At 38.9% G+C, this 72089-nt stretch overlaps 2 protein-coding genes and 1 long non-coding RNA gene across 3 annotated transcripts; 1 reads left to right on the top strand and 2 right to left on the bottom strand.

Annotated features, from left to right (window-relative positions):
- Window positions 1-7060: 7060 nt before the first annotated feature.
- LOC148047070 (vomeronasal type-2 receptor 26-like) lies at window positions 7061-14463 on the bottom strand. Its single transcript, XM_087707722.1, has 4 exons — window positions 14278-14463; window positions 12941-13144; window positions 11368-11494; window positions 7061-7965 (listed from the first exon to the last, which is right to left on the bottom strand). Exons 1-4 carry the CDS (start codon window positions 14461-14463, stop codon window positions 7061-7063), a joined length of 1422 nt encoding a protein of 473 aa, XP_087563848.1.
- A 25024-nt stretch (window positions 14464-39487) lies between these two features.
- LOC106552179 (uncharacterized) lies at window positions 39488-44038 on the top strand. The gene is made up of 3 exons (XR_015695760.1): window positions 39488-39691; window positions 40494-40706; window positions 43939-44038. It is a non-coding gene; the product is annotated as an uncharacterized LOC106552179 (long non-coding RNA).
- A 5238-nt stretch (window positions 44039-49276) lies between these two features.
- Window positions 49277-69528, bottom strand: LOC148047069 (vomeronasal type-2 receptor 26-like). The gene is made up of 5 exons (XM_087707721.1): window positions 69394-69528; window positions 55864-56331; window positions 54024-54236; window positions 51400-51526; window positions 49277-50181 (listed from the first exon to the last, which is right to left on the bottom strand). The coding sequence occupies exons 1-5, from the start codon at window positions 69526-69528 to the stop codon at window positions 49277-49279; spliced, it is 1848 nt and encodes a 615-aa protein (XP_087563847.1).
- Between the last annotated feature and the right edge of the window lie 2561 nt (window positions 69529-72089).

Raw genomic sequence — 72089 nt, 5'->3', positions numbered from 1 at the left:
TTGGATTTATTGCTTACATGTCCTTCAATCCACTCACTTTCCTAAATGGAGGGACACACATACAGACCTGTGGGACCTTGTAGGGGTCGACTATTCTTGACATCTGGATGGAGATGTCCCTGTTAGCTTCATCAATAAAAGCCAAAAGGTTGTCCTCCTTTCCACAGCTGTAGTTGGGAACATTGGCTTTGCCAGTAGAGAGCATGTCCATCAAGGCATCTGAAGTGCCAATGGTGTTCATATAGTTGTCATGGATGTTGTAGCCAAGTGTGAAATTGCGCAGGAGCTGGGATTTCCTATTGACCACTTGAATAGCAAAAATCAAGCGTAGGAGTTTAGACTGATTAGAAGATATTTTACTGTAAAAAAATGTTCATTTTATCATCACCATCCTCATCAATAGCAAAATATATTTTATACCATTTTATAATTTTTATTGATTAATGAAAATAAAGCATATCACTTTTGAATGTGCAGTAGATAAACTCCTATAAAATGATGTTGTAATTATCACCATCAACAAAATGAACTACATACTTTTTTTTTCAGTCTTATACACTTTGTCTCTTTTTTTTTAAAAAAACCATATTTTTATTTCCATTTTCATAACATACTCTGGTTTCTCTTCAGATCGTATAAATCTTTCGCCTTTTATACACTTTGTCTCTTGAAGCCTTCAAAGTCTTATGCCAATACTAAGAAATGATATTCCATTTAATTTTAATGAGAGTTGATACAGTTCCCCACCTGGATTAAGAATCACAAATACACCATTCTTTGTGGCAGTACTAATTTTCACCTGCCAATAACTAGAGTTGAAAATAATTGAATAATTAAAGTAGAATTGCCATAAAAGGGAGAGGATGTTTCCCAAAAGTCACCCAGAAAACAATTTTAAAAATAAGATCTATTTCTATTAGGATCAGGAAGTAAATACCAATGAGTAGTTACATTTGAAATGAACTGGGCAGGGGAAAACTATAATAATGACTAATTTAAACAAAAGTCAATATTCAAGACATGAATTCCAATTCAACAGGGAAAGGAAAATAATGTGGAGTTCTCTCAGAATTTTTTTTCTGTCCCATCTTTGGATTTGAATCTATTCCCCAAAATAAGACAAAACAAGCATGGAAATCAAAATCAGGAAATTAGACAGGACAGATGTTGTGGTATAAAGAGACAATTTAATAAGGAGAACAAAATGAGAATGTTAGAATTATAACTGGAGGGAATGCAACTGAATTATCCTGAATGACTTACTAGTGAGACTGATAAGAAGGAGCTGCATTGAAAGGGAACATTATATGAGATATTTTTGTTGCAGTGATGACTATACTAATGAGATGGTCTCCTGGGCTGTAATAGCTCCATGATTTTTCTCCATCCTGGTATTCCAGAGTCAGTGGACATTTCAGTCTAAGCTTTCCAGAGATTGGCTGGGACAGCAGGAGCAGCAGAAGCAGAAGCAGGAGATCCATAATTAATGGGATTTAATCAAATCCCTTTCTATTTCAAAACAAGAATTGAAAAATTAAAAACCTTCTCACAGTGGTTTTCCTGATTGAAACAGAGACAAACCAAGCTTCACCTGGAAAGAAAAGTAGGGTGCATTTAACAGCACAGCCCCTGCCTGTTCTAAACTTCATACATCACAGAGAGTGATCTGAAGTATTTATTCTTTTCTGATTCAAGATCCCTTCCATGGTGCTTCAGTCTGATGTTTACAAGGCAGGAGAAATAGAAGGAGACATGTCAAAGAGCAGGATGTTGATAATTACAGTGAGGAGCAACTTTTTCTCTGGGGATCCTGAACTTCTTCCTTGTCTCCATTGGCAGGAAGAAAGCTGACATACAGCATGTTAGTGAAAAACTACAGATACACCCTTGAAGACAATATTCTGTAGGAATTATGATCTATTCTGTCAGAAAATGATGCTGGAGGAAGACACAGTATTGTTGACTTCTGCTGTCCTTCAATATGGTATCTTTTCTCCAAAGACTGCTGAGTAAAGTCACCTAGAGCTATAGAGTTTGGTGCCACTCTAGACTCAGGACACTGAATGTTTTTGGGTTCTATCATTGCATAACTATGGAAAAAGATATAGGGCCAATAGATTGTATTTTTTCCCTTGACACCAATTCCTTGAAACACTCACAAAAAACTGGTTTGAAGGAATGTCCCTTCTTCTGGTTGTGTGGATGCCCACCATGGTTGTGAGGCTCTTTGGCCTTCACATCTCTGAGATTGTGTACGATTCCCTTCCCAAGACTGCCAAAATCTTGAAAAAGGTGGTTTGGTATCGCTGTGTTCCTGGTGTACCTGGGTTGTATGTTTAATATGCATATAGAATAAAGGAATAAAAGTACAACAGAGTTCAAAGACACCTTCTAGGTCTTTTAGTTTAACCTCTACACAAGCAGGAGACCCTATCTCATTCTGGACAAATGGCTGTCCGATCAGGTGATGGAGCACCTACAACTTCTGAAGTTGTTCCATTGATTAATTTTTCTCATTGTCAGGAAATTTCTCCTTATTTCTAGGCTGCTTCTCTCCTTGATTACTTTCCATCCATTGCTTCTTATCCTGCCTTCTGGTGCTTTGGAAAATGGGTTTTCTTTGTGGCACCCCTCAAATTTTGGAACACTGCTATGCTATACCTTAGCATGAAAATGAGAACTGGGGGATTGAGGTAGAGGGGATAGCTAGACCACCCCGATGATGATGCGCAGAGGATGAGCCATTCTTTTTGGAGCTTTTGAATCTATTCCTATTTTATCGATCTCGGTTTCTACTCTCAGTACCTGACTACAAGATCTTTTGTGGCTCTGAATTCTGGCTGTTGCTTTTGAATGCCAGGATGATCCATAAAAAGCCAAGCTCATCCATGATATTTTTTTTTCTTTTTTGCTATTGTTCTTTAGGTTTATATACATATACATATGCATATGCATGTGTGTTCTGACCCCCCTCGTTCCACACCAAAGCACACTCCGAGCCAGAGATAAATTATGGCATTTAATTAACAGACAAACAGGTCCTTGGCAGCAACCCAGCACAGACAAGCTTGGGCAGCAATAAACACAGATAAGGCTTGGCAGCAATCCAGCCTGCCAAACTCATACAAAGTTCTCCAACATTCGATTCTGTGTTGACTTCTGCAAAGAGGGGCGTGTGCACAAGTAGCTTTTTATAGTCTGGAGAGGAGCCTAATGACCACCAGCTGAGTGCAATCACCTCCTGTAATTGTGTAATTGTTCCTGACACCTATTAGCTCTTCAATGGCATGCATCCAGGAATAACTCCCTACTGGCTTCCGGCTCACTCTCCCTTGTCTGCTCCCCACTGGTCCAAGGCTTAGGTGCCTCCTGGTGGCCAACCAGCCTCTCTGCGCCCTGCTCAGAGTTGGGATCCTGTCCAGGTCCTCCACATCCTCCAGAGCTGACTCATAGGGCCCCTCGCTGTCGGAGTGTGGTGGCAGCTCCAATGGCTCCTGCTGGGCCACAACACATATACATATACACATACACATACACATGCATATACATATATATGAAATACTTTTTATTCAACAATTTTTAAACATTAAAATCACACTTAGAAAATTGACTTTTGCATTCCCAGCTATTCTATTGTGTATTGGAGTCTGGGAAGAGACTTCAAGGTTGGCCACACAAGTGCTAGAAATACTCTGTAAAAAAAAAAACCAATACCAGCATGACACCCAGCCAAGGTATCAATCATCCCATTCATTCCCCCTGTGAAGAAAGACTCCTGGGCCATTGTTTTGCCAAGAGTATACTTTACTGTAGCTTAAATGGTAAAAGAAGAAGAACAAAGCTGGTTCTGGCATTTTCACAAACAGCATGTTTTTATTACATTTTTAATGTTCTGCACATGCACAGATCTATTTAAAGGCAACTGTGCACATGTGCGCAAATCACACACACACCGAACCAGCAGTAATGCTGGCAGAAACCCATCCCTGCTGCCTGTTATTCAGTTTTGGGCTCCTCCACCTCTTCTATGACAACACGTTTTTAACAGATTGTGGTAACACCGGTCATATAATTTGATTTCAGCAGATGATTAATGAAATAATTCCTAATGTGATGTTAGGAACCTAGTCAAATGAGAGTTGGATGGTATAATAATTAAATGGATAAAACTATCCATATTTAAAATTATATTCTTCTCAAAAAAACAAAGATTCCAGAAAACAGTTATGATTTCCGGAAAAAAAAGAGAAAGTGCGTAAGTAAAATCTAGTACTAAAATATCTTATTTTAGCAACTAGGATTGAACAAACTATAGCATCTCATATAAGAACAAAGCTCTAGATAGGAGCTACAATGTAGAGCTTCCATTAAGTTTTCATTTGGTTGCAGCCACATTCTGAGAAGTGTCAACCAGTGGTGGGTTTCAAATTTTTTTATAATCTCTTCTGTAGGTGCGGACTGCTTTGTGGGAGTGGCTTGCTGGCCATGTGACCAGGTGGGAGTGGCTTGCCAGCCATGTGACTGGGTGGGAATGGCTTGCCAGCCATGTTTCTAGGTGGGTGTGGCTAACTTGTAAAATATGGTGAAACTCACTGAATAACACTCTTGCTTAGAAATCAAAATGTTGGTTCAGAAACTCTGGCTTTTGAAGCATGCAAGTCTTAAAGTTGTCAAGTTACAAGACCCTTGCATCCCTAACCCTTTAGGAAAAAACCCCAGGGGTGTTCAAACTTGACAGTTTTAAGACTTGTGGACTTCAACTCCCAGAATTCCTCCTCTCACGCTTCATCTTGATGATGTGCGGATGGGTGGGGGGAGGGAGCTGGAACCGGTTCTCAACAGCTCTGTAGATTTGTGGAACCTCTTCTATAGAAGAGGTTAGAACTGGCAGGAATCCACCCCTGGTATCAACCCACAGAATATACTGGGTTCCCTCTCTTCTCTTTGCTGGAAATGACATTTAACTCCATTGTGTTCCCTGTGTATGAGTTTCAAAGCGTACAAATTGCTTGGGGCAGAGTCGGAGTTCATTTGACATGATCATTGTTATAGAGCAGTTTTTCTATTATCCCCAGAAAACACAAGAACTCAGCCTGCCTTATGGAGGTTACTGGAGGGCACAAAAGATCCAGTAGAGAGGATCTCATTCTAGGGAGAGGGTTGTAATATTTACGTTTTGTCGGCCAATGTGGTGACCTTGAGGATGGGGAGTTTATGTGAGTAAATAAGTAGTATGAGTGGAAGTAAGAACTTGTAATATCTAGATAGGATAAATATCCAATAAATATCCATTTCCTTCTAGTACAGGAAGTCCTTGATAGGGATAGATAGATAGATAGATAGATAGATAGATAGATAGATAGATAGATGGATGGATGGATGGATGGATGGATGGATGGATGGATGGATGGATGGATGGATGGATGGATGGATGGATGGATGGATGGATGGATGGACGGACAGACAGGCAGACAGACAGACACAGAGAGGGAGGGAGGGAAGGAGGGAGGGAAGGAGGGAGGGAGAAGCAGGCAGGCAGGCAGGCAGGCAGGCAGGCAGGCAGACAGACAGACAGACAGACAGACAGACAGACAGACAGAGAAATTAATGAATCCTGCTGAACCAGTTACCTGTGAATGCTTTCTGGATGTCATTGCTACTGCAAACTCTGACATGAACAAAAGAAGGACTACCAACAGTTTAAAAACATATCCTTGAAGTAACAGATCTCTCAGTAGAAGAAACCAGAAGGAGGTTTTTCTCACTGAGGAAAATGAACAAGGAGAATGAACTCAGCAAAGAATTTAGTTCAAGCACAAATACCGAACTAAACTTTAAAACAAATGCGGATTTCAGGCAACAGATCCTTTTTCAAGTGAATCCATGGCCTCGGGAATAGCCAAGGCTGTCTGATTTATTTGGTCACTTTATCTCAAATCTCAAGGCATTTTGAATAGAGATGATAGAAACCTTGGACAGAAAAATCAGCACAGATCAGACATGAATCATCTGAAAACAGAGGCAAACTTTATTCCTAATACAACTCCATCAATGAGTAAAGTGGCAGAGGGAGGATCTTTCCTCTTTCTCCCTTTTCTTGAGAGTTGTTTCTTCAAGGAATGAAGAGAAGGTCAGGAATGGATCGTTAGCTTTTTCACTCCCCTGTTTGGGGTGACATTTCAGTGACATTTCAGTAATGTTTTCCTGACATTTCTCATCCAATATTCTTTCCCCACTATTGGCTGTGACAAAGACAGTTCCCCTCTAGGCAGCTTTTGAAGAAGGTGGCCTCTCCCTGCAGCTCCCTAGTTAAGTCTGGATAAGTGACATTTCAGGAATGTTTTCCCATCGTAGATTATTTTCCCATTCACATGGCGCAATACTGAAAGATTTCCATTTTGGGAATCAGAGTATCACGTGGTTTCTTTAGATAAGAGACCAATCTGATTTGAGGATAATCTCTTTTTTCTTCCCTGGATCAAGTTGCAGAGTTTGGTGAACCGTCCAAGTGCATTTTTGCAGTTGGATCATTCCTTTTATCTTATGTTCAGAAAAGGTGTTAGGAAACGAAAGTCCTGCAATTCTGAAGTCCCACAATTGTCACATGACACCTGCAGAAGAAACTGGTGTAGGCCGTCCAGAGGGTTGCAACTGGAGTTCATGTTCTTGACATACAGCTCTACTGCCTTCATCTACATTCAACAATAAGTCAGAATAAGTCAGAAAGACAGTCTATTCAAAGAGATTTAAATTTTGATACATATCTAACTTTCTTGCTTTCTTTTGGGAATCTTTTCTCCTCTGCATTTCTCTCATGTTGATATACTGGGTTTTTTTCTTAGCATGTCCACTCTAGTTGTAGGGCAATTTTAATTATTAATTAATATATTCACTGTTTGATAGTTATGTTGGATTATAATTTGATTGGTCTTAAACTCTTCGTATTTCTATTCCTTTTCTAAATAACTCTAATTGTCAAACTGATGCAAAGGAAGCATAGAAATATAATAATAACGGCAATGAAAAATGAAATGTTATGAGTCTAAAAATAGTTTCACTATTATTTCCCTACTTTTATCATTAAATGGTCCTTTGTATTTAGATCTGGCCTCAAGATGATAATGTAGCATTTGGGGAGGAAGATGCAGCTCAAAAGCCCAGCACTGGAGGTCAAGATGGAGAAGATCTGCACAACTACCATGGACTTTCCTTTGGTGCTTAGGTAGGTGGGCAGGAAGGAGACCCAAACACTACAGAAGACCAGCATGCTGAAGGTGATCATCTTGGCTTCATTAAAGGCTCCAGGCAGGTTCCTGGCTAGGAAAGCTACAGTGAAGCAAATGGCAGCTAAGAAACACATATAACCAAGAACAATATAAAACATGACAACAGAGCCTTCATTACATTGAAGGATGATCTCTCCAGGCTGGGAGTGCATGTCAGAGTCAGGGAATGGGGGAGAAATTCCCAGCCAGAGGGCACAGATGAAAATTTGAACACCAGAGCCAGAAAGGATGATTGAGTTGGCCAAGCTCTTCCCCAGCCACCTTCTCATCCTGTTCCCTGGTTTTGAGGACAGGAATGCCAATACCACTGTAATTTTTTTGGCCAATACAGAAGACACAGCTATTGAGAAGACAATGCTGAACACTGCTTGTCGGAGAAGGCAGGTGACTTTCCTTGGTTGACCAATGAAGAGTAAAGGAGACAAAAAGCAAAGCAGGAGGGAGGCCAGGAGGATGTAAGAGAGGTCCCGGTTGTTGGCTTTGACAATGGGAGTTTCTCGGTATTTAAGGAATATGGCTAAAACAAAGCCTGTGGTTAGGAACAAGAGTAGAGCAAAGGAGACAAGGATAATGCTCAGATGTTCTTTATAGGACAGGAAGGTTATTCTTTTGGGGAAACACTGGACTCTATTCTCACTTGGATATTGATCATCTGGACACTTGATGCACTTTTCAGTGTCTGAAAAAATAGAAAGTGATATTTCTTTTATAATCTCTCCTTTCACATTGTAAAAAAGACCTTCCTGGATTAATAGCTTTTAACAAGAGATAGTAAAGCCCTAATAAATAGTTTTAAAAATACCTGTATATACCCATATATGAGCTACACAAAGCTATTAAAAGAGTCCCAGAAAGATATAAAACAGATATTATGCAAATATGTGTCAGGCATGCCTCCTTCAATATCCAAGAAAGAAAAACCTCAACTCCATAAAGTACTTTTACTAGATATGAAGTGAAAGCAGCAAAAAGGAAAGCATGATCTGAGCCAGAAAGGCAGGAACATGTACATATCAAATGTTTACACAGCCCCCCAATCTCCCAACCCAGGGTCCAATCTACCCTAACCGTAACCCTAACCCTAACCCTTCCCTGAACCCAAACCCTGACCCCGATTCTGACCCCAGACCCCGACCTGGACTTTGACGTGGACCAGGACCAGGACCCTGACCCTAACCTGAACCATGACCCTAACCCTAACTCTAACCCTAAGGTGTCATGTGGGGTGCATCTTCTCACAGCCTCATCAAGTTGGTACGCGAGACGGTTGGCCTTGACCAAGTCCAAACATCAGCCACGAGCATGCACAGAAGATGGTGAGAACAAGTCTCCTCCAGTACAATATAATTCCCTTCCCCAATATCATGCCCCCACCCTCCCTGTTTCTATGGGAGCCGATAGTAAGCAAGTGTAGCAGAGGCTGACATCCGGCTCTCCTTCCGAAAGGACATCACCCCTGAGGAAAACAACAACAAAATAAAACAACAATAATAACCAATAACATATATCAACTTTAGGGCTTATCAGGATACTTGGCATAGAATTTCTGTAGAAGTCTGGGAGCTCTAACATTAGATTTGTTCACCCACTCAGCCTGGGAAGGGGGAAAATGTTTCCCAATATTGGATGTGACCTCTATGTTTCCTGGAATCCAAGATTTCTTTAACTTCAAAATGTTGCTCCTCTTCAATCAGGAGGGGAACAAGGGGTGAGGGTTGGGGTGGACGCATGGCAGAAGTATGTTCCGGTTTCTGTAAGTTTACATGAAACACAGGATAAATCCTTCTAAGGACCTTTGGCAGTTCCAATTTCACTGATACAAGATTTATAATTTTGACAATGGGAAATGGATCCACATATTTCAGACCCAATTTCTTTGATTTCTGGGTGGTTTGCAGAAACCTAATGGACAAAAATACCCTATTCCCAACCTGTTACTCTATTGGCTTGGCTCTTTTTTTTGTCAGTTTGCTTTTGGTGTGCTTGGTGAGCGCATCTAAGGCCTTGTGGGTCATTGGCCAAAACCATTGAAGTTGATCACTCCACTCGGACAAGGACAAAATTTGTAGCTTCTCTTGAGGCAATTCAGGAATGGGCACAAAGCCTTGTCCAAACACAATTTTAAAAGGGGTCATTCTGGTACTGCTATGTACTGAATTATACGCCACCTCTGCATGTGGCAAAAGGTCAGCCCAATTATCCTGTTGATAATTGACATAACACCTAAGGTATTGCTCCAGAACGGAGTTAGTCCTCTCATAAGCCCCATTAGTCTGCGGATGGTGGGTGGAGCTTAGTCCCTGGGCGGAGCCTATTAATTTCAGGAACTCTTTCCAAAAGAAGGAGATGAATTGGACCCCTCTGTCTGAAATAATGCATTCAGGAACTCCATGTAACCTATACACATGTAAAATAAACAAGTTAGCTAGTGACTTTGCTGATGGGATCTTGGAACATAGTACAAAGTAGACCAGTTTGGAGAACAGATCAGTGATCACCCAAATCATGGTATTTCCAAGACTTTCTGGTAGCTCAACAATAAAATCCATTGATATGGGAAGGCAGGACTGACGTCACTACAATACGACATGCAATCTTGGGGCTCCAGGATTGCTGTCGATATCTCTGTTGCTGGATGGTCCTTTTGGACCTAAACCATCCCTAAGAGACGGTGATATAGAAGGGCATGTCCTGCTGATCTCAGGGGCATCGCAAAGCCCCTGATTGATTCAGGAGAAGCTCTTTCCTCCAGCTACAAGAGAAGCAGCCATTGAAGCTGCACAAGGTTGGGACAGACCCCTGAAATGGAAGCAGAGCACGAGAGAGAGGGTATCAAAATTGGTGACATAAATTTTACTATTGGAGAAGAGAACACCCAAAAATAATTTAGAGCAAAATTAAAATTGAAGTTAGAAGAGAGTAGGCGGTGGATTAAGCCTGTATTAAAATTAGAGTGTTATCTTTTTTTCCTTAACTTCGTTTTCCTTTTTTGGATGATATTCTTACAAATGCCTCTTACTTTTTAAATTGGACTGGTCTATTTCTTCCTTCTTCTTCTATTTTTCCTCAGTTTTTGTATTTGTGGAGCAAGAATCTCTTTCTTTTTGGTAATGTTTGGGTGGATTTTACCTTTTTTTAAAAAAATCTCTGAATCTTGGAACAAAGAAAGGGCTAAAAGCAGGAGAAAAAGAAGTAACACTGCCACCTAGATGCTGGAGGCTTGGAAACACTAATTCCTATGAACATTTGATTTATATTTTATATCTCAAAGTCCTGGAATTTGTTTACTGAAAGGAACAGTGGGAAGAGCATGATTTGTTTATATAAATGCTCTTTTGGAGTATTATCAGTAGCTAGACGGGAGTAAAGAGAAAGCCTGGACTTGAAAGATTATAGTGAACTTGTTTGAAATTTAACAATAAGCCTTGGATGGTTTAGTGGCAGCACTTACAACCTGGAAAAATGGTGCAACATGAAGAAGAAAAGGAATTAGCATCACAAATAATTATGTTAATATTCAAAAAGTTCTAACAAGCACAGAGAAAATTGATAAGAGATTTGAGATTATAGAACAAAAATTACAAAGAATGGAGTTAAGAGTTGAGAATATTTACAAAACAATAATGAAATTTGAGGACAGAGTTCAAAAAACTGCAGAGAAATATGAACAAAGTGATAAGAAAATTGTTGAAATTGACAGCAAACTGAGAGTGGAGGGAAATGATATATGAGAATTACTGAAAGGAGAGATCGACAAACTCAAACTCTATCCCAGACTTCAAAATATAGATAAACAAAAGGGAGAATATTTGGCAGAAACAATGAGAGTAATTTTGGCAGAAGCACCAGTGATAACTAAAGGTAAGAGGATGGAAGGAACAGATGGAGAGTTTCAACTTTCTAACTGAAGCCTAACCCTAACTTCATCCTCCAAGATCTTTTTCCTACTCCTCCCATAAAGAAATTTGAGGAGTTAAAAATAAGCAACAAAATAATCAAGCTTATATGTGCTTCCTGTAACAGGCACATTGATCAAAATACTACAGATGAAACTAGTACTCTTTCCTATGGTGTCACTTACCTTCTTGATTGGAGATTGTCCCATCAGGACAAGGAACACAGTCGTAACAGCAAACTGGCTCTCCTTCCCAAGCCTGTTTGAAAAAGCCAGGATGACAGTTTTCTACACATTGGGAACGAGGCAGAGGCTAAGGAGAAAAACAACGAACACTGAAGAAAATTGTCAGAGTATATTTATAGACTGAAATAGGCAACAATTGGGACTGTTTGAAACTAAAATAGAATTTTCTGGAGATAGCTAGGAGTCTGGGTGTGGTTTAGTACTATAGCTCTGAGTCTGTGCTAAGCTCAAAACTAGTCTGAGCTTTGAACTGAAACTGAAAACTGTTCTCTCCTCTGCCTCTGTTTACTCTCTACTACATTGGAAGAACCTGCTCTTAGTATTGTATAATGCTTTATGTGTTATTATGTATATAAAGAGAAATTAATCCTGCTGAATCAGTTACCTGTGTGTGCTTTCTAGATTTGATTGCTGCAACAAACTCTGACAAAAATATGTTAGCATCTATGAAAAATGGTCCTCAAAAGTAACATTAGTTAAGTAGGCTACTGGATTTCCTTTGCAATCTCTAACAAGTTCACAATGGTTTCAGGATATAGAACTACTGACAGATTTCTCATTTATTTCCGCCCTTTTACTTCTGGCATATTACATTGCAAGAAAGGAGTTTTCTACTTAATAAATTCTAAAAGGATGGAATTGAGAAAAGATTTAAGCATTAAGTGACAACCAGTGGGCTCCTCCCTGTGGCTGTATTAACTCATTAATTCATCTATTCTTCATTCATCCACAGTTTTGCCTGAAGTTGTGTAGGGTTTCCTGCCTAGGCAGGGGGTTGGACTAGAAGATCTCCAAGGTCCCTTCCAATTTTGTTATTCTATTCTATTTAAACTTTGATAATGATTGCTCTATCCATTAGCTATATTCAATATAGATTCAACTTTAAAATATTTTTGTCTAAGATATATATTATATTTTTATTCTATTAGATTTATTAAGCTAGAATAAACTATGATGAAGAAAAAACTTCTAATCAGTAGCATATGGAAATGTTTCTTCATGACTACATAAAACATTGGAAAACCACTCCCTTTTGAAAGTAGTCCAAAACTGTCTTAACAATTAAGATCCAATGACAGTGTCCTTACAACTAAGCACTGTCAATCTTGGGTCCTGGTGAACAGAATTGCCTTCTTCTTTGAAAAGAAAAAAACCCACTAAATCCAAGGCTATCAGCATGACTTGACAGCCTCTCTTTACCAATTTTATGGAGATACTTCAATGCAGAGGAGACAAAAAAGACCATGAGTTGTGTCCTAAAGAATAATCACACATAATCTTATTTTAAATGTAGCTGAATCGGCTCAAAACAGTGTCCAAATGATAACATCTGAAAGACACCTTGGACAATAGTACTCCAAGTCTCCCAAGTAGTCTAAGAAAACTGTTAAGGGTTTTACTTCCCACATTGAAATCTCAGTGAAATCATCCTTCTTGGTGACTAGGTTAAGTCTACTTGAAATGGGTCCTAAGGCTTTGGAAAACATAGAAAAGACACCAATATTTTGCCCACCTTATTGTGTAATTTTAATTGTGAAAGAACATCTTGGTTGATAAAAAGTCTCTCTTTTTCAAAACTCCCCAGTTTGTAATTCTTCTTCAGGAGCAACATCAAGCTCCAAATGTTCACATCTGCTATTAGCTCTCCATTTCGGTCTAAGTACATTTTCATCTCAGAAAGATTGCAAAATTTATTCTTCTGCAAAAAGGGATGAAGCTAGAATGGAAAAATCCAGGAAGATTAAATGCAGAAACCTTCCTTTTTTGTCCTGTATGGTTTTTTCACATTTGAATCTGCCTAATACAGTCATGTAACATTTTTTGTTGGGGAACAAGTGTTATCACTATAGTCCAAAAGGAAATAGAAAGGCTCAAAAATGTGTCAATTATTTAGTCAAAAATTTGAATAAATGTAGTGTGTATTGGAAAATATAATATAATTATATGGAACATTCTACCGCAGTACACAAATAATTTCAATAAACAACAACAACAAAAAACACTTCTTAAATTCTTTGAAAATAACTGTCAGGGTTCCCACAGATGCCCTAATTAAATCATGAGCCTTGAGCTAAGCTTCAAAAGAAATCGAGTCATTTATTAGGAGTTTCATGTTAGCATGTTCCCAAGTGAAGTCAGTTCTGACAGCATGTAATTTACAGTTCCAATCATGACCCTGTTTTCCCCCTCCCCCCAGGTTTGTCATCAATCACATTCATCAATGGGGCAATTTCATGGGTTATAGAGATCACTCCCCTCCAGCCACTGTAAGTAACCCTGGGATACAGCCTTGAGAGATAAGTCTGGAATGTGCATCTGTCTTTTGCTGCCATGCCATTTCATCGGTTTCACATCTCCCCTTTCTTATGGCAACTTGAGAGCAGGTCAGGGATGCTTTGCAAGTTGACAATAACTATGTGAGTACCAGAAAGCAAAGAAAACAAACATTCAGCAAAATTTGTCAAGTTTGATAGATCCTTATTGGGACCCCACCTGCCATGGCTGAAGCCTTGGAGCCCCCAAACTCTCTTCACCCTCCTTCCTTCTCCTCCTGGATATGGAGGAGTATGCCTCATTCAAGACATAGGACAGAGTCCTAATCACACTGTAAGCACGAGGGTCAATTCTAAATCTGTGACTGTTCCCTTTGTCTTTAGTCTCCAGTGGTGCTTTCTGGATGCATCTTTTTCGGCCTTTGATGGAAAAGACATGCTTTGAAAAAGAACAGTGAAAACACTTATGTAGAGGTTTCACAAAGATTAATGACTGAAAAGTATTGTCATACACTCTTCCCTGAACATCAAAGTTCCAAATACTATGAACATATTGGTAAACTCTGTGACTTCTCACTGGTAATGCTCCAAAGAGTGTGATGATCCAGACTTTCCCTTCAATGGGTCCTGGCAAAACTTCAAGTGCAAAATGGACAGCTTGAAATCCATCCAACATGGTATTATAGTCTGTAAAGAAAACAAAGACATTGACTTGTCTCCACTTAGAGATGGCATCCTTGAAGGGTGCTGTAGGTGTAGTCATTGAGAATTGTTGTGATATAACAACACAAATTCCATTCCTCACAAGCATAGGAGTAAAAGTCCTCATGAAATCTTCTCCCTTCTCTGTATCTGAAGCAAAGAGACCAATAAAGGTCCATTTGAAATGGAGGAGCAGTTGGAGAATTGCTGAGTATGGGATCCCATTTTTGGGGGCCATTCGGTAGAAATAGGGAAGCTGTCTTTTATCACTCAAAGCCTCTGAACGAAATTTACAAGTGATCTGAAAAAGCAGTGAAGAATGATCTGTTATAACTGGGGTCAGGTTAAGTCCAAAATATTTGTTTATAAATTCAAATTTTTGGACAAACATAATAGAATAGTTCGTGATTAGTCATGAGACAATATCAAGATATAAAATATAAAATAAAGAACATTAATAGTATGTAAAAATGGAGTACAAGAATCATTAAGTAAAAAAAAAAGAATAATAAAAATGCAATGATATTTCTGTATCACTCCTACAATTTATCACAATCAGACCCTTATGTGGAGATCTCAAAGGACATATTCTGTTGCAATACAGTTCATACTATCCAAATATGTATATTAATTATGACTGCACAGGAAATGTGTTGTTTTAATATAAAGATCCTAAAAGGTTGATAGTTTAATGTGCAGTCCAAGATATTGATCTCTCTCTTTCTTATACAATGGACTTTCACATAATATATGTGCTACATATTCTATCTCTGGAGCTCTATCAAGTACACACATCTTCATTCTAACGGAGGTGGTTAAATCTTTCACATTTAACCACTGTTGGAAGAAATGTCCATCTGGGTTCAGTTCCAAATGGGGAGAAAGACACTGGAAACATGGAAACTGCTGAGAAAGATGGTTTAATGGTGGACAGGACCACGTGGTTTGAGGTCCTGGTCAAAGAAAAAACACATGGATGTGTGTGTGAGAGGGAGCTTTTATACCCTCTCTTGGGCCCTGTCTTGGAGCTTTTTGTTCTTGTATAAGAAATGTATTCTCATTGGTTGTCAGACTCCCATGGGGCCATGCAGGGGTAACTTTGTAGTGTCTTGAGTCCCAAGCTTGGCTAAATCTTGCTGGGTGATCTAATGCCATGTGCCATGTTGTGAGTTCTGTTGCTAGAGGGATAAAGGGGTAATCCTACCTTTATTGGATCTTGGGTGAGGGCATTTGCTTATGAATAGACCTAGCTATCTCTTTATCTCTTAAGTGCTGATATCTGCTGTGGGCTATTGAGAAGGGTGGGGGCTATTAAGAGTGAGTCTGTTTCCTGCCTAAAAAAAAAAACCATGGTTCTCCATTTCTCATCCAGAGAAATATAATATTCTGCCTTTTTAATATTTCCTAGAATAGTTCATTCCTCTAGGAGAGGGGTGGCTGCTAACTTCATACACCACTACATCCAGCTGCTCAAATCCTGCTCCAGTAAATACTGTCCTATGATTTTTAGTCATTTTTACATTGAAATACTCAGAATTTTGGAGGTATGTAGCAGCTTATCCAATTCAATGTGTCAAACTTAATTCCCCCCATATCCCAGATGTTTTGTGAATAATCCTTTAATCTTGTTCTTCAATTGTACAAAAGGAGAGACAACGCTCCTAAGATACTTTGTCAATGGTGCAATTCAAGAAGTCTTCAACTGAAATCCACAGTAAGTAAATAAAGGGGTTATTTCGCTTCATTGGCTAACCATCTAAAAACCATCTATGCAGTGGTGGGTTCTGAATCCAGTGGCAACTGGTATGCTGCGATGGGGCTGGGCGTCCACCACAGGCATGAGCGCTGCACACGCATGCACACCCACCACCCTGTGATGCTCCCGCTGCTCAGCGGAGGTCGCGCAGGCACTGTATGCTGCATGCACGTGCAAAAGTGGCCTGGTTAGCTCAAATAGAGGTAAGGAATGAGGGTGGGTAGGCCCTCCAAAGCACCATTCTGGTAGGGTGGCCATTGCTCCCAGCAGCCAGTACCGGGGTGTACCAGCCAGAACCCACCGCTGCATCTATGGCTATGAAGTCATTTTCCAAATAACTTCTGTATTCCTTATTTTGAATATAGGAACCACTATTGCCATTTTCCAACCAAATGGGATATGGCAGGTATTATTTTTTTGTGTAAACAAGCTTGTCTGTACAGAGCCTCATATGTCAGGATATTTTTGAATAGTTCAACCTGTACATAGTACTATCCAGGATCTTATTTCTCTTCAAGTCTTGATGAGTTTGCTCATGAACAGATTATAGTAAAAATAGTCAACATGTTGACTACCATTCTAGTACTTTTTATGATAGTGGTTAATTAATGCTAGTAAGCCTTGTTTTAACAAATAAAGGTAAAATAATCCATGTGTATTCTATTCACAAATCTGGGATATTTTCACCATTGAAAATATTACTTTAACTACGATCATATAGAAAATATTAGAATCCCATCTCTACTGCAACTTCCTTTTCTACAAAGACCCTTTGATTAGATATAGAGTATTTCCTTGCCTTTGCAACTGTGCAGCAGAGCAAGGAAGAGGTTGTCATGAAAGGATACGGCTGCTTCAATCCTTGCCCCTTCACCACTCTGGATCCCTAGCCATGACTCCTACAATGGCCTTGATGAAAAGCAGCTCTTGAATTCCATAGAGAAGATAACGGTTGGATCTACATGTCACCCATCACCATCACACTCATTTTACTTATCGAGAAAAAAACACACATACACATACAGACCTGGGGGACTTTGTAGGTGCCTACTAAAGTTGACATCTGGATGGTGAAGTCTCTCTTGGTTCCATCAAGAAGACCGAATAGATTGTCCTTCCTTCCACAGCTGTAGTTGGGAACATTGGCTTCTCCAACAGAGAGCATGTCCAGCAAGGCATCTGAAGTGCGAAGGGTGCTCAAATAGTTGTCATGGATGCTGTAGCCAAGTGTGAAATTGTACAGGAACCGGGAATTCGTGTTGACGATTTCAATGACAAAAATGTAGGGTAGTATTCTTAGCAGATTAGTATATCTAGTACTGTACAAATATGTTTATGTTAGCCTTATGAACAACAGAAACAATAAAACAAGCCAATATTGATCAAGAAGATAAGATAAGCTTTATTGACATTTTTTTTTTACTGTGATCATACTGGTACACATTAAAAATGAAATTATGTTGCCTGCTCAAAAAAAAAAGAATATATGTACGCATACACATACATAACCCATATATGTGCATGATAGATTAGATAGATTATCTAGATTAGATAGTCCATTTTACATACATAGCAAAAAGAGGAAACATGAGAAAAAGTTTAACAAAATTAAACAAAGTTAACAAACTTAACAAAGTTGATGCTATGTTGAACACCATAAGTAAATGATAGTCACCCCATCACCATTTAATTTCAAAGATTGTTGAGAAGATGGGATGGATATAATCTTCAATCAGGTTTAGTCACAAATACATCATTATTTGTGCTAATGCTGATTTTCCTATGTCCAATTACAAAGACACATAGTCATTAACTCAAGTAGAGCTATCCTAAAAGCAAGAACATGGATGAATGAGTGATCCAGCAAAGCAATTTTAGACAGAAGTCATCCTTATTTCTATAAGAAGTATGCAAATGGTCAGGCAGAGGCAACTACAATAATGAAATGAAAATCAATAGTTAAGGGATGAACTCAATACTGGAAGAGAATGAGAATATCTTCTGAATTCTGTGTCTCTCTTTCACAGGCTCTTTTTGATTTCCTTCTGCCCCATCCTTGCATCCGAATCTTGTACAAAATTATGCAAAAGAGGAGAGCCCTATACATCAAAATGATCCAAAAATTTACACATATTCTACAAATTTAGAAATAAGTGGAAGGCAAAGAAGGGAAGACGGATATTGTAAATGTAAATGGAAGGAATGCAACTCCAACACACTGAGTGACTTACGGAGAAGAAATATAACGAGCCCTATTAAACTGTAACAGCTCGAGAGGAGGTTTTGTTGCTGTTTCAAACACAGTGATGATATGGTCTCCTGGCCCATAATAGTTCCATGGATTTCCTCTGTCCTGCTTCTTCAAAATTGGGGGGCATTTGGTTCTGAGAGTCCCAGACTTTTTCCAGTTCAGCATAAGCATCAGAAACACAAGCAGGGGGCCCATTTCTCCTTGGGCTGAATCAACCACTTCTCAGTTTCTAAACAACAAAGAAGACTTAGAAAAATTCAAAGCATACTCAAAACATGGAAAAGCAAGTGACTTTGCTGTATTCAGACAGAGACAAACTAAGTTTCACATGGAAAGGAGAGAAAGGCACATTCAGCTGTATGGTCTTTGCCAGTCCTATATCTTGTACACAACATTCAGTATGATGAAAGGTTGATGTAGGATCTCTTCCATATTGCTTCAGTATGTTTTTTTTTTCATGAAAGGCAATGACTGGAGAAGTAGCAGAAGAGGTCCCAGACTGGGATGGTGATAATTATAGTGAGAAGCAACATCTATTCTGGGGATCCTAAAGTTCTTCCTTATGTTCTGTAAAGGAGCTGCAGCAGGTGCCCTACTTCTTCCCTATAATTATGGAAGCACCGGGGATTCATTCTTCCCCTTTTTCTCTCCAGGGAGTTGCCCAGATAGTCACCCTGGAAATCACTTTCCTTGACTAGCAAATACAAGAAATAATGCAAAGTTACATCCTGCAGGGAGCCAGAACATACTAAATATAGAGAATTTTTGCCTTGGCCCAAGATTTAAGCATTGTGTATCTGTGCATAATGCCACACTCTGGCCTTTTTGCTCTCATGCCCCTTCATTATTAGAGATGTTTATTTCAGAATTAGATGAGTCAGTCCTTCGGGATTTATTTCAGTCCATTTCCAGATGTACATTGTAAAAAAACCCTTATTTTTATCCATCCTAACTCAGGCAGCTTCATGGATATAGCCCAAATCCAAGGTTTCTGCCTTGGTCTCTCTAAGTTCTTAGATACATTCTTATGTTCTAAGTCTCTTTTCAGCAAAATACTTAATACACAAATGGGGTGAATACAAAACCCAGAGCTGAACTTTGTGACCAAATTAAATAGTTCATGGTCTATGGCTGAGGAATGGTTGATGAACCCTCCTTGGGTCCACTTTCTCAATCAGGTTCATTACTACTGCAGCATATTACCTTTCATCCCACCCTTGCTAATGAGAATATTGGTGTTTCTCTATGAAATGTTTATTACATGTAGAGTGTCTATCTATCTCAAGAAAGTTACCCAATTAAATTGGAACATCTACTGTTGGAAAAAAATATTCTTGAGTTTATTCCCAGCTGGGAAGCAGTCACCAAGAAGAAATGACGCAGAAGTGAGCTGCCAGAAAGCAGGATCCTTTAATTCATGAAGGCAGGAAAGTTAGTGACACAGCTGGAGTGTTCCTGGCTTGCAATCAGATTGGCATGATAAATTTATGGATTTTTATACCCATTTTCCCTTGAGGTTTGGGTGGTTTAATGAGATTTTGTGTGTTCCTTTACTTAAGGTGATTACTGTAAATTCTGTCTTCCTGCCTAAGTGGGTTAATCCTGTTCCTGGAGCTTTGTCTTTTCTATCCTGGGGGTTAATTCTGCCAGGAAAGAGGAAAAGGAGAGTTCCAGGTGAGTTATTTTTAGTTGGTTTGAGTACTTTCAGGATCTGCCTCATAGTCCAGTTTTTTTTATTCCTAGTACTAGCCTTTGACAGTAGCCCAGACTTTTAGTTTACTTTATTTTTTATTAACCAGCATTAATGGCTTTTGGCAGCAGGTCCAGACTTTCAATCAGCTGGGGCTGGGATTTTCGCTTTAGGCTTTCTTAAATGGGAAGGGCTGACTTGAATCTCTTGGCACTGTTTTCTGAGGTTTCTGGCACTGTCCTTTTTTGGGGTGCACTTTCCACACTACATTTCAGATAGCTGAACTAACAATGAGGTCTTTCCTTCTGGAATTATCTGGCATGACAACAGTTCTCCAGGTTTCCCAAATATTAAAAAAACAGTCTATTTCATTCAAGATTCTGGAACTAAATTACCTCTCCATGGCCCTGTGATTTGAATGCATTGAAAGTAAAAATGGATCTCCTGAACTACATAGAGGATTTTCTTAATCTCAAGCGACAAGCCTGTTCTTTCTATGATTGCTAATGGAACACAAATTCTTTCTTTCTTTCTTTCTTTCTTTCTTTCTTTCTTTCTTTCTTTCTTTCTTTCTTTCTTTCTTTCTTTCTTTCGTAGCTGATGAATGCTTCTGAACCTCTTGACTTTAGCCTTTCAAAACACTTTGCAGCATATCGGTTCCGATGGGATCCAGAACCCACCACTGCTCTGGTGGAGGTGGGTGGGGCTACATTTGGTGTATAAAATGTTCACCCTCTTTTTTTGTGGGGGAGAGGTATATCTTATAAAAAACAGTATTTTCCTCCAGCATCACTTTCTGGACATATCCTAACATCACATCCAGGGATACATTTGTGACTTTTCACTTACATGATATTCTCCAGCTGACCCTCTTCACATGGAGTCTTGGAAGAACTTCACGATCCCCAAGGGAAATGTTGTTTATTACTGTAATTGTCATCATTCTGTTTGTTGAGATCTCATCTGCTACTTCTCCATTAACTTTCTTACATGTAAATATCAGACTGAAGCAATATGAAATTATCTTGCATCAGAAAAAGAATAAATGCCTCAGGTCACACTCTGTGGGGTACAGGTTTAGCGATAGCCAGAGATTGTGCTCTTGCTTGTACCTTTCTCTCCTTTCCAAGTGAAGATTGATTTGTCTCTGTCTGAATCAGGAAAATGGAAGTGCTTTGAATTCTAATCCTTTTTGTTGCTTTTGTTTAGAAACAGGAAGGGGATTGATACAGCATTATAAATTATGGATCTTCTGCTTCTGATGATGCTGGTGTCTCAGGGAGTCTCTGCGAAGCTTAGAATGAAATGCCCAATGAATGTTGAGATCCGCGATAGGGAAAAACCATGGAACTATTATAGGCCAGGAGACCATCTCATTGGCATAGTCCTCTCTATGACAAGAATATTGCATAAAATGTTGCCTTTCAACGTGGCACCTACTAGTCACTCTCATTCGTAAGTTATTGTGATGAAGTTGTATTCCCTCCATTTGCAGTTCTAATACTCTTTTTTTTTATTTCACTTATTCCTATATTGTCTAATTTCTTAAAATGTTTTGATTTCTAAGCTTTCTTCCTTTGTAGAATAGACTCAAATCCAAGGATGAGGCAAATAAAACTTGAAAGTTCACATTATCAAGCAATTCTATGCAACAATGAGCCCATCTCTTGAATTCTGAGTTTGGTTTAAAGTAGTGACTGAAAGGGTTGTAGATGTCTCTGCCCGGCCCTCTCCCATATTTATTTAACTGCTGATGCTGATCTTAAATGTCTGATCCTTAGAGTTGGTTTTCTGGGTCGCTTATGAAACACACTCTTCATTTTATGGTTTAAAATTTAATGATTGAAAGACTTTGCATACAGGTTACTGAGCAAATGAAAATTAAGACTGCTACAAATAATGAAGCGATTCTTCACCATGGTTAGAGGACTATCTCTTTCCCATCTTCTCAATGTTTTAAATAAAAATTTAAAATTATATGCTCATGGGTAGCTATCATTTGCCTTTGGCTATTGTTTTGTATTGCATTAACATTCAGTAAGTTTGTGGAGACAAAGATTATTGAAAATTGAAATTTTAAAAAAAATGGTGTTCCTGTTGATGATGATAATTACATGAACATTCTTTACAGTACAATAAATAATTTTAAACTGCGAACCATGATTTTTGCCATTCAAATGGTCAACAAGAATCCCCAGTTGCTTTACAATCTCTCACTTGGCTACAACATCCATAACAATTATGTCAATGCTCTTGGCACTTCAGATGCCTTGATGAATATGCTCTCTACTGGAGAAGCCAATGTTCCAAACTACAGCTGTGGAATGAAGGACAACCTTTTGGCTCTCGTTGATGGAGCTAAGAGGGATATCTCCATTCAGATGTCAACTTTAGTAGGCTCCCACAAAGTCCCACAGGTTGGTTGTGTGTGTTTCTGTATCTGGCAGAGTGAATGGGGTTGCAGTGAATGAGTCCTTGTTGCTCTCTGAGCTTAGCTGTTTTCTTGCAGACATTTCAATACCAAAGTAAATAACAACTTCAGTTGTAGTAGGCAAGTAAGTTTTGTTGCCCTTTTACATTCTCTTGGTTTGCTCTGTCAGTGTCAGTGGTGGGCAAGACAAGATCTAGAGGCAGGGGATGAGAGCTCACCCCATCTCACAGTGCTACCAGGGATTGAACCACAAGACTGTTGACCATTTCTGGTTAGCAGATAATGGGTCCTTAAGGCACTGAGCAACTATGCCTCCCAATGAAGTCGATAAGATGCTACAGATGGATCCACCAAATTAGCAATAATTGCAGTGCAAAAATTTACAAACATGGTAAAATGGTATTTCAGCAAGATTTGCACAGTTGGATTTAGTTAAACAAAACAGTTCAGCTGAGATCTGCATATGTGGGTCTCGTTATGGTTAATTGGAGGAGTAATACAGAAATATTATTTGCATTATTTATTCTTATTCTTTTTAACTTATGTTGCTTTTATTTTATTTTTATCTACAGTCTTGTTCATGTTCTGTACTTTATATTATGTATTTTGATATGATTTAATGAGTAATCAACAATAGACCATTCTAATATGTTCACGAGAAGCAAATTGGATTTAAGCTAAATTTTTGGACTTGGTAGGACACCAAATATAACAAAGCATTCTTCATTGCTTTTCCAGATCAGTGACAGAATTATTTCAGAGGCTGTGGGTGATAAAATTCATGTCCCTTTTTTTCACCCAATTCTCCCCAAAGAAGGGATAATGTACAAAGCAATTGTCCAACTGCTCGTCCATTTCAGATGGACCTTGATTTTTCTCTTTACTTCAGACACAGAAAATGGAGAGATTTTCATGAGGATTATTACTCCTATGCTTGTCAGGAGTGGAATTTGTGTTGTTGTATCACAACGATTCTTAGAGACTGGAGAAACAGCACCCTCAGAGATGCCATCACTAAGTGGGGACAAGTCAATGTCTTTGTTCACTACATAGAATATACTAACATTTGGGACAGAGTTCTTTTTTTTCATTTAACACTTACGCATTTGCTAGGACCCATTGAAGGGAAAGTCTGGATCATGGGAACCATTGAGCATTTGATAATGAGACAAGAGAGACTTTATAAATATGTCCATAGTATTTGGACCTTTGCTTTTCAGGAGAAAAAAAAAGCAACAGAGGATGCTTTTGGAACCAAACTCCTTGGAAAATTTGAACATCGGTGTTTTCACTGTTCTTTTTCAAAGCACATTTTTTCTGTCAAAGGCCAGAAAAGATGCACCCAGAAAGCACCACTTGAGTCTGAAAAAGAATGGAGGAGGATATGGATCCCTCTTCACCTCCATTTGCACAGTGTTATTAAGACTCTGGCCTATGCCTTGAAAGCTGCATATTCCTCCAGATCCAGGAGGAAAAGCAAGAAGGGTGAAGAGAGGTTGGGGGCACCAAGGCTGCAGCCATGGCAGGTTTGTAATACCTAACAGGATCCATGAAGCACCACAGAAGACAGAAAAAAGCCAATGCAGGGAATAATGTTGCAGGAATGGGGGACAAGAGGTTTTGGCTGAACCCTGGTAAAAGGAAATGGCTTTAGCTGCATTGGTTTTCAGAATTCCATAATTTAATATATTTAATTTTGGACGGGGTTGCACTACCCCTGAAAGACCTGGTTCACAAATTTGGGTTTCTCCTGGACTTGCAATTCCTGCTCAAGGAGCAGGTAACAGTCACAATTAGGATAGCCTTTGCACAACTTTATGTTCTGCATCAGTTGGGCCTTTTCTTGGATCACAAGTCTTTATGTTCAGGCACTCAAACCCTGGTCATCTCCCATTCGGACTGTTGAATGAATTCTACATGAGGTTACCCTTGAAGAGCGCTTGCATTCTATACAACTGGTGCAGAAGGCAGTGGCACATGAAGTTTCTGGGACCTTTAGAGTGAGTTCTCCCAATGCTTAAGATTTAGACTACTATAGAAGGAAGACTCAAGTGTGAAATAACCAAGATTTCTGATTTTAAAATTCCTCTATATTTTTATTCTAGTTCCATCCCTTTCTGGAGAAGAATGTATTTTCCAATATTTGCCATCAGAAATTGCATTTGGATCAACATGGAGATGTAGCAGCAGATTTGAATGTCATAAGCTGGGTGCTTCTTCCAAGAAGGGATCCCATCGACAAACACATGGGGAGTTTTGAAAGGCAGACGTTTATTACCAATAATGCTACTCTGTTATGGTTAAACTTGTACAACAAGGTAGGGGAAATATTGGTGTGCTTTTTCTACTTCCTAAAGCCTGAGGAGTCATTTCAAGTCAGCTATGGAGAAAATAAATTTTCTCAACAAAGGGCTGAAGATGTTTGACTTTTTGAGGGACATGTTCTCATGACTTTACCTCTATGCCATCAAACTATGGTTCTAAAAATGAGTCAATCAATTTTAATCTCATTTGACTAAGATGACAGCCATATGAATTAAAGAAAAGCAATACAACTAAACAAAGAACAACTCCTTTAAGGTGGACAGCCTTGGTTTGTAAGGAATTTTCTCCTATGTATCTTACCTGAGAGACTATGTTAAACTACTTTCCAAGGGGAGCAGCTTTGCAATGTTTTATGTAGTCTTTAACAACCCTTGTAGATCCTACTAGTCACCAGTTTCTTTTTCATCACAGTTTTAGTCTATTTTCACAAATCTAATACAATAAAACCAATATATCTTTTTGAATTTAATGTTGTTTAAAATCATGGATATATGAAGAACAAAAGGATTAATTTTTATAGAGCCATGAGAAGGAACCCACTGGTTGTCAATTAATGCTGAAATATTTTCTTAAACCCATCCCTCCATACTTTCCATCTCTCTATCCCTCCAGAAAACTCTCTTATTGAAATGAAATATTCCAAAAGCAAAATGGATGGACAAAATGAAGAACCTGTCAGTAGTTGTATCTCCTGAAACTCTCTGGAAGTAGTAAGAGAGTTTATCCTTATCTTATTGAAAGCCAGCAGTTCTTTGGTTAATGTTCATCTTGACCTTTATTTTCTATAGATGGTTGGTCCTAACAAATTTTCTTTGTCATTACTTTTTTTTCTTTAGTCTCTACCTGAATCAAAATGTGTGGAAAAATGCCATCCTGGATTTGTCAAAAAGGCTCGAGAAGGAGAGCCAATTTGCTGCTATGATTGTGTTCCTTGTCCAGAGGAGACAATCTCCACTCAAGAAGGTGGGTGACACCAAAGAAAAGAACAGGACTTGGGGAAGTTAAGATTCGTCCACAGTTGCAAGTTAAAGAGAAAGATTGAAGCTCAAGTGTTTTCTTCTTTATTTTGAAAGTGCACAATTTCTTATCTAGAAACAGCAAAATGACCTTGAAAGAGGGGCTGCAAAGTTATGAGGGGGTTTTCCATATTGGGCAACCTGTATGAACTGCCAGATAAAATATCTCTTCTGTTTTTAGTTTGAATGTTTCCTTCTATATTTTGACTTCTAGGAAAATCAAATTTCTTTGAAACTTGAGGAAATATATTAGTATAATTATTGCAAGGATTCTTGCAATGTATTCTATATGGGCTTCTCTGTGAGTATCACTAGGAAGGTATTGCTGGTCCATAATGGCATGCTGTGGATAGTTATGGGGACATCATATTCCACCCATATTTTCACTGCTCCTGTTAGCCATTCTAGATTATTTCCATGACTAGCTTTCTCTGCCACCTTGTTAGATTTCACAAAATAAACATTCTCTGAGTCCAGTATATTAAGATGTGCCCTTTGCAAGACTCAGGAGGTGTATCTAGAAAGATTAACTGATTCATTATTAACCTCTAATGCTTTAGGTTCTGCACATTAGCATGAAATTCTTCAGGTCCTAAGACGACCTCAAATTCTTGAAGAGATGAATTCATCCACAGCATTTTCATGGAAGTGCAAGTTCCAAGAGGGCAGGAGAACATCTGATTTATTTGAAACTTGAAGAATTGTATTAGGATAATTATGGGAAGGATTATTGCTATGTATGGGCCTCCCTATGAGGTTCACTAGGAAGGCACCCCTCTTGAGGTGTTGTAGACAGTTATAGGGACACCTCATTGCACCCATATTACCATTGCTCTCATTAGCCATTCCAGATTATTTCCATGACCAGCTTTTTCTGGCAGCTTAATAGAGTTCACAAGATGCTCATCATCTGAGTCCATTATATTAGGAAGTGTGCCGGAGCTGACAAGGCAACGCTTCGCGTGCCCTCAGAAGTGGCTCCACATGTCACTTGTGGCATATGTGCCATAGGTTTGCCATCATGGATATAGACAGTTATGCTTTTTTATTTCAAATGTTAATCAATACTTCTTTGAAAATACTTGTGGTATCAGATGTTGCACCAAGAATTCTTGAAATGTAAAAGGACAGAATGTTGAAGAAATGTTGCTTTGTGGTTTTCTCAGATAGGTTAGTCTCTTTTGCCCTCCTCTTGTGTTAATTAACACAGGATTTGTGTTAATCATATTGCTTCAACACTAGGAAACACATATTGTGAAAGTCATTCTGCCAATATTTCCATTGCTCCTGTTAGCCATTCTAGATTATTTCCATGACTAGCTTTCTCTGCCACATGCATTTGGGGAAATGTTCTTGGTATCCGATGTCTTAAGAAGCTACTTCTTAAAATGTGAATGGAGAGATTGTTAAAAAGTAATCCTTTTGGTATTCTCAGATATGGAAAAATGTAGCAAGTGTTCACCTGATCAATATCCAAATGAGGATCGAAGACAATGTATTCCCAAAATTATAACCTTTCTGTTTTACGAAGAAAATCTGGGCATCATCCTGGTCTCTTTTGCCCTAATATTGTTCCAAATCACAGGCCTTGCTTTAATCATATTCATTAAATACATGGAAACTCCCATTGTCAAAGCCAACAACCGGGACCTGTCCTACATCCTCCTGGTCTCCCTCCTACTTTGCTTTTTGTCTTCTTTTCTCTTCATTGGTCAACCAAGGAAAGTCACCTGCCTTATTCAACAAACAGTTTTCAGCATCATCTTCTCCATTGCGATTTCTTCTCTCTTAGCCAAAACAATTATGGTCGTGCTGGCTTTTCTGGCCTCAAAACCAGGAAATCGAGTGAAGAGATGGTTGGGGAAGACCTTGGCCAACTCCATCATCCTTTCCTGTTCTGCTGTCCAAGTTATCATCTGCTTCATCTGGTTGGGGATTTCTCCACCATTCCCCGATTCTGACTTTCACTCCCAGCCTGGAGTGATCATCCTGCAATGCAATGAAGGGTCTGTTGTCATGTTCTACATCAGCCTCAGCTATCTGGGCTTCCTGGCTACCATCTGCTTCACTGTGGCTTTCATGGCCAGGAATCTCCCTGGGGCCTTTAATGAAGCCAAGCTGATCACCTTCAGCATGCTGGTCTTCTGCAGTGTCTGGATAACTTTTGTCCCCACCTACTTGAGCACCAAAGGGAAATACATGGTGGCTGTTCAGGTCTTCTCCATCTTGTCCTCTAGTGCTGCTCTGCTGGGCTGCATCTTCATCCCCAAGTGCTACATTATCATTCTGAGGCCAGATCTTAACACAAAGGAGCAGCTTCAAAAGAAATGTAGAAATGTGAGCCAGAAGAAGTTTAAGACTTAACTTTTTTCAACAGTCTACTCCAAGATAATGATCCAAGCTGCTCTCCATACATAAGTAAACCAATGTCTTAGATAAATGTTTGGAAGATTATGTCCCCAACTGTATAAAGTAAAGTTCAAAGTTGTCCACTGAGCTTTTTTGAATCCTTAAGGCAGAAGATCTGCCAATGTCCTTATTCTACTTGTGGCCTGAGATGTCACATCCAGATTTTTAAATCATGATACGTGTGCAATGGGAATCTTGTTATCATGCCAGAAGTATTTAATGGGGGAGAGGTTTAAAAATCAATTATTTTGATTGTGGTTTTTAGTATAAGAGGATATTGAGGAGATAAGTGATCACCAGGAATATGGGATTTTCTTTTGGATTTCTACCTGGATTTTGCTATCCTTGCAATCTTCCTCATATTATAATGATTCTTGTTTTCAATGTCTGAATTTGTAAAGCATGTAGAGTCATTGGCTAATGGGCAGCATCTAACATTATAATTATAAAAATAATAATCTGACTCTTTTATGGTAATACACAGCCTATATTCCTGTTATAATTTGAAAAGAAAGAACAGTGGATATCTAATTTTTTTTTAAAAAACACTCCACAATGCTGGAAAGAGATCTCCTCTAATGCAATGCCTGGGGATGCCATCGCAATTTAAAGAAGGTCAGGATTGGAGCTCAGCAAGTCTCAGGGAGGATGTTATTTTATGGGGCAGGTGCTGTGACAGAGAAGGGTTGTTTCCAAGGTTCTCAGTTTTCAGAACTGGGCAGGGGGATATAAATAGCAGAAATAAAACAGGAAATTTAAAATGTGTGGTCTCCCACTTGAAACACCTTGAAGAATCCTCCTAGGCAATTCAATACTCCTGGATTTGGGAAAGGGCTAAATAGGAAGATTAAAAGCACCGAGGGCCAAATGCAGGTAAGGAACACTGAGAACTAAATGCATAGAAGATAAATTGATAACCCTTGATATTAAATTGTAGCAACCCAATAGATCTGAACCTCATCATATCTAACTGAAGCAAAGTGAATAAGAGACCTGCTAGTCATGATTTGTTCCTGGATCCTTACTGGTTCTCCTTGGTCCAGATTTGGGGGAAGAACTGATGGAAAGGCTAAAAGCCCCCTTCCACTAATATCTTTATATTGAGAAGCTAAGATCTAAAAGCAGGTGGGAATGGATACTTAGTAACTTGGGAGACTGAAAGGGTGGTCAAGAACGCAGAAAAGTCATCAAGAATGGTTGCTGAAGTGAAACCTCAGACATATTATAAGCATATTGGGATTACCCCATTAAAAGTTTATTAACTATATCCTTAAAAATGTTACCCGATTAGAATATCTGATATAATATTTTCTTAGTGGTGGTTTTGGATGGCTGGACTAACAATGAGCCTTGCTTGCCATGAATAGTAGTTCTTCAGGTTTCTTAAAGGTCAGTCAGTCCATTTCCTTCAAGATCCCACAACTGAATTCATTTCTCCTTAGCTCTGATATTTGTATGAGTTGAAAGTAAAAAATGTATCCCATGAACTACATACAGGATTTTTCTCAATCTCACGGTAAAGGTTGTTCTTATTTTCTTTTTCCACCTTCATAAACTGTTAGTGGACTACAAACTCTCTCGGAGGAGAAAACTGGGATCAACCAGAATAAAGTAGTTCTGTCTTTTATTTGTCATCTATTAGCAATTTGCCATATTTGTTGATTCTTTTTTTTAATCTTTCATTTTGAATATATTGAAAAGAGATCCATACAGGAAAAATATATAAAAAATGAGTGGATTATGGAAAGACCTGAAGCAAAGACAAGATCTCTTAATCCATATAAAAGGATCTGAAAAACATTTTGATGTGAAATTTGAAATGACATCTGGCCATCATTATGAGAAGAATTACAGAACTGAAAAAGAGTTCAGAATAACCTTTTTTACCGTGTTTCCCCCCAAATTAGACAGGGTCTTATTTTCTTTTGAGTCCCCAAATAACTGTTTGGCCTTATTTTCAGGGAGGTCTTATTATTTTTGAGGTGCAGGAGGCGGTGAGTGTGGTCACCTCATGGCTGCTGGTGTGTTGCAATAGTTTCGGGAAGGGCTTATTTTCAGGGAAGGGCTTATTTTAGCACATGCACTCAAAAGCCCAATTGGGCTTATTATCCAGAGAGGTCTTACTTTTGGGGAAACAGAGTAGGTATAATCTTAGTTTCTTTTTTCTCTGTGCTAACTTTCAAGGTTAGAGCTTGACAATCATTTGCATTTTTGGCTATACAAATTGTCTTTAACAGATTAACAGAGTTGGAAGGAACCCTATAGGTTATCTAGTCCAACCCTCTGGTCAAGCAGGAGACCCTACACCATTTCTGACTAATGGCAGTCCAATCTCTTCTTGAAAATCTCAAGTGATGAAGCTCCCACAACTTCCGAAGGCAACCTCTGTTCCATTGGTTGATTGCTCTCACTGTGAGAAAGTTCCTTCTTATTTCTAGGTTGAATCTCTCCTTAGTCAGTTTCCATCCATTATTTCCTGTCTAGCCTTCAGGTGCTTTGGTAAATAGCTTGACCCGCTCCTCTTTGAGGCAGCCCCTCAAATATTGGAAGTCTACTATCATGTCTCCCCTGGTCCTTCTCTTCATTAGACTAGCCATGCCCAGTTCCTGTAATCGTTCTTCATATACAATACAATACAATACAATACAATACAATACAATACAATACAATACAATACAATACAATACAATACAATACAATACAATACAATAGCAGAGTTGGAAGGTACCTTGGAGGTCTTCTATTCCAACCCCCTGCCTAGGCAGGAAACCCTATACCATTTCAGACAAATGGCTATCCAACATCTTCAGATGCTTTGGAGAATAGTTTAACTCCTTCTTTGAGGCAATCCCTGAGTATTGGAACACTGCTATCAAGTCTCCCCTAGTTTATTGGACTTATTGGACTTGGACTTCTTTTCTAGTTCTTCTTTTCATTAAACTAGACATACCCAGTTCCTGCAACCGTTCTTCATATGTTTTAGTCTCCAGTCCTCTAATCATCTTTGTTGCTCTTCTCTGCACTCTTTCTAGAATCTCCACATCTTTTTTACATTGTAGCAGCCAAAACTGGATGCAGTATTCCAAGTGTGGCCTTACCAATTTCTCATAAAGAGGTATTAACACTTCACATGATCTTGATTCTATCCCTCTGTTTATGGAGCCTAGAACTGTGTTGGCTTTTTTGGCAGCTGCTGCACACTGCTGGCTCATATTTAAATGGTTGTCCACTATGACTCCAAGGTCTTTTTCACAGTTACTACTGTTAAACAAGGTACTACCTATACTGTACCTGTGAATTTCTTTTTTGTTGCCTAAATGTAGAACTGTACTCTTTTCACCATTGATGAATGGTGAATGTGTTTTAGTCTCAGTCCCCTAATCATTCTGGTTGCTTTTCTCTGCACTCTTTCTAGAGTTTCAACATGTTTTTTATAATGTGGTGAGCAAACCTGGATGCAGTTTTGCCCATGTTATGGCCTTCTTGGAGCCTGGGTCCAAAGAGAAGGATGAGACAGAGCTAGGGCTGATGAAGAGATGACCAGAGGTAGTCCTGGTTCCCTCGGGCCTGGGGAGTGTTACCAGCAAAGGAGAGAGGGCACAGGAGTACCAAGCGAGGGGGAGGAGAGGGCAGGCAGCAGAGTAAAGGAGTAAAAGAGCTCTGGTAATAAGCAATTACCTCCCCCCTGATCCCTGAGCACAGAGAATGGAGAGGAGGCTGGATCAGCACAGAGTGACCCCCACAACTTGGGAGAAAGGTGCCAAATGGGACCATAATCCTTCCTTCTCTGCCAGCTCTAATAGAATGGGTTAATGCAAAAAACCACATCCTATGCCTTGAAGACATTTAAAGGTTAAAAAGAGCACATTGAATTGGGCCCAGAAGTAAACTGGTAGGCAATGCACTCTCACATCTGGTGTAACGTGATGCTCTGAAAGCATCCACGATTGCTCATCCCACTGCATTATGCACCAATGGAAGCTTCCTGGAATTTTTTCCAGAACACCCCATGTAGAACACATTATAGTAGTCAAATATGGAGGGAACCAGAGCATGAACGACCGTAAATAGGGCCCGTTCCCCTAAAAACTGGTTCAACTTGCACACAATATGAACCTTTTAGCCATAACTGCTACCTGCTCATCAATCCTCCAGATTGTTCACCAGGTCTGCCAGAGGCAGAGCAATCCAATCCAGCACCAAAGCCCAAAACCACTCAATCCACTAAAGCCTGTTGTTCCTATGTACATTCTGACAGCCTACAAGCACTGGAAAAAGAAATACACAGCATCACTATATTTGCCTAGGGCAGAAAAAGAAAATTGAGCATCACTAATGTACTGAAAATATGTAATCCCATTATGAGGGATGAGATCATTCAGTGGCTTCATGTAGATGTTGAATAGGAGAAGAGGAAGTACACAAAATAGTGGTTGTAAAGGACAAGATCTATTTTTCCGAATTACCACTCCCTGGTATCAACCCCAGAGAAAGATGACAAACTAGAAATATTCTGTGCAACCCTCTTACAGTCCTCTGAGGTGATCGAGAAGGTCAATGGTACTGAAGGCTACAGAAGATCAAGCAGGACAAGGATTGATGCACAATGTCCATTGCACCTCCATCAAAGGTCATGAAAAATATTGATCAATATCATTTCTACCCCATACCTGTGCCTGAATCCTGACGAAAAGGGATCCAAACTATCTTCTTCCAAGGTTCCTCTGAAATGGCGCACAATTAGTTTTTCAACCAACTTCTCCAAAAAGGGAGTTTAGATCTGAATGAAAATTGATCAGTATGGTGGGGTCCACAAAGGTTTTCTTGATTTGGGGGGGGGGGGGAGGTTGAAATCAAATATCTTTAAGAGGAAAAAGAACAATCCTTTCACTCAAGGAACATTAACCACCACAACGTCCCACTCACATGAACACACTTCAAGCCACTTTAATGGTCCTATGAATCCTGTCCATTTCCAGAAGCTAAGCAGGTTGAAACTATTCCCAGAGAGCAGAGAAAGACTCCTCCCAACCACCCAGAAGCATCTTCTCTAGACTTGAAACATGATTGGTCTCCAGGTATGAGCAAATCTAAGTGACTTTGTCTGACAGATGTGCATTGCCTTCTGTACCATTACAAGGTAAGCCTTAATAACAGCTGTAACTTGGGATGGCTTGTGCTTGTCCTTTGTTGAGCACTAACAATGCTCCACACATCTTCTTTCAATCAGCTCCTCCATGATCCACAAAGAGTGATGGGATTCTCAGGAGGGAAAGTCACATGGACATATCCGATGTAACATCTCAGCCAAGTGACCTTTTTTCAAGCAATGACCAAGGTTTCAGACCGACAAAGTGGAATGTATAAAATTAGTATATAATAGTACAAAACATGAAAAATGTGGAGTGACCTTTCTCAATGGCCTCTTTTCAAAAGCATAAAAGAGAAGATACTATCCAGAAGGACATCATTAGTCTTTCATGTTGGGGTTGAACTCTCAAATTTCAACATTAATTTCTTAACACATTTCAATAGCAAAAACCAGAACAATTGCAGAACAGGTATGAAGTTATAACTTTTCACTAATGCTATTCTCCAGCTGCTCCTCTATACATGGACCTCTGAAAGGATTTCAGGATCCCAAGAGGAAAAATATCTTCTCACTGTGATTATCATCATCCTTGTCTTTGAGACCACTTCTGCACCTTCTCCAGTGATTGCCTTTGATGTAAACATCAGCCAGAAGTAACATGGAAGGGATCTTGCATCAGAAAGGGATAAAGCGACCTCATGCTGAATATTTTGCACAACATTTAGGACAGACATAGGTTGTACTCTTGAATGTACCTCTCTCCCCTTTCCAGGTGAAGCTCAGTGGGTATCACTGACACTGCCACCTTGTGAGAATGCTTTGATATTTTCCCCTAACTCTTCTTGTTGTTTAGAAACAGGGAAGTGGCTGATTCATCCCAAGAAGAAATGAAGCTCCTGCTTATCCTTCTGATGTTTCTGCTAATCCAGAGATATTCTGGGAGGCTAAGAACCAAATGCCCCCCAACTTTGAAGCAGCAGGAAAGAGGAAATCCTTGGAACTATTATGGGCCTGGAGACCATATTATTAGTGTGATTGAAACAGCAACAAAACCTTCAGTTGATCTGTTACAATTCAATGGGGCTCGTTATATTTCTTCTCCGTAAGTCATTCAGTGCGATGGAGTTGCATTCCCTCCATTTGCATTTCCAACACTCTTCTTCCTTTCTTCTTATTCCTCTGGTTCCTGAATTTTAGGATACTTATAAATTTTTGGAATCTTTAGATTTATCCTTTCTTGCCTTGTCTTGCATTAAACCCAAATGCAGGGATGGGGCAGATGAAAACTGAAAGAACATGAGAGACACAGGAGTCCAGAAGATCCTTTCCTTCTCTTCCAGTCCTGAGTTCATTACTTAAACACTGTTGTTTATTTTATTTAAGGATTGTAGTTGTCTCTGCCATCTCCTTATAGGATGATTTCTTTTTAGAATTTATTTGCTGACTTATTGATTCATGCTCTGGCTTTTATGGTGGTTCTGCTTTAATGAATTGTTTTGAATCCTGGTTATTGGACAAGTGAGTATAAGTGCTAGTGCAAACAATGATATATTTATGATTATTAACCCCAGTAGACAATTATATCCATCCCACCTTCTCAATACCGACCAAATAAAATGATGGGTGACTTTTATTTGTCTCTGATTTTGGATCAGTATTTGCTTAAGACTCAATAGGCTTATGGTGACAAAGATAAATAAATTCAAAAATATATTTTGTTATTGCTGTTGATGATAATAACATGAAAATATTTGTACAGGATTAGACATACTAATATGCCAGGAATACTACCCTTCATTCTCCCCATTCAAGTGGCCAACAAGAATACCCAGATCCTGCAAAATCTCACACTGGGGTACAATGTCCATGACAACTATTTGAACACTCTACGCACTTCTGATGCCGTGATGGACATTCTCTCTACTGGAAAAGCCAATGTTCCCAACTACAACTGTGGAAAGAAAGACAATCTTCTGGCTATTATTGATGGGGCTTACAGGGAAATCTCCACACAGATGTCAACATTATTAGGCACCTACAAAGTTGCACAGGTTAGTGTGTGTGTTTCTCTACCTGGTAAAGTGACTAGGGTGGCTGGATGACAGATCCAACCATATGTTTGTCTGGAATTCAAGGGCGGCTTCTCATCATGGCCATTTTATCTGCAGCTGGTAAATGGCTTATGGATCATAGTGACCACTAGCATTGATTAATTAATTATTCAATAGCAATAGCAATAGCAATAGCAGTTAGACTTATATACTGCTTCATAGGGCTTTCAGCCCTCTCTAAGCAGTTTACAGAGTCAGCATATTGCCCCCACAGTCTGGGTCCTCATTTTACCCACCTCGGAAGGATGGAAGGCTGAGTCAATCCTGAGCCGGTGAGATTTGAACCGCCGAGCTGCAGAACTAGCAGTCAGCTGAAGTGGCCTGCAGTACTGGACTCTAACCACTGTGCCACCTCGGCTCATATTCAAAGATTGCAAGCATATTAGCCAATTTATTAACTATTTAATCTGCCCAGATTCATCATAAAATGAATAAAGACAAATTAAGCTCCTGGAAAAGATATCTTATTAGCTGAACTATTCAGAAATATGCTGATTGGTGGAGTCTCCATTGGCAGGTTGTTTACACACTTAAATAATGCATTCTATCTATCTATCTATCTATCTATCTATCTATCTATCTATCTATCTATCTATCTATCTATCATCTATCATCATGTTTTAATCTGTCTTTACACAAAGGGGGAAAAAACAGTCCAATCTATCAAAAACAGCACCACAAAAAACAGAATAGGAACACAAGTTAAAATAGGGAAGAAAATGATAAGTGAGCACCTGCCTACCCTAGATGAGTTGAAATCATCAGGACCTTCTCACCATAAGGAGAAATTTCTGACAGTTAGAACAATTAATCAGTGGAACAACTTGCCTCCAGATGTTGTAAATACTCCAACACTGGAAGTTTTTAAGAAGAGATTGGACAACCACTTGTCTGAAATGGAATAGGATTTCCTGTCTAAGCAGGAGGTTGGACTAGAAAACTTCCAAGGTCCCTTCCAACTCTGTAATTCTATTCTCTCTACCATCCATCCATCCATCCATCCATCCATCCATCCATCCATCCATCCATCCATCCATTTATCTATCATATGTGTTCTCTGCAGTTATCATTATCTTTGTTTTCTTTATGTTAAAGTGTAGTTCAGATTTTTCACTTTCATCTTTGCCTATCAGGCTTAGCCCTGCAGACCCTCCTTGCTTACTGCAAGCAATGTTGTATCATCTGCATATTCCTGTGCCATCTAGCAATTAGTTATGTGCCCACACTACTCCAGTATATCTGGTTTCCATTTCTATTTAAATGCAGAAAACTTAAACATCTTAGAGTGGCATTTGCCTGAGCAAGACTTGAGAAACTGGATATGATTGTTAAATATGGAAGATTTAACCAGGTTCCTTATAATGAACAGACTGTCAGCCCTGGAAGCCACCTTTTCTTTGGAGTTTCAGTGCTGCCACATTTAGTGCTCCAGAAAACCGGAGAGGGGATTGCAAGGAATTGGTGGAGTGCTAGCCATAACAACATTCATTTCTCTTGACGTCAATGGCATTTGGCCTGCACCTGTATGGGAGTGACTGGGGGGTTGTCTCCAGTTGGGACAGTGAAATGATTTGGCCATGTGATGGACTTGTGGGTGCAGGGGATGGATCTTTGACTTTCATTTGGGTGGGGAAAACCTGATACTCTCAGATTCAGGTTTTTGGGTTTTCTCAGATGTGCCAATATGACATCGCTAATAAAATGAAACTTTGAGGAATCACTAGCCTTGGAGTTTTTAATTGTTGGGGGTGTTACTTGGAATGCTCACACAGACTTTTATTTGTGGAACTCCAGAGATAGAAGATATACAGCATAATATTTATTATTTGAATGCCAATTCTCTATGAAGGAGACAGAACAATATCTTGGACTGTGCACTGGACCAACAATCTATTTGAATTGTTGTATTGAAATCATATGTATTTCCTGTTATGTCAGAATTCAAAAATGCATGTAATATTCGTTTCTCTGTCAATTTATTTATTCATTAAATGCTACCCATCTCACTGATACAGCAACTCTTCTTTATTGGAACAAAACAATCAAGTTGAGATCTGAAAATGTGGGTCTGATTGCAATTAATTGTATCCCTGATACAGAAATGTGATTTGCATTCTTTATTATTCTATTTACTAAATTTATATTCTTTTATTCTATTTTCATATATGGTCTTGTTAGGTCCATATATGGCTAAAGGGCTTTCAATAATAAAATATTCTAACATCTTAATGAGATCCAGGTTGGATACATTAAAAGCTAATGTTTTAGACTTTATTTGCCCTAAAATATATCATGGTATTCTTCATTGCTTTTTCAGGTAACTTGTAGATTTGTTACAGAGGCTCTGAGTGATAAAAGTAAATTCCCCTTTTTTTACCGGATGGCCCCCAAAAATGAAATCCAGTACCCAGCAATTGTCCAACTGCTCTTCCATTTCAAATGGACCTTGGTTGGAGTCTTTGCTTCAGACACAGAGACTGGGGAACATTTCATGAGAACCTTTACCCCTTTGCTTATCAGGAATGGAATTTGTGTTGTTATATCACAAAGATTCTCAATGTCTAGACCTACAGAACCCTTCAGGGATGCCATCTCTAAGTGGAGGCAAGTCAATGTCTTTGTTTTCTTTACAGACTATAGTACCATGTTGGATGGAATTAGCCAGGTCCATTTCATACTTGAAGGCTTGTCAGGACCTATTGAAGGGAAAGTCTGGATCATCACACTCTTTGGGAAATTGCCAATGAAATATCACAAATCTTACAAATATGTCCATAGTATTTGGAACTTCTATATTCAGAAAAGAGCATATGACAAAACCTTTCAAGAATATATCTTTGTGGAACTCCAGTTTGAAGATCAGTCTTTTAACTGCTCTTTTTCAAGACATGTCTTTTCTGTGAAAGGTCGGAGAAGATGTACGCAGAAGGTACCACTGGAAATCCAAGAGAAAAGAAGAAGTATAAGAATTGACCACAGGGCTGACAGTGTCATTAAGACTCTGGCCCTTGCCTTGAGGGCTGCATATTCCTCCAGAAGGAGAAATAAGAAAGATGTAGAGAGTTTGTGGGCTCCAATTGTGCAGCCATGGCAGGTATGGGTCCCGACAAGGATATACATTAAATTTAGTTTCCTTGGAGAAGTAATCTAAAGAGAAGTAAAAGAATCCTTTTAACCTCTACTAGGTTTGACCAATCCTATTACTCAGGTCATAATTTCCTGAAGGGTGGGAGCTATGACAATCATATTTTAATTATAAAAGAATGTATGCATTTTAAATGAATTTGTATACATACATATGGATTTGTGATTATCATCATGCAATTTTATCATTATAAATATGAAGGAGACTCTGAGACCATCTAGACAACCCCTCCTCTCTGCTGCTAAATCCCAGCTAAAGCTTTTCTGCAGTGGTGAAATTCTTTTTTTTTTACTACCAGTTCTGTGGGCGTGACTTGTGGGCTTGGCAGGGGAAGGATACTGCAAAATCTCCATTCCCATCCCACTCTGGGGCCAGCCAGAAGTTATAGTTGCCAGTTTTCCGAATTACTAGAAATATCTGCTACTAGTTCTCCAGAACCTGTCAGAACCTGCTGAATTGAACCCCTGCTTTTCTGATTGATGACTGCTTGGTCTTTGAGTGATGATAATCAGGGAAGGGGAGACTTAACTTCTCTGGTTCACTGGCACTGCTATCACACTGCTCTTCCTTTTAGGATGTTTTTTTCCTGGCATGCAGACAGAGTTTCCTCTTTTGTAACCTGAGTTAATTTTTGCATTTATGACACTGAAATAACCCTGTATAGATCTTAAGCTATTTAAGAACTGAAGAAGCTACTTGGATGAGAAGCGAAACATCTTCAAGGAAAAACAAAGAAAATCCAGCTGCCTTTGGAAAACAAAGTACCTTTGGAGCAACCATGGCCTGGATGACTGAGAATCTGCATAGACAAGGAGGCCTGATATCTCTCCAAATCAAAATGTTCACTTTCTGAGATTCTTATGAATGCATTTGGCTTCTTTCAGTGAGCGTCACAATTTAGAATAAAATTTGGTTTGCAGTCAGCTACAATACTAGGATCATTCTCCCAAATATTATTATCAAGTTTGGTTTCCTCAATAAAACATTAACAATATTATCATCAAATTGATCATATGATTATCATTAAATCATTAAAATTCTGCCTTACTGTATATGTATGTAGGTATGTATAATGAGCAAGGTCTAATTATTACTCACAACTCCCTTATGAGAAGGGTTGAAAATCCTTTGAGTACAACCTATAATATTGTGTTGATCTACTTAATCATATCACCCAACTCTCACTTAACTAGGTCATGACTGCAATGATTTTTACATTCTGGAGTACTTTGTTGAAATCTGAAATCAAGTTATATCACCGGCATTCCAACAATTTATTAAGGAAATGTATTGATGTGTGGGAATGACTAGGTATTAGGAGAACAGATGCTGCCTAGAAAGAATCAGATGTGGGAACCTGCAGTTGCATAATGAACAAAGAAGGGAATTCAGAAAGGATCCTTCCTAAGTTTTCAGACAGTAAAAACAGTTGGTGGGAGATTTGTACTTTCAGACTTGCACGATCCTGTTAATGTATAGTAGACTTACAATAAAGAAGAAGTAACACATGTGGTTGTGTTTCCCATCTGGGTTAGATGGGAGATGATTAGCTGGAAACTTACTTCTTGACAAATCCATGTTTTCTGATAATCACCCTGCTGATACAAAGAATGTAAGAATAATCTTTTTATTTGTTTACTTTCTTCATGACCTGCTCTAGAGTGTTCTGTATAATTGCTACATTTGGTGAATTATATTTTGCCCAACCAATCCTTTTCACTTTTGAAAAGAGTAGTAATACTTGTTCTCCCAACAAAGAATATTTGCAGATTAGATAACTATTAGAAATATTTAAATGTGAAAAAGACACATGAGATAGAAATCAAGTTTTCTGCTTTTCAGTTTCTTGGATTTTTCCATTCTAGCTTCATCCATTTCTGCAGAAGAATGAGTTTTGCAATCTTTCAGAGATGAAAATGTATTTGGACAAAAATGGAGATCTGGTAGCAGATGTGAACATTGAGAACTTGGTAGTTCTCCCAAACAACAATTACACCCAAGGGAGACTGGGGAGTTTTGAAAGACAGAGACTTATTATCAACCAAGATCATCTGTCAAGACTAAAGTTGCTCAACAAGGTCGGGGAAATATTGTTTTCCTCTGTTTTCTAGAACCTTAGGACCCATTTCAAGTGAGCTAAATCTAATCAATGTTCATGATCTTCACTTAGATCTGAATGTGAAGTGTAAAACTCAGATGTATCCTTCAGATGTTGTAATATGGAACACATTTTTAAACTGATTTGGCTATGACCAAAATAGGTGCTGAATTATTATTCTTTAGGACACAGATCATAGTCCGCTCTGCTATTTAGTATCTCCATAAAACTGGTGAGAGAAGCCCTTAGGTGCTGACGATTTTATTGATAATTCTTTCTGGTTTCCTTGTATTTTCTCCATAAATAGCAAAGAAAACAATTATGTTAATGGCACCAAGCTTCAAGTTTTGACTGAATCCAATGAAATTGAATCAAGACTAAATGGAGGTCCTCTTGGTCCCTTGGGATCAAATGAGCTGTAGAATGAGGATTTGGCTTGTCCTAGTTGAGCACATTGTCCCTTAGAAGGACAGGTCAACATTCTCTGATGTTTGTAAGCCACCAATACTTGGTCAGATTTATTTTCTTTTTCATCCCACTGGGATAATGCAATAGGCCTTCTGTTCCTAGGAAAAACATTGAAGGCTTTCAGTTCACATGAAATCATAATGAGAGTTGGCAGGAATCATCAATGCCCCAGAAGACAATCTCAAGATCCATAAATATTTTGACAGACTTGAACAATGGGCCCTACCCAACAATATGAAATTTAATGTGTAGAAAAGCAAAGTTTTACACCTGCGCAGGAAAAATCAAAGGTACAAGTACAAATTAGGCAAAACCTGGCTCAAAAACAGTAACTGTGAGAGGGACCTCTCTAGAGTCCTAGTGGATGATCACATAAATATGAGCCAGCAGTGTGTGGCAATGTCCGTAAAAGCTAACACAACCCTTGGTTGCATAAACAGAGGCCTACAGTACAATCAAAATTATGTGAAATATTAGTACAGCTCTATAAATCTTAGTAAGACCACACCTGGAACACTGCATCCAGTTTTGGTTACCACATTACAAAAAAGTTGTTGAAACTTTGGAAAAAATGCAGTGAAGAAGAACTAAGATGTTTGAAGGCCTGGAGACAAAAAAATATGAAGAACAGTTGTAGGAATTGGGTTGGCAAGTCTGGAGAAAATAAGGGCTAGGGGGGACATGATAGCAGTGTTTCAATATTTGAGGGGCTGCCACCAAGAACAGGGGGTCAACTTGTTTTCCAAAGCACCAGAAGGCAAGACAAGAAACAATGGATGGAAACTAATCAAGGGGAGAAACAACCTGGAGTTAAGAAGAAATGTTCTAACAGTGAGGACAATTAACCAATAGAACAGCTTGCCTCCAGAATTTGTAGGTGCTTCATTACTAAAAAAAATTAAGGAAAGATTGGACAGCCACCTTTTGAAATGGTATATGATCTCCTCCTTGAGCAAGAAGTGGACTAGAAGACATGCAAGGTCCCTTCCAGCTCAATTCTTACTATTATTATAGTTCTGATGTGAGCTGTTGCTCTGACACAGAAATATGGAGCACTGAAACAAAACTTTGATCCAAAGAATTCCTGATATCAGAAGTAATGAGGAACAATTTGCAATGAAATGTTACTTGGATTTGTCCTTTGGGTTGTTAGAGGGCACTTAATGAACCATGGTGGTGCAGAAGTTTGAATGTAGTACTGCAGGATAACTCACTGCACAGTCCAGGAATTCAATTCTGAATGGCTCATGGTTGACTCAGCCTTCCATCCTTCTGAGGTTGGTAAAATAAGGGCTCAGATTGTTGCAGGCAATATACTGACTCTGTAAACCACTTAGAGACGGATGTAAAGCACTATGAAGTGGTATATAAGTGTGAGTGCAATTAATCCTAAAATTTCATGTTTATCTTTATTGTTAGCTACTGTAAGTCTTTCTGGGGCAGGAAGGAGGGTCCTATCTAATAACAAATCTAAGTCTGTCTATTCATGATAGTTAGGGTCTCTTACCTGCAGTTTTTCCACAGAAAGAAACTTGTCTCATGTTGTAGTGTTCTCATGTTCTACAGCAATGGTGGGTTTCAAATTTTTTTAGAACCTCTTCTGTAGGTGTGATCTGATTTGTGGGAGTGGCTTGCTGGCCATGTTACTGGGTGGGAGTGGCTTGCCATCCATGTGACTGGGTGGGCATGGCCAACTTGTAAAAATTCACTTAACAACGCTCTTGCTTAGCAACCAAAATGTTGGCTCAGAAACTTTGGCATTTCTGGCAAGTCTTAAAGCTGTCAAGTTACAAGACCCTTGCACCCCTAACCCTTTAGAAAAAACCCAGAGGTGTTCAAACTTGACAGCTTTAAGACTTGTGGACTTCAACTCCCAGAATTCCTCTCACTCTTCATCTTGATGATGTGCAGATGGGCAGGGGAAGGGAACTGGAATGGGTTCTAAATAGCACTGTAGAACTGGCAGGAACCCACCCCTGTTCTACAGCAAAAGATGCCTGACTTACCCTTTGGGAAGTTCATATTTTCACGATCTCGCCTCCATCTTCCCTTTAATTCTAAAAATCATGTAGCCAATTTTACTTGTGTTTTGCCAGTATGGCAGCCATGCAAATTGAACAAATAAACAAAGAATGTTTCCTTTAAGATTGTCAGCCCAAATTTGTAAGACACTTTTCCTTTGTATCTTAACTGGGAGATAGTTTTGGACTACTTTCAAATGGAAGCAGCTTTACAATGAATGTTTGATGCACTCCAGAAGAAACCTTTCCAGACCTACTAGTCAGATGTTTCTTTCTTCATCACAATTTTATTCTATAAAGCTAAAAGAATTAAAGATTGGTAAAACTTTTAGAATAATTTTTATTCCAAAATTGAATAAGAATATATCATCATACTATATAGTGTGGAGGAATGCATGTTAATGCAGCTATGAGGAGGAATCCACTGGCTGACACTTAATGCTTAAATATGTTGTCAATTCCATTCTTCAAAATTGTATTTAGTAGAAATGCAATGAAATATCCCAGAAGCAAAAATGCGGAACTATATAGTCTCTGTCAGTAGGTGTATGAACTGCGACCATCCATTCAACTGTTTGGAAGTTGTTAAGAAATTTCATATTTACCTAAGCAAAACCCAAAGAATATTTATGTAGTTAATATTCTTGTTGCCCACCATTTTCCAGAAATGGTTATTGCTAACATGTTCTTTTTGCATTCCTTGTTTTTGTTTTTTCTGCTTAGTCTCTGCCTCAGTCCAAATGTGCAGAAAATTGCCATCCTGGATTTGTCAAGCAGGCTCAAGAAGGAGAGCCAGTTTGCTGCTACAAGTGCATTGCTTGTCCAGAGGGGACTATCTCCACTCAGAAAGGTCGGTACCATTGACAAAACTGCTGGATTCAACTGAAGCATTTTGATCAATGTGTAGGTTAAAACACATACAGAGAGTGAGTGAGAGAGAGAGAGAGAGAGAGAGAGAGAGAGAGAGAGAGAGAGAGAGAGAGAGAGAGAGAGAGACAAACACAAACTTGAATATGTTCTTGTTAATTTTCAACACACCCAATTTCTTCCAAAATGGGAGGAATTTTAGAAAGGTGTTGAAGGATCAGGCAGGATGAGATACCATATTTTTTGGAGTATAGACACACCAGAGTATAAGATGCACCAAGGTTTTGAAGAGGCAATTTTTAAAAATATTTTTAATTTTTTCTCTGCAAACCTGCCAAAAACGGTCCTTTTTCGCGAAAACCCATCCATTTTTTTCCCAAAAAAAGGCATGAATAGCCTTTAAGGAGCTTGCAGAGTGCTCCTGGGGGGAGGGGGGCAAAATGAGCAAAAAACAGCCTATTTTTTGCAAAATCGGGCTTGTTTTTTTGTCAAAAAAAATGCATGCATAGCCTTTAGGAGGTTTATAGAGTACTCCTGGGGGCTGGGGGCCCCACATTGAGCAAAAAATGGCCTTCCCCAGTCCCCAGGAGCCCCCTGAAAGCCTTCTACAAGGCTCTGCATAGCCATTTTGGTGAAGGGAGGGGTGTAGGGACTGTATTCAGTGTATAAGATGCACCCAGATTTTTAGCCTCTTTTTGAGGGAAAAAGGTTTGTCTTATACTCCAAAAATATGGTAGATGGGCATTGTGGATTGGGATGGGTTACGTCTGCCAGAGGAAAACTCATATCTATTTGCCAATTTGGAAGTATCCTTACATCTGTGTCTTATGAACATCTGGATTCTTTGTAACTTCAGGAATGTTTTTGGATCAATTGATTTTTGTTACTGAAAGACACTTTACATTGCAGGCAAAAAGATACATCAATCAATCATTCAATTAGTCAATCTTTTCTTTAAAAAAATCATAGAGCCACATCAGGAGAAATAGCTATTTGTATGTTCCATTGTGGGAGACAGTTTAGCCAAAGACTTTTGCCAATACTGTCATTGTTTCTTTTACTTGTTCATCTCCCATTTAAAATTTAATAAATAATATACAATACAATAATACAATACAATAGCAGAGTTGGAAGGGACCTTGGAGGTCTTCTAGTTCAACCCCCTGCCTTGGCAGGAAACCTTATATCGTTTCAGACAAATGGCTATCCAACATCTTCTTAAAGACTTCCAGTGTTGGGGCAATATATAAATATATTTTCCTTACCATCTGTCCCTAATAACATCTTGTCAAATATTGTTGGTTCTTTATATAAACCCCACATTTTCGCATCTTTCTCATATCTCAATTGTATTAGCAGATGTGGCCACCAAGCTAAATCTACCCCTTGGTTTTGTAATTCCTGTCTAGTTTTAAGTTCTCCATTCTCATTTAAAATGTCTTTATAGGTTACAATTCCCCCCCCCCAAATTAACAACATTTTGATGTATCAATGCTTCCATTGAAGAGAGCCAGATTGGTATTTTTATATAATTTTGTGTTTTGATTTTTTTTGCCATACTAAAAATAAAGTATTCCTCACATAGTGTCTTTGAAAATATCTGGGTACTGTACTCCTTCCATACCATAAAAAGTATGCCACCCTAATTGGAGATTATATCCCTCCAATAGTAGTAATATTCTATGCCTTAGATTTATCCGTTCTTTTACCCGTATAAGTACAGATGCCTGATAATATGCCAGGTATTTCTTTTGGGGCTTTTATTTTGATGTTGTTTGTGTTGTTATATATATTGGGGTAGTTAGTTGGCCTTTAACCTGCTCTAAATTGGTTTAAGATGGGAAACCAGCCAAATGTTATGTATTTAACCATTTGCTATGGCTTTGCTGCCTTTCAATGTCATCTATCATACAAGGAAGATATTTCTTGAAATATTGCTTTCTGTTTTCTCAGATACTGAAAAATGCACCAATTGCCCTGATGATCAATATCCAAATGAAGACAAAGTCCAATGTATCCCCAAAAGAATAAGCTTCTTGTCCTTTGAGGAACATCTAGGTATTATCCTGGTCTCCTTTGCCCTACTCTTGTTCCTAACCACAGGCCTTGTTTTAATCACATTCATTAAATACCTAGAAACTCCCATTGTCAAAGCCAACAATCGGGACCTCTCCTATATCCTCCTGGTTTCCCTCCTGCTTTGCTTCTTGTCTTCTTTTCTCTTCATTGGTCAGCCAAGGAAAGTCACTTGCCTTCTCCGACAAACAGTGTTCAGCATTGTCTTCTCAGTAGCCGTATCATCTGTGTTAGCTAAAACAATCACAGTTGTGCTGGCCTTTCTGGCCACAAAACCAGGCAACAGGCTGAGAAAATGGTTGGGGAAGAGCTTAGCCAACTCCATTATCCTTTCTTGTTCTGGTGTCCAAATTTTCATCTGTGCCATGTGGTTGGGAATTTTTTCTCCATTTCCCAATTCTGACCTGCACTCCCAGCCAGGAGAGATCATCCTGCAATGCAATGAGGGTTCTGTCACCATGTTTTATGTTGTCCTCGGATACATGAGTTTCTTAGCTGCCATTTGCTTCACTGTAGCTTTCCTGGCCAGGAACCTGCCTGGGGCCTTCAATGAAGCCAAGCTGATCACCTTCAGCATGCTGGTCTTCTGCAGTGTCTGGGTCTCCTTCCTGCCCACCTTCCTGAGCACCAAAGGAAAATACATGGTGGCTGTTCAGGTCTTCTCCATCTTGGCCTCGGGTGCTGGGCTGCTGGGCTGCATCTTCTTTCCCAAGTGCTACATTATCCTCCTCAGACCGGATCTAAACACTAAGGAACATCTAAACATAAAAGTAGGGAATTGATAGTGAACGGGTTTCTTAGGCTCCCAACATTTAATTATTGATTGTAGTTATTATTGATTTGTATGTTTCTTTTGCATTTGATTGTTAATGTTATTTAAAGCCAAAGTTAATAAAATATCAAGAATGTAAGACTAAGCAAATAAAAATCGAAAATAATATCAAACAATAAATACATGAACGTGTGTGTGTGTGTGTGTGTGTGTGTGTGTGTGTGTGTGTGTGTGTGTGTACAAAACTGTTGGTAGATATCTTTTTCCTCACCACCCAGGTTCATTCATATTTTATTTAGGCAGCCTTTCAAGAGTGGACACATGCAGTGGTGGGATTCTTTTTTTTTTTTACTGCCAGTCCTTTGGGCGTGGCTTGGTGGGCATGACTTGGTGGGGTCATCTGACTGATTGGGCATGGCCAACTCGACCTCACTCATGGCAAGGTGGGGCGGCATCTTGCTGTGAGTGACATCGAGTTGGCCATGTCCACTCAGTCACATGACTAATGCTGCAGGGTAATTTCTTATGTACTTTCCTCTGACGATATAAAAACAAAAACCCATCTAAAGATCACAACCGCCTGCCGAGACTGCCTGTTGAATGCTGGCTAGGGGAAAAAAGAGAGACGGGCCAATGGAAATGCCACATTTTCTACCTCCATTGGAGTGTCTGTGCTGCACTGGATTAGGATAAAGAGGGAGGGAAGCAAAAAACCTACTTGGCGACTCACTGCCCTAATAATTTCTTCCAACAACCAGTTCACTAACTACTCAGAAAGTAAACAACCGGTTCTCCCGAAGTGGTGCAAACTGGCTGAATCCCACCACTGCTTTAGTCTGATGTTTACATCAAAGGCAGTTGCTGGAGAAGAAGCAGAAAAAGTCTCAAAGACTAAGATGGTGATAATTACAGGGACAAACAGCTTTATCTGGGGCAACCTATGCAGAAGGGTAGTTGGAGAAAAACATAATCACAGTTACACCCCTAGGACCACAGTTTTGTAGTGATTGTGGTCCTTCCTTTCAGGACCTATTCAGAAAGTGATGCTGGAGAAAAAATGTTCAACCTCTAGGAGATTGACTTCTGCTGTCCTTCAACCTATTCCCTTGTCTCCAGAGATTGCTGGGGAAAGTCTGACCGAGCTATGGAGTTTGGTGCCACCAAACTTTGGTACTGCCTATATAACATTTTACACACACACACACACACACACACACACACACACACACACACACACACACACACACACACACACAAATCTGTTCCTTATACAGTATGAGTACTATTAATACTATTGTCTCTGCTTTTTAACCATAATCAAGACCTTGATCATATTAGACTAAGGGGGTGGGGCAAACACAATATGATATAACATGGTGTTAAAAATAATTAAAGTGATGAAGTGACTAAGTTAGTGGATAAGAGAAATGCTGTAGATGTAGTTTATTTAGATATAGTTTCAGTAAGGCATTTGACAAAGTAGGCCGCATCCTACTTCTTGTTAAGCTTGGACAATGTGGGACAGACAGAGCCACAGATGGATTTGAAGTTGGCTGAGCAACTCCACAAATGGAACCACAACTAAATGGAGGGAAGTATGCACTGGGATAGCTCAAGGTTCTGTCTTGGGTCCCGGGCTCTATAACATTTTCATAAATGATCTGTATGCTTACATTGTAAACCACTCAGAATGTCCTGTAAAGCTTCCAAACAATATATAGGTACTATTGCTATTGTTAATGCTACATGACAGGATAGAAGGAGAACTGATGAAAACTTTCCTCCTCCTATTTTCAACAAGAGCAACCATGTGAGAGGATTTGGGCTGTGAGAGGGGGATTGGTCCAAGGTCACACAGCTGACTTCCATGCTAAAGTGGGACTTGAATTCAAGGTCTCCCACTTTCTATCTGGTGCCTCAACCACTGTCAAGGTTAAGGAATTGGTGGTGTTTCTTTGTTTGCTTGTTTGCTTGTTTGTTTGTTTGTCTGTATATATACATTTCTTTGTACATGTGTATAAAACAAAATGTCCAGTTGAAAAACTGTTGTTATACAGAAAAATTTGGAAATTAGAAGTTTCTCCCTTTAAAAAGCTAAATGTCTTTCTGTGGGGAATGTGGATATTGGCCACAACTACATTCACCATTATTATTTATGTGAATTTTGTGTTAATTTTGTGATACATTCAGAATGTTTTGTTACTTTCCTTTATATTGCTTGAAGTGTATGAGAGTTTTTCTCATATTCCTATTTGCTTAACCATTACCTATCTCAAATCCCCCTCCTTCATATTCTGTAAGATTTGCTATTCCTGTGTTGAGAGTTGAAATTCATCTGTGTTACATTTACACATTTCCTCTGGTTGTAAGCTGCTTCTTTGTATTCAGATCTGGCCTCAAAATGATAATATAGCACTTGGGGATGAAGATGCAGCCCAGTAGACCAGCATTGGAGGACAAGATGGAGAAGGCCTGAACACCCACCATATATTTTCCTTTGGTGCTTAAGTAGGAGGGGATAAATGTCACCCAGACACTGCAAAAGACCAGCATGCTGAAGGTGATCAATTTGGCTTCATTGAAGGCTGCAGGGAGATTCCTGGCCAGGAAAGCCACTGTGAAGCAGATGGCAGCCAGGAAGCCCAAGTAGCTGAGAGTGATGTAGAACATGACAACAGAGCCTTCGTTGCATTGCAGGATTATCATTCCAGGCTGGGAGTGGAAGTCAGACTCAGGGAATGGGGGTGAAACTGCCAGCCAGATGGAGCAGATGATAATTTGGATCGCAGAACAAGAAAGGATGATGGAGTTGGCCAAACTCTTCCCCAACCATCTCTTCACTTGGTTTCCTGGTTTTGTGGCCAAGAAAGCCAGCACTACTGTGATTGTTTTTGCCAAGAGAGAAGAAATGGCAACTGAAAAGATGATGCTGAACACTGTTTGTCGGAGAAGGCAGGTGGCTTTCCTTGGTTGACCAATGAAGAGAAAAGGAGACAAGAAGCAAAGCAGAAGGGAGACCAAGAGGATGTAAGAGAGGTCCCGGTTGTTGGCTTTGACAATGGGTGTTTCTCTGTATATAATGAATATGATTAAAACAAGGCCTGCAATTAGGAACAAGATTAGTACAAAAGAGGCCAGGATGATGCCTAGATGTTCTTCGTAGGACAGGAAGGATATAACTTTGAGGAAACATTGGACTTGGTTCTTAGTTGAATATTTATCATCTGGACACTTGGTACATTTTTCCACATCTGAGAAAACCAAAAACCAGTATTTATTTAATAGTCTGTCTTTTTGCCTTTCAAGGAATACTTTTTGAGACAACATCTGATACCAGGAGCATTTTCCAAGATGAATTTCTTCACATCTCCAACAGAAAGAAAATAAATGGAAGATCCTTTTTTGAACCATATAGAGCTAAGGCCAGATTGGGGAAAGTCAAAAACCCAAAGAATTCCCTGTGTAATGTGCACAGTTTCCATAGGAACTACATTAATAGAGGTAAATAATTAATCAGTTAATCTTTTTAAACAAACTAACTGAGACCTTCCAAATAGCATTCTTAACATACTAGATTCAAAAGATGTGTATTTTATGAAATCTAAATGGCTGTCACAGAAAGCTAGTCCTGAAAATAATCTGGAATAGGTACTGGGAATAGTGATAAATGTATGTCATAGTGATGAATGTATGTTGCTTACTATTTTATTATATGTCTCTATGTCAATGTCTGTATTCCCCCTCCCTGATTTTATGTGAGCCGCCCTGAGTCCCCTCAGGGAAAAGGGCGGCCTACAAATATTAATAAAATCTCTAAAAATCTCTAAAAAAAATAATTTCGGTATAATGAGGTGCACCCATAACTGTCCACATCATCTTATTGTGGACCAGTGATACCGTCTCAGTGACCCTCAAGGAATGACCTATGTTGAGTGCATTGCAACAATCCTTCCAGACCTAAGACAATTCCTCAGGTTTCAAAATACCTCAAATGTTCCTAGAAATGTAAATATAGAAGGATAGTCTAATGCTGGGAAAGATTGAGGGCAAAAGAAGAATGGGATGACAGAGAATGAAGTGGCTGGATGGAGTCACTGAAGCAGTAGGTGTGAGCTTAAATGGAGGATGATAGAGGGCAGGAAGGCCTGGAGCAACATTGTCCATGAGGTCACAATGGGTTGGACACGACTTCGAAACTAATAACAAAAAGATCCAAAATAAAAAGTAAAATATTTGTTTCATCCTGAAGTAGTAGTGCTTGCCTAATCTGCTACACCTTCCTATCTGTTTCCAGCTTCTCCTTCAAGGCTTTTTTTTTCCTATTCTTACCTTTAGAAAAGAAATTGTGTAGTTTGAAAATAAACAAGAAAGCAGCTAACATCAATGTGTCTTTCAACATATAGTTTCAGGAAAATACTCCAAATGGATCCACCTCCAGAAGAATTTCCAATTCCTTGAGTGTCACCCACCTTCCTGAGTGGAGATGGTCCCCTCCGGACAAGGAACACAGTCATAGCAGCAAACTGGCTCTCCTTCTCGAGCCCTCTTGACAAATCCAGGGCGACAATTTTCCACACATCTGGATTGTGGCAGAGACTAAGAAGAAAAAGAAGGAATGCCAAAGAAAATATGTGAGAGCTCACTATCCATGGAAATTGGAGATAGACAGGAAAATTAGCCAAGTAATTTCTGGGTTTCACTAACTCATTCCAAATAGTTGTAGGAAATATAACTAATGACGGATTTATGGTTATTCCTAAAAAATAACTATCAAAATTTACTCCCTTTTTCTTTTGGCATCTAAGATTACAGTGAAGGAATTTTTTACTTAATAACATCTGAAGGGAAGGAATTGCGAAAAATTTAAGCATTAAGTGAAAACCTCCTCATCGATGAATTCCTTCATTCCTCATAAAGCGAAGATTTTTTCAATTAATTTGAGAATAAACATTATTGTTCATTATTGTAAAAGATTTATTAAACTCTGATTCTTCTTGAGCTATTAAAATAGAATAAACTGTGTTGAAGAAAGAAACACCTGACTAAGCAGATCCAAAAAGTTTTTTCCCCCTGAACTACATAAAACATTGCAAAACTGCTCTCCTTTGAAAGTATTGTGTTTACCCATAAATAAGACAGGGTCTTATTTTCTTTTGACCCCAGAAATAAGCTTTTGGCCTTATTTTTAGGAAGGTCTTATTATTTTTGAGGTGTAGGAGGCGATGAGCATGGTCACCTCATGGCTGTTGCTGTGTTGCAATATTTTCAGGGAGGGCTTATTTTAGTGCATGCACCAGTGGTGGGTTCCGGATCCTAATGCAACCGTTATCGGTTGCAACGAGGCCCGGCATCCTCCACATGAATGCACGCAATGCGCACGCACCCACATGTGGGGCACACATGTGTCTTACTGTCCAGCGATGTCTCACAATGCTCCAGCTGCTCAGCAGAGCATTGCACTGGTGCTATATGTGTCATGTGCATGCGCAGAAGTGCCAAAGACTTTAAAGACAGGTAAGGAGCATGGGCGGGTAGGTGGGCCCTCCAGAGCACCATACTAGAATGGTACCCAGTGCTCCGGGCAGGCTCCAGTATGCCTGTACCGGAGCATACTGCCTGCAAACCACCACTGGCACCCCCCCCCAAAAAAAGCGAGATTGGGCTTATTATCTGGGGAGAACTCATTTTCAGGGAAACAGGGTAGACCAAAACTGTTAATTAAAGAGTTAATAAAGATTAAGAAAAATTCCTTGAAAGTAGTGCAGTCAACTTTAAAAGAGATGTTCTTTGTTTATTTGTCTATTTTTTCTTCAATGTATATGGCTGCCATCCTGGTGAAATAAGATCAGAACTAAGTGTCCAGTTTTTAGAACTGGAGTGAAATAAGATGGAGGTGATGACATGAGAAAGTGGCCCTCAAACAGAGTAAGTCAGACATCTTTTCTTGCAGACGGTGGGACATGAGAATGAATTCTGTGTCAGAAAAAGATATTTCTAAGGCCCAGCTAGGTAGAAAAAACAAAGTGCTTTCTTTTGAACACCTACAATTAAATGCCACCAACTGACATGGAAAGGAAGACATAATTTATTCTTAGTTAAATTTGGAGACTTCTTTTGTCCGAGAGAGACTAAAGTTAGGTAACCCTCAAGATAAACAATTACATTCCAGGGCTTTTCAGATGAAGTGCCCTCTAAATTAATCAGTGGAACAACTTGCTTCCAGAATTTGTAAATGCTCCAACATTGGAAGTTTTTAAGAAGATATTGGATAACCATTTGTCTGAAATGGTGTAGGGTTTCCTCCCCAAGCAGGGGATTGAACTATAAGACCTCCAAGGTCCCCTCCAACTCAACTCCTCTTCTCTTCTCTTCTTTTCTCTTCCCTTCCCTTCTGTCCCATCCCATCCTATCCTATATAGACAACGGCCAAATCCAAGTAGCATTTTTTTTCAAATTCTCTCTCTCTCTCCCTTTTGATCAAAGACTTGTTTTAATTCAGTCATTTCAGTTTTCTGGGTTATGGGATATCAGAACAGTCATTGTGATTTCATGTGAACTTTGGACCTCTGGGAGCAGAAGGACTACTTCTGTATCCCAGTGGGGTGAAAGAGAGGTGGTGATAACACTGACCAGATCTGGTTTGTTTAGGAACATCACTGATTATGATCCTGCCTATTCAGGAAACACTTTTCCCAACCAGGACAAGATGAAGATTATTTTCCAATGGAACCAAGAGGACCTCCTTCCAATTATGATTCACTTTAATCTGATTCAATCTTGAAACCAGGCATTGGTCAGTAGAATTGCTTTCTTCTTTGCTATTTGATGCAAAGAAACCTGAAGATTTACCAACACATTCTACACACTTGTGTTTTTCCACCAGATTGATAGAGATACTAAATTGTAGATTGTGTACAAAATGGAATAGCACTGAACCCTCCCAAGAAGTCTAAAAAAACCTTATAAGGTTTCTATGTCTTACATTCAATTCTCAGTATAGGTCAACCACTTTGATTACTAGGCTTAGGTCACTTGAAATGGATATTCAGGCCTTTGGAAACTGAGCAAAGAAAGACACCAAAATTTCAACTACCTTGTTGAACAACTTAAGCCGTAAAAGATCATTTTGGTTGATAAGAAGTCTCTGCCTTTCAAAACTCCCCAGAAACTCTTCCATGGGGTCCTCCTTGGATTGAACCAGCAAGCTCACAATGCCTAGATCTGCTGCTATATTTCCATTTTGGTCCATGTAGAACTCAGAGTGGGAGAGATTGCAAAAGTCATTCTTCTCCAGAAAGGGATGAAACTAGAATTGAAACATCCAGAAATTTTAGAAGCAGAAAGTTTTATTTCTTATTCTATGTGGTCTTTTCACATTTGAATCTCTTCGTTGTCTAAATGTGCTTAATTAGGAGAACAGGTCTTACCATTATCACCATAACCAACAGAACATTCCCCACAAAATCTGCCAACCCTATGCTGACAAATATATATGTTGAGAAAATATCATTGACAACATTTGTCAATTGCAGGGAATATTCCAGAGGAGATGACAAACAAATTGAAGAGCAGAAAAAGTATACTTATAAACTTCTTGATTACCAGAAAGCATGGATTTGTCAAGAATAAAGTTCTAGGCTAATCTTCTTCCTATTAGACCAGACAGGAAACATAACTAGATGAGCTAATTCAACTCAATTTTATATATCTGAAAGTACAAATCTTCCACTAACTTTATTTTCAATCTCAAAATTTAGGGAGGATCAGAGGTGGTATTCTGCTGGTTCAGACTGGTTCACCTGAACTGGTAGTGGAAATCGTGGGTGGGCCTGGGTGGGCCCACCCCCCTCACACACCCCAGCTCTATGCCATCCCATTTAGGCACATTTTCAAGCCAAAGCGCATGCGCAGAAGGCTGAACACATGCACAGACATGTATGCACTCACATTTGCAACCTGGTAGGGAAGGTAAGTGAATACCACCCCTGAGAAGGATAGTTTCTAAGTTTCTTTATCTTCTATTATGCAGCTTCAGGTTTCTCTGCTCTTATTTGATCCTTCCCTAGTAGATAGCATTTCCTCTCCCTGTCCCAAAAGTCATTCTCACATCTCATTACACTTCCTAAATAGGCTGTGGGAATGCCTGTAGTACAACCTGATTTCCATAAAGTACTGACACTTTTATGCTGTGATTAGAAGCCTAGCTAAGGGGGGTGGGGGGGGTGGATTGTATCATGATTAAGTGTACAAGACTATCTTAAAATGGTACTCAAGTAATTTTTATTACTTAGTTTTTCTCATAAAAATGAGTAATTTTGAATAATAATGTCTCCTTAGTCATCAATTTTTGTATTAATACAGAAGAGTTGATACAACCCCGTGATTCAAATTTATAACGATTTATACAACAACAAAGATAATTTGATCTGATGTAAACAATACCAATTTCCAGAAATATATTTATGATTTCCCCATAGAGTAAAATGCTGTAGGAGTCAACTCCTATATATACAGTATATATTTGACATTTAGCAACTAGGACTTGACAAACTAGTATCTCATTTAAGAAGGTATTTGAAAAAGGATGAGATGGATTTTTCTTCCCACAAATATATACAGAATATATTCAAAAATGCACATATCCTTTTAAAATCAGCACTGTTTAATTTCAAAGTTTATCTGTCATTATATAAACTCTTTGGAAAATTATTCCCTGATCAATTAGATTGGCCAAAATTGTTGGCCTTTTATGTCATAAGTGGGTTGAGATAATTCCCCTTCTTTGGATTCCTTCTCAAAAGGAACTAATTTTGATGGTTCCTTCTCAAGACCCACACCTGCCATGGCTGCAGCTTTAGAGCCCCCAACCTCTCTTCACCCTCTTTCCTTGTCCTCCTGGATCTGGAGGAATATGCAGCATTCAAGGCATGAACCACAGTCTTAATGAAATTGTAAAGATCATATTCAATTGTGAGCTGGATCCTGTTCTTTTTATTTTGGGTCTCCAGTGGTGCTTTCTGACTACATCTCCTCCGACCTTTGACAGAAGAGACATGCTTGGAGAAAGAACAGCGAAAAGACTGATCTGCAAACCGGGGATCTACAAAGAAATATGGTTCAAAGGCATCGTCCAGTAGCTTTTCTTTTGCCAGGAAAATGAAGTTCCAAATACTATGGACATATTTGAGAAGTTTGTGCTTTTTTATTGAATACAATCCCAAAGTTGTGGTGATCCACACTTTCCCTTCAATAGGTCCTGGCAAACTTTCAAGAGTTAAATGGAAAGGACGAATTCTTTCAAAAATGGAAACATATTCTATGAAGTGGATAAAGACATTGACTTGTCTCCATTTAGAGAAGGCATCCTTGAGTAGTGCTGTATGTCCAGTTTTTGAGAGTTGCTGTGATATAACAACACAAATTCCATTCCTGACAAGCATAGAAGTGAAAGTCCTCATGAAATTCTCTCCCTTCTCTGTGTCTGAAGCAAAGAGGCCAATCAAGGTCCATCTGAAGTGGAGGAGCAATTGGACAATTGCTGGGTAGTGGATCCCTTCTTTGGGGAGTATCCGATGGAAAAAAGGAAATTGATCTTTATCACTTAGAGCATCTAAACCAATTTTATCACTAATCTGAAAAGGAATGAAGAACGCTGTGTTGTATTTGGGGTCAGTTCAAATCCAAAACATAACATTTTAATAAATCCAACTATGGTTCTGATGAATAGATTAAAATAGATGGCTGATTAGACATTGTTTAATACGTTAAAACATACTATTAGCATATAATAATGTAATACTAGGAACAAATTAAATCAAAAATATAATAAAAATGGAAATCATCTTTCTGTCTCACTCTACATTTTAACACAGTTGAATTTGCATGTATAGATGTCAACGGAAAAATTGTATTCCAATAAAGGGCCATATTATATGTAATTTTTGAGGATTGCTATATCTTTTCTTGCTTATGTAGCCCAAATATATCCCTTTGTGAATTGATCTTTTCACCATTCTCAAGTTGTAGAAGAGATTTGGATATTGCAGCTCCTACTATAATTTGTCAGCTCTACAATCCAAGAGATTTTTTTTTTAAAAAAATCCCACCTTTAACACAATTTTGGAACTCTCCCAATTTTCCATGGCTTTAATTTTGTACCAGTGAGTATATGTCTTGATTTTAGACAAAGAATAAATCATGTAAATCTCTAATTAAGCCTTTGGGGCAGCAGCAGACATCCTTTCATCCACCCCCAAGAAACTTTTCAGATGCTCCAATAGATGCTAATGGTTACTATGAGTCTATAAGACATACAGTATATGTGTTATCAATGGTAGGTGAGTTAATCTATTAGGACTCATTTCATGACTATAGAATTTGTTCAGAGGTGGAAATATTATTTTGGCTAAGATCATGTACAAAATGTGAGTTTTCCATCACTGCAGAACCTTCCTATTGTACAGAAGATGTTTTGATTAAATACAGAGCCTCTGCTCACATTCACAAGTTTGCAGTAGAAGGCCTAAAGCTATTAGCATGGCATGAGTGGATATTTCTGCTTTGATCCTTGCTCCCGCTCACTTTTAACTCAATTCCCAGCCATGAAAGCAACAGTGACTATAATGAAAAGCAGCTGTTGAATTCTATAGAAAAGTATCGTTAGATCTATTAATCAAACACTACCACCCTGCTCACAGATAGGGGAACACAAACCTGTGAAACTTTGTAGGTGCCTACTAATGTTGACATCTGAATGGAGATATCCCTGTCAGCTCCATCAGCAAGTGCCAATAGGTTGTCCTTCCTTCCACAGCTGTAGTTGGGAACATTGGCTTCTCCAGATGACAGCATGTCCAGCAAGGCTTCTGAAGTGCCAAGTTCACTCAAATAATTGTCATGGATGTTGTAACCAAGTGTGAGATTATGCAGGAGCTGGTGATTTTTGTTGACCACTTGAATAATGAAAATAAAGCGTAGTATTCTTGCCTTATTATAAGGTAAGCTAACATAAAAATATTTCATGTTAATTTCAGCATCATCAACATCAATAAGAATACTTTTTAAAGTTGAATTTTCTTTTTCTGCACAAGCCTAATGAGTCATAATCAGAGGCAAATGTTAATCACCCATCACATTTAATATTTGTGTCTGTTGAGAATATGCGATGCAAATAGTCCCTCCATCAGAGTAAAAAAAATACAAATACGCAATAATATGTAGCAATGTTAATTTTGATCAGCCCAGTAATTTGGTCCCAAAATAATTTATTCAGTAAAGAAGAACTAGCATAAAAAAGATATTTTATAAGTGACCCCAAAAAGCTATTTATCAAACTAGTCACTCTCCATTCCTATAAGAGCATACATCAAACATTAGTGAGCAGCAATTAAAAAATATGGAAATTAGTGGGGCAGGGGAAATGACAACAATCACTATTGTAAATAAAAGTCATAAATTCGGGATTGGATGAAGAGAAGACAGAAATGTGGAATTCTCTCACATATTTTTTTTCTGCCCCATCTTTGGATTTGAATCTGTTCCACAAAAAAAAAGAGAATCCATGGAAATTAAAATGATTCAAGGTTTGTCAGATCATGGAAGAACAATAAGAAATGCAAATGGAGAGAATGGAACTTCTCCTTGCTGAATAACTTACATGTGAGACTGACAAGCAGGAGTCATGTTAAAGCTGAACTTTGTATGTGATATTGTTGATGCCCTAGTGATTATACTAATGTGATGGTCCCCTGGCTTGTAATAACTCCATGGTTTTTGTCCATCCTGGTGCTTGAAATTCAGTGGACACTTTGATCGAAGGTTCCCAGAGACTGTCTGTGACACTAGCAACATCAGAATCAGAAGCAGCAATTCCATAATTCATGAGATTAAATCAATCCCCTTCCTGTTACTAAAGAAGAATGAGAAGAATTCAAAGCACTCTGACAAGATATAAATCCTAGTAGCCTTCCTGATTGAGACAGAGACAAACTGAACTTCATCTAGAAATTAGAGGAAGGTTCATTCAAGAACAGAGTCCCTGCCTGTCTCAAAATGTGTGCCACAAAGTGGGTGATCAGTGGCATTTATCCTTTTCTGATAGAAGATCTCTTTAATGTTGCTTCAGTCTGATATTTACATCCAAAGGCACTCATGAGAGAAGTAGCAGAAGATGTTTCAGTGGGACGATGGGGATGGGAATAATTAGAGTAAGAGGCAAATTGTCCTGTGGGTTTTCTGAACTTCTTCCAGGGCTCTATGTTCAAAGGGATAACTGAATAAAAGCATGTCAAAGATAGATCACAGATACACTCCCTGGGGACACTCTTCTATAGTGGTTGCCACCCTTTTTGTCAGAAAGTGATGCTCAAGAAAGATGATTCAACACCTAGGAAATTTACTTCTGCTGTCCTCCATTGTGGTATATTGTCTCCAGACACCGCTGGAGAAAGTCATTCAGAACTATGGAGTTTGGTGCCAGTCTAGGTTGTTGACACTTAACTTTAGTGCTCCCTGTCCTTTAACACCAAGGAAGCTATCTGTACTCTTGAACCTTTCCTAATATTAGGAGAAGGTCCTCTTTGGGATTTTCCATTCTATGGGATCTCCAAATATTAACCCTAAATTGGAGCTGATTTTAAAATTCCTGCTGGGGAGAGTCACCCAGAACTATAGACTGTAGTGACACTCTACTTTGGTGACAATTAACCCTAGGGCTTCCTTTTTTTTCTAATGCCATGGAAGCAATTAGCACACTTGAACCCTGCCTAAAGTTTAGAGTAGGGCCTGTTTATGATTTTCTTTTCTATGAAATCTCTGGGTGTTGATCCTAAATTGGCACTGATTTTAAAATTTCTTGTGTCCAAAGCGGAATTTCCTTTCCCATCTGTTCTAGAAATGTAAACTTTTGCATGAGAGCTGACTAAGAAAGTGACAGTATTGTGGTTAAATAGGGAAAAAGTTAGAGAGCAGAGATAATTTTTTATCCTTACACACTGTGTCTTTCTGTATTAATGTAGGTAATTAAAAAGCATATAATTATTTCCCTTAGCATTCCATACTTTCAATATTCATGTAAGATCCTTTAAAATTTGATGTTTCTTAGAAAGTCATCTGCAGAAACGGAAAATGGGGTGCATGGAGGCCAATATGGGGTGCATGGAGGCCAAAAACAGGACACATGAAAGCCAAAAATGGGATGTGTGGAGACCAAAAATGGGGCATGTGGAGGCCAAAACCAGGATGCACAGGAGGCGAAAAACAGGATACACGGAGGCCAAAAATGGCCAATGGGTGGGGGGGTCAGCGGGTGGGTGTGGCTTCGGCAATATTTACTCCATAAGATGCACAGACATTTCCATCCACTTTTGGGAGACAAAAAGTGTGTCTTATGGAGCAAAAAATAAGGTAGTTCTTGTCTTCTCCTTAGATCCAAATATGTGGGGGAGAACTCCTTTTGCAGACTTCCCTTCCCAGCTACTTCAAATGGTCAGTTTGCTTGACTTTGGCTTCTCTTTGAGACAATAAGAGAATGAGTTACTCCCAGAATCTTTCTTCCCCCCAATGCTTCCATCTCCGTTATTAGAATAACAAAAAAACCTGGCAGAGATTTTTGGATAATTATGATAAACTGACAAGAATGGTGGACGTTTAGATTTAGATTTATTTAGCATTTATAGGCCGCCCTTTTCCCTGAGATTTTAGATTGTTACAATCTAAAAGATTTTTTTGGTGACTCCATGTCTACGACACTGTAATCCCTTAATTCAGGATAGAATTGTGGCAACTGGATGGAGCTGAGAATTTACTGGCCAGTTGTCCATCCTGATGTCTTTGTGGAGTTTGTAGCAGATATGTTTTCTTTGTGCTCTAGGAGAGAAACATCTGCTGATACTCAGGTTTGAGCTCTAAATCCTATTAAGAGGTACATGTCTTCACCAATAACCCCACCATGCTGTTCAAAGGAAGAGATACATGTAATAATATAAAACTGGGCTACTGGCATTATTGGCTGCAACTTTCAAATTTCAGCAGCCAATTGTACCATTATTTCAAGATCTTTTCATGTACTTTATTTATTTAAAGCAAATAATTAACTCATGTATGAAGAACAGCTTGGGCAATTTTCTAGATTTGGTCTGTTGGGACATGCTGAGAGTTAAATTTGCTCTGTCTCACATTTCTATATTTCTTCTAGTCGTAAGCTGCTCCTTGGTATTCAGGTCTGGCTTCAGAATGATAATGAAGCACTTGGGGATGAAGATACAACCCAACAGACCAGCACTGGAGGCCAGGATTGAGAAAACCTGCACAGCTACCATATATTTCCCTTTGGTGATCAGGTAGGTGGGCAGGAAAGAGACCCAGACACTGCAGAAGGCTAGCATGCTGAAGATGATCAGCTTGGCTTCATTGAAGGCTCCAGGCAGGTTCCTGGCTAGGAAAGCTACAGTGAAGCAAATGGCAGCTAAGAACCCCAAGTAGTTGAGGATTATGTAGATCATGGCAACAGACCCTTTGTTGCACTGCAGGATTATCTCAAGGCTGGGAAAGTAGATCAGAGTAGATTGAGGAAATGGGTGAGAAACTCCCAACCAGATGGAGGAGATGATAATTTGGACAACAGAGCAAGAAAGGATGATCGTATTGGTCAAGCTTTTCTTTAGTCATCTTTTTCACTCGGTTTCCTGGTTTTGTGGCCAGGAAAGCCAGCATCACCATGATTGTTTTGGCCAAGAGAGAATAAATGGCAACTGAGAAGATGATGCTGAAAACTGTTTGTCAGAGGAGGCAAGTGCCTTTCTTTGGCTGACCAATGAAAAGAGAAGGAGACAAGAAGCAAAGCAGGAGGGAGACTATGAGGATGTAAGAGAGGTCCCAGTTGTTGGTTTTCAAAATGGAAGTTTCTCTGTATTTGAGGAATATGAATAAAATAAGGCCTGTGGTTAGGAACAAGAGTAGAGCAAAAGAGATCATGATGATGCCCAGATGTTCTTCATAAGACAGGAATGATGTAACTTTGGGGATGAATTGTACTCTGTCCATATTTGGATATTGATTATTCTGACACTGAATACATTTTTCTGTATCTGAAAAAAACCAGAAATCAATATTTCTTTAATATTCTGTCCTTTTACATTAAAAAAAAACTTTATTGGGAGAACAGTTGATATCACAAGTATTTTAAAAGAAGGAACAGAAGAACTAGCTCAGAGTTCAAGCAAATTGGCAGTCTCTGTAGTCCACTCTGTAGTCTGTAATCCACTCTAAAGTCCACTCTAAAGTAAGGAAGCAATAGAAATGATTAGGGGACTAGAGGCTAAAATGTATGAAGACTGGTTACATGAACTGCACATGTCTAACCTAATGAAAAGAAGGAGTAGGGGTGACAGGATAGGACAGTTCCAATATTTGAGGGGTTCCTACAAAGATGAGAGGATTAAACTATTTTCCAAAGCACCCAAAAGGCAGGACAAGAAACAATGGTTGGAAATTAACCAAGGAGAGAAACAACCTAGAACTAAGAAGAAATTGGTGAGAACACTTAACTAATGGAACAGTTTGCCTCCAGAAGTTGTAGATGCTTTGGAGGTTTTGAAGAAAGACTGGACAGCCACTTGTCTGAAATGGTGTCCTGCTTGAGCATGGGGTTGGATTAGAAGACCTCCAATGGAATAGCTTGCCTTAAGAAGTTATGAGTGCTCCATCACTGAAGGTTTTCAAAAAGAGACTGGACAATTATTTGTCTGAAATGGTATAGGATCTCCTGCTCAAACAGAGGATTGGACTAGAAGATCTTTGAGATCCTTTCCAACCCTATTATTCTATATTCTATGACAAATGCCATAGCCCTCTTGATTCCCTAGAGGAGAAATACCCTTTCCAGATGATCCAAGTTGACTTTGCCCATATGTCCCCATGTAAACAGAAGACACACCTACTGATTATCACATGCACTTCTAGTAATTATGTGGAAGCTTTTGCTACTAAAAAAGCAGATGCCAGTGCAGTAGTAAAAGAATTTTTTAAAAAACCTAATCCACCCAAGACATACCCAAATACACAGGGAACACATGGACTCCAAACTGCATCATTGAAGCACTTGGTGGTCTTGGAGGGGGGGAGGTTCAAACATAGCTTCAGAGATGGGAAGGCCAAATGGGCTCCATCCCATCAAAGCCATCCATACATGCAGAATGAGGGACAGCGGGTCCCACTTAACCAGTGGGAAGACATCAGGTCACACCAACCATTATGCTATGGACATTGCCTCTATCATAGGTACAGCATACAGCATACAGTTTATTTATTAAACTAATAAAATTCAAAATAAAAAGTGTCTAAGTTTTAATATAGAAGGATAAGACATACAGTGTCAAGGGAAATAAAAAAAATATATTCTATGACTTTCTCCTGCTTCCACCATTCTGTAGGCACTGCCACCTTCTTAGCTGCAGAGCTCACCATCCAATGTTTATTTTAAAAAAGACTAAGAATGTTCAAAATATAAATTCTCTGTGTTTTACATCAATAAGGAAAGAAAGCACAAACAGTGACAAGAAAAAAAATTCTATCCACTCTAGACATCAGGATGAAGGACATAGAAGTCATTAGCTGGGTATTCTCCAGTATCCCTTTCTTCACATGTACTGGCAGAAAGTACAACAATTCTACAGAACATTGCTCCCAGGGGTATATCTATATCTATATCGGTATTTATATCTATATAAAATGTGTTCCGCTGCACATGAAGGCCTGGAATAACTTCTGAATCCTAGGGGAATAATTTGCTTCTCACTGTAATTATCACAATCCCAGTCTCTGCGACCTCTTTTGCTACTCGTCTAATGGACTACCTTTGGTGGAAACATCAGACTGAAGCAACAGGGCAGGAATCTTGCATGAGACAAGAATAAATGTAGTGAGTGACACTCTTGGTGCCACATGTTCTGAGAAAATCAGTGTCTGTGCTTTTGAGTGGATCTTTCTCTTCTTTCCAAATGAAGCTTGGTTTATCTATGTCAGAATCAGAATAACACTGCTATCTCCATCTTTCCATCTCCATAAAAGTGAAGTGCTTTTAATCTTTCTAACTATTCTTGCTGCTCATCTTCCAAAACAGGAAAGGAATTGATTCAGCTTCATGAATTATGGACCTCCTTCATCTATTTCTGATACTGCTTATGTCGAAGTCAGTCTATGGGAAGCTTAGAGTGAAGTGCCCACTCAGTTTGGAGAGCAAAGATGGGAAGAAACCATGGAGTTACTATAGGCCAGGAGACCATCTCGTTAGTATGATCATCAGTGCAACAAGACTATTGCATATAACATTGCCTTTCAATACAGCTCCTTCTAGTCTGTCTCAGTCGTAAGTCATTCAATGGGATACAATTGTATTCCATTCATTTGCAGTTCTAACATTCTTCTTTCTTTTTAATTTATTTCTATGTTTCAGATATATTTCTAATTTTTGAATCTTCCCTTTTTTGGTCTTATTTTGTGGAAAGGAACTCAAATCCAATTATGTGGCATTAAAAAAGCTGAAAAAGTTCAGATTTTTCTTTTTCTTGTCTAATGCAGGAGTTCATCAATTGATTCCTGACTTTTGTTTCCACATATTTATAACTACTCATTTATATTCAATGTCCAATCCTCATAGGAATTGATGACATTTTTTTAGAATTATTTCACTGAGTCACTTATCAAAATTTATCTTCCTATTATAATAGTTCTCCCTGAATAATTGAATTATTTTAAAAGCTACTTACTGGGTTGATGTAAATTAGTACTGCTACAAATAATAATACATTTCTGATTCTTAAAAATGGTGAAGGACTATCTAATCTTCCCAATACTCATGAATATTCAGTGTTGATAGGTGACTATTATGTGCTTCTGTTTTTCAATCAGTATTGGATTAACATTTAATAGGCTTTGGAGAGAAATGGAAATAAAATTAAATATTTTGTTGTTATTGTTGTTGTTGATGATGATAAAATTAACATTTTTACAGTACTTTACCTTTTGATCAGTCAAGAATCATACGCTTCATTTTCAACATTCAAGAGGTCAATAAAAATCACAAGCTCCTACAAAATCTCACACTTGGCTACAACATCCATGACAACTCTTTGAGCACCATTAGCACTTCAGAGGCCTTGCTGGACATTCTCTCTGCTGGAGAAGCCAATGTTCCCAACTACAGCTGTGGAAGGAAAGACAATCTTTTGGCTCTTCTAGATGTAGCTGATAGTGATGTCTCCATCCAGATGTCAACAGTAATAGCTATCTACAAAGTTCCACAAGTTTGTTCTGTGTTTTTCTATCTATTCATATGTGCATCTGGTAGTAGTAAATTGTAGGGGTAATACAGAAATATGATTTGCATTTTTCTTTTTCTTGCTTAATTTGATCCTTTTATTCTTTTTTATATGTGGTCTTGTTAATATTTATATTTTGTATGGCTAATGATTATTTAAAGATAAATTACTCTAGAATGATTTGAAGAAGCTATATTTATTTATAATAATAAGTTTTTGATCTTGATCTAACCTCCGTTTTACCAAATATTCTTAATTACATTTTCAGATAAGCAGTAGAATGTCTTCAGCAGATCTGAGTGATAAAAGTCAATTTCCCTTTTTCTATCGTATGTTCATCAAATTAGGGTTCCATTACCCAAGAATTATCCAACTGCTCCTCCATTTCAGATGGACCTTGATTGGTCTCTTTGCTTCAGACACAGAGGAGGGAGAGCATTTCTTGAGGACATTTACTCCTATGCTTTTCAGAAATGGAATTTGTGTTGTTATATCACAACGATTCTCAATGACTGTACATACAGAACCCATCAGGAATGCCATCTCTAAGTGGAGACAAGTCAACATCTTTGTTCACTACATGGAATATGTTCCCTTTTTGGACAAAATTATCCCTTTCAATTTAATAATTGAATGTTTCTCAGGACACATTAAAGGAAAAGTTTGGATCATCGCAGTCTTGGGAAAATATCAGATGAAAAAGCATGGAATTTTCAAATATGTCCATAGTGTTTGGACCTTTAATTTTCAGGGGAAGAAAAGGCCAAAAGATTATGACTTTATACCTGCACTCTTTGTGGAACGCCACTTGGAATACAAGACCTTCAAGTGTTCTTTTTCAAAGCAGGTCTTTTCTGTCAAAGGCCGGAGAAGATGCACCCAGAAAGCACCACTGGAGACCCAAAACAAAAGGAAGAGGATCTGTATCCGAAATGAGCACCATGTTTACGCTCTCATTAAGACTCTGGTCCATGCCTTGAAAGTTGCATATTCCTCCAGATCCAAGTGGAGAAGGAAGGAAATGAAAAAGATATTGGGAGCTCCAATGCTGCAACCATGGCAGGTATGGTGTTCTAATAAGGATCCATCAAGTTCTGTTTGAGAAGGAATCTACAGGAGAAGGAGGAGAACCATCTGATCTACAGTAGAGGATCAGATTGTTAGATAATGTCATCAATGCAATGAACATGAAATTGAAAAAAAACTCAGGAGGACGGGAGGGGACGACTGGCATGTTTTTGTCAATGTAGTCACAACTTAGCAACTGAACAACAAAAACATATATTTTGTCAATATATGATTGAAACTTTTTGCTATACCTTTGTTTTTCACTTTTAAAGATAGTGGAAAAACTTGTTCTCTCATCTTCAAGTTGGACAACTGAAGAAGAAAGATTCAAATTTGAAAAGAGACAAGAAACTAAGATTTATTTTTTTTTAAAAAATATTCCTGATTATTTCCATTCCAGTTTCATCCATTTCTGGAGAAGAATGAATTTTATAATTTTTCATGGAAGGATCTCTACTTGGACAAAAATGGAGATATTACAGCAGACCCAAACATCATGAGCTGGGTGGTTCTCCCCAACAAAGGTCCTATCACAGAGCAACTGGGCAATTTTGAAAGAGAGAGACTCATTATCAATCAAGATGCCCTTTCACGGCTAAAGCTGCTAAAGGTGGGCAAAATATTGGTGAGCTCTTGCTGTTTTCAAAAGACTTAGGGTTCATTTCAAATGATCTAAGCCTAGTCACCATGTTGGATGACCTTCCCTGAGAATTGTGTGTGGCAAATAGAACCCTCATAGCTTTTTTAGATAGCTTAAGAGGCTTCACTACTATTGAACACAGTAGCCTTCCGATGCCATAATATGGAACACTATTTTAAAATAATTCAGCCTTGTCCATCATGGGATGCTGGATTGTAATATTTTCAAATACAGATATATGAAGAATAGGGAAATGCAAGTTAATACGGTTATGAGGAGGAACCCACTGGTTGTCACTTTATACTTAAATCTTTTCTCAGCTTCACCCCTCTAGAAAATAGAATAGAAAATCCATTATTGCAATGTGATACACCAAAAGCAAAAGGGAGGTGGTAAATGAAGAATGTGCAACTGGTTGCTTCTCTTACAATCTGGAATGAGTTAGAGATTTCATATCTACTAAGTGAAGACCAGAAACTACTTGGCTTATGTTTATATTGACTTCCATTTTCTATGGATGGTGAGTCCTAACATATTTTCTTTGTCATTCCTTATTATTTTGTTTAGTCTCTGCCCCAGTCTAAATGTGTGGAAAATTGTCCTCCTGGATTTGTCAAACGTGCTCGGGAAGAAGAACCAGTTTGCTGCTATGACTGCGTCCCTTGTCCGGAAGGGACCATCTCTACTCAGGAAGGTGGGTAGCTCTGTAGAGAAGGATACTGGATTTGATCAATGTGCATAATATTAACAATACCTTTATGCTTGATTATTTTTAACATGTCAAATTTTTTCCATTATTTGAGATTTAAGAAAAATAACTTGAATGATGAGGTAGGAAGTGGCAAAAAAGAATGGTGAATCGGACAAAATGACTCTTGCCGGAGGAAATCTCTCTTTTCCTTGTCAGTTTGGAAGTGTCACTCATGTTTGCTTTCTTAGAAACATCTGAATTTTTTTATTGTTGTGGAATGGTATTGGGTCAATCAATTTTGGTCACCCAAGCCATTTTTACATCACAGATCAAAGAATAGAATAGGATACTTTCTTGGCCAAGCGTGCTTGGACACACAAGGAATTTGTCTCTGGTGCAAAAGCTCTCAGTGTGCTTCACTTGAGATTGTTCCACATGGGATTGCTCTTTAAGATCAGCAGGAATAGTCCAGAATGCAATAGCATGCAAATGTTTGGTTTTCCTATATTTTATCATATTGTACTTCTGAGTTGTGAGCTGGACAGACTCCCAGATTCTTTCCAATTGTAGTGTAATTCACCTGTAAAGCCCGACTTTGCATAGGGCTAGGGTATCATTCAGTGGTAGGATTCAAAACACCAGTTCTGTGGGCATGGCTTTGTGGGCATGGCATGGCTTTGTAGGTGTCGCTTTGTGGGTGAGGCAGGGGAAAGATACTGCAAAATCCCCATTTCCTCCCTACCCCATTAATCTGCTTTCCAGTTCCATTCTCCTGTTTAGGGCAACAAAAGAGGATCAGCTGGGAGTCTGGGAGGCAGCAGAGGTGGGGCCAGCCTACTTGCTGATTCTCCAAACTACTCAAAATTTCTGCTACCAGTTCTCCAGAACCTGTCAGAACTGGCTGAATACCACTTCTGGTATCAGTTGGACCTCCTCTCCCTCAAGTTATCTGCTTTTCCCACCAGAGCAGATATAATGGACATGTTCCAGATGTTGTAGATATTTTCCTTGAAGCCTGCCTTTTTTTTGAAACTGTTTAACACCCTGCCTCTTAAATTTCAACAAGCCCTTCTAAAATCCTGGACATCTTCTTCCTCCAAGCATTGGGATTAGGTGAAATCAGTGCAGGAGGAAAATGTGGTGGTTTTCATTGGTGAAGGTTCATTGGTGAATTGTGGCACCAGTTATTTCACTTTTGTCCTTCCTTTTGGGAGCCTTGTTTTTATAGTTGTATATATTGAGGGCTTTTCCTGGGACATAAGGTACCCAGAGTTTGCTTTAAGATGTTCAGTGACAAAAATTGTTTTACTTGTGTATTCAGGCTGCTATTTACCATTTACTATGGCTTACCCATCTCTTCTTATAAGCTGCCATCCAAAGGTATTTTATGAAATGTGAGAGACTATAAAATAAATATTACTTTGTTTTTTTCAGATACCGAAAAATGCACTAGGTGCCCAGATGATCAATATCCAACTGAGAACAGAGTCCAATGTATCCCAAAAAGAATAACTTTCCTGTCCTATGAAGAACATCTGGGCATCACCTTGGTCTTCTTTGCCCTATTCCTGTTCTTAATCACAGGATTCATTTTAATTATATTCATTAAATACCTAGAAACTCCCATTGTCAAAGCCAACAACCAGGATCTCTCCTACATTCTCCTGGTCTCCCTCATGCTCTGCTTTTTGTCCTCCTTTCTCTTCATTGGCCGACCAAGGAAAGCCACCTGCCTTCTCCGACAAACAGTGTTTAGCACTGTGTTCTCAATAGCTGTGTCTTCTGTGTTGGCCAAAACAATAACAGTAGTGCTGGCATTTCTGGCATTAAAACCAGGGAATAAAGTCAGAAAATTGTTGGGGAAGAGCTTGGCCAACTCCATCATCCTTTGTGGTTGTTCTGGTCAAATTTTTATCTCTGCCACGTGGTTAGTAATTTCTCCTCCATTCCCTGACTTTGACCTGCACTCCCAGCCTGGAGAGATCACCCTTCAATGCAACGAAAATTCTGTCACCATGTTTTATGTTGTCCTTGGCTACATGGGCTTTTTGGCTGCCATTTGCTTCACTGTAGCTTTTCTGGCCAGGAACCTTCCTGGGGCCTTCAATGAAGCCAAGCTAATCACCTTCAGCATGCTGGTCTTTTGCAGTGTCTGGATCTCCTTCCTGCCCACCTACCTGAGCACCAAAGGAAAGTCCATGGTGATTGTCCAAGTCTTCTCCATCTTGGCCTCGGGTGCTGGACTGCTGGGCTGCATCTTCTTCCCGAAGTGCTACATTATTATCCTGAGACCAGACCTAAACAGAAAGGAACATCTCATGGTTAAAGTGGGGAAGTTAAAGTGAATTTGTTTCTTAGGCTCATAATTATTTTTTCATTGTATTTATTATTGGGCATGTATGCTACCTTTGCATCCGTTTGACAATTAAGTTTTTTTTTTAAAAAAAAACAACCAAAAGAAATAATAAATATTAAGAGTTTAGGATTAATGACATTAAATTCCAAGAAAATAATCAAAGACTTAAATAAATCAATTAATAAATAAAGATGTGATGTTAGGAGAAGATCAAGGAGAACTGGGGGGAAAGTTAAATAGTTCATCAGATTAGAGTCTCTACGTTACCACAAATTGTGCAAGTGCAACACTTGAATTCTGTTGGCCCTTATCTGGTGCAAATTTAGTACTGAAATTTAGTTGACTAGATCAGTTGTAGTCAACCTGGTCCCTACCTCCCACTAGTGGGTGTTCCAGCTTTCATGGTGGGCAGTAGGGGTTTGCTGTAACTCTGCTTTATAAATTTTATAAAGTAAAGTTACTTCCCTACTTTATAAATCACCATTACTGTGGAACCAGTGGGCGGTTAGAAAATTTGACTAATAACAGAGATACAGATGTGAGCAGTAGGTATAAAAAGATTGACTACCCCTGGACTAGATTAACATCAGTCACAAAGGATTAGGTGCTATTGTGGCATGGTGGTTAGAATGCAGGCTTGCAGACTAATCCTGCCAACTTCCTGCAGTTCGACTTTGAGTGGCTGAAAGTTTACTCAGCCTTCTATCTTTCCAAGGTTGATAAGATGAGGGCCCAGATTGTTGGGGAAAATATGCTGACTCTGTAAACCGCTTAGAGAGGGCTGTAAATCAAGGTGGTATTTGGCCGGTTTGGACCAGTTTGTGCATATCGGTAGAGGGAAATTCGCCGAATGGCTAAATACGACCTTTGGATGGCCCCACCCACCCAGTCACATGACCAACCAGTCACATGACAACCCATCTATGCCCACCTAGTCACATGATCACCATCCATGCCCACCCAGTCACATGGCCAACCAGTCATATGACCACCAAGCCACACCTACCCAGTCACATGAACACCAAGCCACACCCACCAAGTCACACCCACAGAACCAATAGTAAAAAAAATTGAAACCCACCACTGATTGTAAAGTAGTGTGAAGTGGTATATAAATCTAATAGCCATTTCTATTACTATTAGGACCATATGGGAAATTGCGGTTGAGAAGATTTATTGCTGAATCTGATACACCTTCTGAACTGCAAGTTATGTGGAGTTCCTATTAACTGACCTGGGCAAAATTTCAGCTGTGTTCCATTCAAATTGAGGGAGTTTCCAGTCATCCAATTAAAAGTTATTGCCCTGAGCATAGAACTAAATTATTTAATATAAAAAATACTATACATATTCTAGAATATTTAGAACAGAAACATGAAAACTAAGCTGCGCTGATATGTCTTGATACAAAGATAACAATCAATAGTATGAATTGGGTTGTTTAATTAAAATTTTGGAAACCATGGGCATGGGAAATATAAAATTGATATAGGAATTTGTCTTTGGTGTATAAGCTCTCAGTGTGCATAAGGAGAATAAAATACATTCATCAAGAATAAAAAGATACAACACTTAGTGATAATCAAGATTACTAATAAGCTATCAAATCATACTAGGGAACACACTGAAACAATATAAATTGAAAGATACAAACAACATGGTTATAGTTATAAGTGGGACGAGATAGATACTAAGAAGGAAGAATAATAGTAATACAGTCTTGATAAATTATTTGTAAATTAAGTTTGTGAATTATATTTGTAAATCTTAATAAATTATGGTGAACATCTTTTCAAAGAAAACAAGGCTCTAGCTCAGGGGTTTAAACTCAAGGACAAGGCCTGGGGGGATGGATCCAGCCTCTGTGTGCTTAGATCTGGCCCACAGGGCCACCCTGGGAACAACACAGGACCAGCCTGCAGTGCCTCTGACAGCAAAAATGGAGCTTGCGAGGGCCACGTGCAGCTCTCCCAAGCTCTGTTTTTGCTGGGTTGAAGGAGCCCGTCACAGCCAAAAATGCAGCTATGGATCCTGTTTTCATGGGCAGAATGTTCGGGCCACCAACATGAATGACACGTCCACCCTGG

This window comes from Thamnophis sirtalis, unplaced genomic scaffold, assembly GCF_051295495.1.
Source record: "Thamnophis sirtalis isolate CommonGarterSnake01/CBP01778 unplaced genomic scaffold, rThaSir2_p1.2 scaffold_3, whole genome shotgun sequence".
NCBI lineage: Eukaryota > Metazoa > Chordata > Lepidosauria > Squamata > Natricidae > Thamnophis > Thamnophis sirtalis.
This window is presented reverse-complemented; position numbering and strand designations above follow the sequence as displayed.

Coding starts and splice junctions, on each gene's coding strand:
- LOC148047070 (XM_087707722.1), bottom strand. CDS start 14,463: ATGACTACACCTACAGCACCCTTCAAGGATGCCATCTCTAAGTGGAGA. Junction 13,145..14,277: donor CACTCTTTGGAGCATTACCA/GTGAGAAGTCAC, acceptor TTTCCATTCTAG/CTTCATCCCTTTTTGCAGAA. Junction 11,495..12,940: donor AATTAAAATTACACAATAAG/GTGGGCAAAATA, acceptor TTTTCTCCTTAG/CCTCTGCCTCGTTCCCAATG.
- LOC148047069 (XM_087707721.1), bottom strand. CDS start 69,528: ATGGAGTTGGCCAAGCTCTTCCCCAACAATTTTCTGACTTTATTCCCT. Junction 54,237..55,863: donor ACAATTTCATTAAGACTGTG/GTTCATGCCTTG, acceptor TTTCAATTCTAG/TTTCATCCCTTTCTGGAGAA. Junction 50,182..51,399: donor GACCATCTCCACTCAGGAAG/GTGGGTGACACT, acceptor TGGTTTTCTCAG/ATGTGGAAAAATGTACCAAG.